This window comes from Diadema antillarum, unplaced genomic scaffold, assembly GCF_040938485.1.
Source record: "Diadema antillarum isolate AM-2024a unplaced genomic scaffold, OU_Dant_1.0 seq00000190_RagTag, whole genome shotgun sequence".
Taxonomy (NCBI): domain Eukaryota; kingdom Metazoa; phylum Echinodermata; class Echinoidea; order Diadematoida; family Diadematidae; genus Diadema; species Diadema antillarum.
The window spans coordinates 827213-899301 of record NW_027271254.1 but is presented as its reverse complement, the minus strand read 5'-3'; positions in this window follow the sequence as shown (position 1 = coordinate 899301).

The following is a 72089-nucleotide window of genomic DNA, read 5'->3' as shown; positions in this document are numbered from 1 at the left end:
CTAAAGACATTTTGAAGAAATGTTACACTTCAGAATGAGTTAAACTTTTTGCAATATTTTTTAACCACAATTGTCTATCGTTTACCACAACTCCATGTAACACTTCTTTATTTTGAGGAGCTTATATCTCATGCCTCACGTGCCGTGGTTTTGACCCATCATCTTCCTCTTCCCTCTCGCTTTTCTCTGTCCACTGTGAAGGTAGTCTATTCCTGTCATTCATAACTCACCTTTCCTCTTTCTCTCATTACAAGGGATTTATCTCGTGTGTGTTCATGTGCAGTGCACTCCCGTTAAAACGAAATGCTCAGGACCGGCAGTTGTTTTTTTTTTGTTTTTGTTTTAACGAAATTTCGTTGTAACCGAACAAATATAATATGCAATGTATAACGAAAAGAAGGAAACCACGCATAAAAAAAATTTTGTTTGTTGAATCCTCATCATACGCTGGAAAGCTATGTGAAATGGGAGAATACCTTTTTAATTTCGTTTAAATATTACATTTTAAAAAGAGCATAAAGTTGTTTGTGTTGTCACACATGTGTAGAAAATGACGGTGTAGGATTTGGTTACAGTTCGCTATTCCAAAGGTTCTTTTCTTACTAAAGTACGTTACTCCGCCAGACTCCTTATTCCGAAGTTTCGCCATTCCCGGGATTCCGATGGTTTGTTTATGTGAAAGTTCGCATTTCCGCAGAATCATCATTCCGAAAGTTCATAATCTAGATCAAAATAATATATTGTTCATTTTCCGAAGGTTCGTTGATCTGAAAATGAAATGAGGTTCGTCATTCTGAAGGTTTATAAATCAAAAAAAAAAAAAAAGAAAAAGGTTCACTAGTCAGAAAGTCCGTTGTTCCGAAGGCTTTTTCATCCGAAAATGAAATAAGGTTCGTTATTCCGAAGAAATTTTGTTAATGAAAAAAAAGATGAGAAAGGTTAGTTATTTCGAAGATTTATTTATCTTAAGACGATTATAAAGATTGCAATTCTTAAGTTTTGTTAGTGTACTCTCCTTTTTCCACCATGGATTAACGATACTTTCTGTAATGTTCCGATTAACGAACGTTTTGAATTCCTATCATTTTCGGACTAACGAACCGTATAAGAATAAGAATAAGGACCATATTTTATTATCGAATTAACGAACCTTTGGAATAACGCCAAAATGTGCTTAATAACAAACCCTCTTTCATTTCCGAACTAACGGACATTTAGTTGTATCAGAATCTGTGTGTTATGTATTAAAGGACTTCGGAACAATGAAACAAACCTTATCTGAATTCAAATTATTTTATTACAACAACGCAAGTTCCCCTCGGAAACTGTGCGTGGTACACGGAGTGAACATTTAATGATGCGTTCGCTCATGCAGAGACGCTTTAATAATGCTTCTTCCGCTACGCATTTTCGAATGCGATCCGCATTTCGTTATAACGGAGCGCATTTCTTTTGTTTTTCTTTGTCAGTGGCGCTCAGAAAAGACTTCGTGATAACGAAAATTTTGTTATAACCGTCTTCGTTATAAGCGAATTTTGTACCATAGACTTTAATGGCGATAATTTTGGGACCAGAAGTTTTGCTTCGTTATAACGAAATTTCGTTATAACCGTGTTCGTTGTAACGGGAGTGCACTGTATCTTTATTTGTGTACTTCGTCTCTGTCTTAATTTGCTTTCTTTGCATTGTTTCATCAATTTTGTAACTATTTTACTGTTATACCGTTAACGCTCATTTCAGAATTGCCCTACTGCATTATTGGGCATATTAACAACAAGTATATCAAGGATGTGGGAAGAGATTGTCACCTCCTTGGTATGATCACTGCAGAACATTACCTCCCTTGACAATTACTCCTTATTAAAATTAGGCTCCAAACAATCACCCCTCTTACAATAACTCTCCCCCAGAAAATTACGTCTCTCATTGTTATTTTCGAACACATTAGCTATTTGAATTGAAAAAAAACCCAACATTTTTTCATATCGTCTGGTTTTGGTCGAGACCTAACTTCAGGTTTTAAACATCTTTTGGGTGAGATGATTAGAAACCCCTTACGAAATATTAAAGAGCATGTTATTCCAAGAAGGATTCAATTTTTTGAGAAAAAAAAAATACTCTTGAAATGGCCGGGATAAAACAGAGCAGCCCTATAATGTAAAAAGGATTCTGTCAACTACAACTCTCCCTAGATCTATTCAAAAAGAGGGTGCAGGACAAAAGACTTCGTTAACAACTAGGGGTGTTTTGTAAAAAAAAAAAAAAAAAATACCGTTAAACTCGTAATATTTTACTCTTTCTAATGAGACTAACTTATATTTGAACTGGATTTCGTCTTAAAGTGTCGAGAACATTTAATTTGAAAACTAGCACAATTCTACTTGTATGTAAAACAAGCTGTAATTTTACTCTCATGACAGATTAGGGCACCTTTTGATAAAAGTTGCCAGTTATGACATGTTGTTAGTATCTAATAATTTCAATAAAACCATGGGTTCTGCTTGATTGATAAGCTCGAGTCACTGACTTGTTACCATGGACCTGCTTTGATCGACCTACAACGATTGGTAATTGTGTGGAACTGACAGCTTGTCAGGACTGATAACTTTCATAAAACCGTGCCCGGATCCTATCAGAAATTATGGCTTTATATCGAAGAGTCCCTCGCTAATGTTAAGGGAATATGAATTGCTGTGAAATCAACTTTCTTTTTCTTATGTTTATCGTCTATCATTTGTTATAACGGTAGAAAATAAATGACAAGCCAAAAGAGTGATGACAGTGTAAGAGAAAGGTGCATCTTCTGATATGGTGTTATGAACTTATGGAAAATATACGACGGGTGGTAACTTTCGGGGGGCGGGGAGGGAGGGTTGTCCAGTAGGTAAGTATCAGGAGGGGGCGGGGGGGGGGGTTCGGGGTATTGTTAATGGGGGGGGGGGGGGTAGTAATCCGGGTGGTAGTTATCCTGGGGGTATTTATCCGGGGAGTAATTATCCGGGTGGTAGTTATCCTGGGGGTAGTTATCCGGGGGGTAGTTATCCGGGGGGTAGTTATCCGGGGGGTAGTTCTCCGGGGGGTAATTACCCAGGGGGTAGTTCTCCGGGGGGTAGTTATCCAGGGGGTAGTTATCCGGGGGGTAGTTATCCGGGGGGTAGTTATCCGGGTGGTAGTTATCTGGAGGGTAGTTATCCGGGGGGTAGTCATCCAGGGGGTAGTTACCCAGGGGGTAGTTATCCGGGGGGTAGATGTCCTAGGGGTAATTGCCCTTGGGGGTAGTTGCCCTAGGAGGGTAGATGACCGGGTGGTAGTTTTCCTAGGGGGTAATGGCCCTGGAGGGTGATTGCCCTGGGAGGGTAGTTGTCCGGGGGGTAGTTGCCCTAAGGGGGAATAGACCTGGGGGGTAATTATCCGGGTGGTAGTTATCCGGAGGGTAGTTGCCCAGGGGGTAAGTGCCCGGATACGATATTTATGTACTCTTTTATCTTCGGAGGAGGGGTCTTTTAGGTGCCGGACTAGCCCTATACATTTATTTTATAACTCTGTTTGCCTCTTATTCAGTGTTATTCATGTTTCTGTGTCTTTAACGTGCGAGAAAAAATAAATGAATAAAAAAATGCCGCCCTCATGCGGCCCCGTATGATATAACAGCATTCCTAAGCGGCTGCAAGGTCCAAAATAGGCGTAATGTGTCGCGGAAAATCGGCTCTAACACAAAAAGTGGCAAAAGGTGGCAGCCAAATCTGGTATCAGCTTAAAGCTGAGACATCAGGGAATGTGGTGGTAATAGAATTTAATTGGAAATCCGTGGCAATCGAAACTTTTCATTAGGGTATATTAAAAAGACAAATAATTAGCCTCTTTTCCAGGATATTTAGCGTAAAATGTTCATGAACATTAAGTTTCTTTGCATTTTTACGGCATTCATAACGTAAAATGAACTCTGAGAAATATGTGGGAGAAATTACAGGTTGATATCTCAAAAACTACATGTTGAAATTATTTATTTATTAAAGAGGTTACAATTTGCTTTGAAACTCTTAAAATATTGTATTTTGCTACTTCAGGTAGGAAATATACCCCTTTAATGTACATACCTGATTCAAATATTTTAATGATATATTCTTCAAAGCATTACCTCTCAAGAGCGCATGTCAAAAATTAAAAAATCCCAAGTGCCCAAAGTGACTTTTGGCGCACTTTGGTATCTCTCTGGCCCACTGTGCGGCGTAGCCTGGATAAATAATGATCTTGTGATCTTTGGAGGGTGGCGGTTACTATGCGAGGAAGCCAAGCGACCGAACTCGAGCGAGCGGAGGGAAGGGGGGGGGGGGGATGTTCCCCCTCCCACACCTTTTTGGGAAGAACTTTTTGCATTTTGATGTTGTAAATGGTGCGATTTGATGCATCTTTTTGCGTCTCTTATCGACTTGAACCCCCCCCCCCCCCGGCTTAGACGCACCGGCGTAGCCTGGATAATGATCGTGTGATGTTGGGACGGCGGTGGTTACTATGCGAGAGAGCGAAGCGACCGAGCCCCAGCGAGCGGAGGAAACGGGGGGGGGGGGGGGGGAGGGTGTGGGAGGGGGGTGTTCCCCTCCCACTTTTTGCATTTCTATGTTGTAAATGGTGCAATTTGATGCATGTTTTTCCGTCTTTTATCGACTTGAAACGGCCCTACTTGTTCAAGGTAGCAGGATATCTTGATGTGGATTATTATTGAACAATTGTGGTAGTATTTATATATAAACTTCTTGTATTAATCTATTGTTACAATTAATTTTATGAACGTTGTCTGTCAAGCAATCAAACAGAAAAGGCATGCTCACGAGGGTGTATATACAAAAGGGATATTTCTCGTCCCACACGAAGGTGATTTTGCATTTTCAGACCTGAAATTCAGCGATCTGGTGCAAAGTTTTGGTGCAATACTTGGATTTTTTTCTAGCTCCCCCACCCCCCCCCCCAAAAGATTTCTCGAAAGAATTTGGACTTTTTTCAGGAAAGTGTTAATAGCAAAATCACGGCATTTAGCTCTTATTCCGCGTGTGCATCATCTATTTGTGTACAAAGTCTAATGAGGTAGGGGGGATGTGGGAGGGGGATTCCCCCTCCCGCTCGACGGAGCTTTTGCGTTTTTAAAATCAAGATAAAGCGATCTGAAGAACACTTCTTGTGAGCAATTCGGGTAGAGTGATTTTCCCCTGATTTTTCCCCTTTCTTTCTTTTTTTTTCACGATCGAAAAGTGTGTGTATCAAAAGGGGGGGGGGGGGATCCGCGGCCCCTGTATAATAAGACATTCTGATATAATGGGATAAAGAAATTGTACAGAAATATCATGTTTTTAGCATATTTCCTATGTATTTCTTTAAATTTTGGTAAATAGCGCCCTCCATGGGTGACCTTGTGAGTTACTTTACCCACGTGTCAAATATGACGATGATACATCAAATAATAAAAAAGGGGTCAAGATAGCTTGGGCTTAATAGGATTAAACAAATTGAGATCCAGTAGCGATAGGGATGCAACCTGCCAAGTGCAATGGGAGTTTTTCAAGGTTTTTGTTTATTTTTTTGTTTTGTTGTTGTTGGTCTTTTAAATAATGCAAATGGTCAAGGTTCACGAGCAGTTTTTATCCAAAGTTTATCCACCTTCTACATAATTATGACACGATTGAAGTGAATAATCTGTACATGTGACGGATGCGTTTGTAAAATTTCCCGTCAAGAAAAATAAACGTTCGCGCATTTCCCGTTGAGACGTTTGTACATTTCCGGTTGCTTGAAGATTTCCTGGTTCCCAAAGCAACGAGGAGGAAAAACAACGGTTTCACGAAGAATATGTGACCCGCTACAACAAAAAGGTCCTAAAGTCGCGCACGGTCGAAGCCGTGAAAATCGAGTTTGAAGTCAGAGCATTAAAATTGGTCAAAACTTAGAATTTTCTGATTTTGATATATTATTGGAGTCTAACATGTCTTCTATCATCTGTCGAAATTTTGAAGCAAAATGATCAAAGGAAAGACCGAAAAATAGCGTTTTTCTGAGCCATGTTTTTTGGCGTTTCAACGAAGCAGAAACTGGTTCGAAAATTTGGATTGAGCGCCACAGATAGGTTCTGCCCCTAACAACGACCAGAGTGATCTCATTGGTCAGTTTGCTGCTTGCTGCTAACCGAAGCGTGGAGCTCGCACACTGCCCAGTCGACTGGTGCGTGCGGGTGGGGTGCACTATGTTCAGCCGCTTCTCACATCCTGGTCACTGATTGGTTGGTGAGGAGACCGCCGACGCTGATGTGCTTGAATGAGCTCTTGGGGGGTTGCTAGGGCTTACCTTCTATTGTCCAGAGGTGAAAACTGACTTACGTGTCCCTTGATCGCGATTGCGTCGAAAGGAAGACTTTCAGGGCGCTTTTCTCGTAACAGTGATTTTCAAGACGTCTCGACATGCTCTCTTTTAAACATCGATATCTCCGCAGCCGATTATTTTTATAAAATGTGTTATATATCAATTTAAAGCAGAAAGATTAGGGGATTATATCGTGCAATTTTCAAATAATCGACCTCCCCCGACTTTAGGATCATTTTGTTGTAGCGGGTCACATATGCTGGGGAGACACTTTCGAAATTGCTGCTAGAGCCTGAGAAACTCCACCATTTCAAACGATCAGAGGCGAAATTAAACATTTTCGTTATTTGTCGCAATCTATGCTCAAATATTGATTATGATTACTCATGTAATTGATTCATCTTTTATCGATGCAATTTGATAAAGAACGCGTTTGCATGTCACTCAAATTCCTCTGGCTGCACAGGTATGGACATCTACTGGTGTGAAGCACACGCTTTTCACGTATACTTGTATATCGTCACAGACGACGGCAAAACAGGGACACGCTACCGGGTAACATCTGGTAGGATCAGTGCTACGTGGTGTGAGGTTCGCCACTTGGGCGACGACTCTTTCATGGTATTGGCCAACAATGTCAGGAGATATATACGCCTAATAAGATTCGGCAATGCGATAAGATTTTACGACATGCGATACTGGGGAGGTGTCAATATAAAGGAATATCTTTCTGATGGGATGATACGGTTCAATATTGTGAATGTGCTTAATTGAAATCCGTCTGTAAGCCTATGCACACAAGGGTATGTGGGATTAAATATAAAGAAAAAAACACTTCATCATCAAAGCGCACGAAAATGAAAACAACTTTTATGGAAAACTTGCAAAATACACAGAAAACAGCAAAAGACAATATTAGGTTATTGCATGTATTTAATAATGTCCCAGTAACATTCATTCATGATGGATGGGGGGTGGGGTGACAGGAAAATCAGCTAACTAGAGAAGAGATCAAAATTAATTAAAAACTTACTAAAATAGTCCCAAAATTATGGAGTGTCTTTTTTTACTGTCATTAAAAAGTCATTGGCGTGTTTTATTCTTACGTGTTCTGAAACTATATATCTTCGCGGATAAATAAAACAAATCAAAACTTCTATCGAATGGTGTGTAACATAATTTATGCAGCCTATAGATATAGAGTGTAAAAGTCTGGACAGCCTAGATAGTGTAAATTAAGACGAAAGTTTAGATTATGACAGGGTCCTCTGAGCAGTGGCAAAACTGAAGAGGATATCCTGGATAGGCAAGGTTTTGTTATTATAATTTTTCTTGTTTTTCTAGATTTATTGTTATTATTATCACTATCATTATTGTTATTATTACCATCATTATCAATATATTTATTATCGTTATCATTTTCACAATTATTATAAGAAATTTAGGTGGACCATTATTCAAGCTTAAACGCAGTCATTACATGAATAACAACGTGCAAAACACACCTTGAAATATGCAAACTCAAGGTTCAACTGGTCGTTTATAGGTAGTGTAAAATAAGCGTGTATCGAGATGGAGCTCAACACCTCGCGATAAGGTGCATATAGCATGGTACATCTCGCGGACTGTCACAAGAGGAGACTGAAAGAGTCCTATAACGCGCCTGGATATCGAATGAATTGGGAACCAAGCAGCGTACCTTAATAGTCACAATTTACTGAAAAGTATACGCGAGACGAGATATCTCTTTTCTAATCATAATATAAACTACAATATATTTCTTAATATTAAACTTCTTTGCAATTTATCTTTAGTTATATTGTTGAAGCCATTATTGTACCGTCGTCAACATTTCCAGCTACTGCCATATCGTCTTACTCCGCTCAAAAATTGTGTGTATATGATTTTCACCAGTTAACATCCACAGTCTTATTTTGTATACTAACTGCTATATGATGATCTTGAAAGTACTTTGTGCATCGTCATAATGCATTGTCTAATACTATGATCGAACATGTAATCTCCATGAAGTGTGCTTTAATAAGATTCGCATGTATACATGATGATAATCAAACACATTTCAAGTGAACGTTACATCCACCTTAATTGTCAACAAGTCTCCTGCTGTGTATACTCAAATAATTTCAGTCCCCTATTTTTTCAACTTTTGAACTGATGTTACCCTTTGAAGGACAAGTTATGCAAAAACATCGATAAAAAAAAAAAATTACCATGTCATCAATAGGTAAATATCTTGATTGCAACCTTTAATTTTGTAATAATTGTGCGCATTGTACTAAACAGCAAAAACTGCAATTCACGCTTGATCGCTTGCTATTTTAAGTATTCAGTGTTAAAAAATGTACGAAAGTGAATAATTTTCACCCAATACACTATCATGATAATAAAATGATTTTTTTCTTTGACTTTTTTTTTGGCGTTCAGGCAAGTTGGAATTCAGTTTAACATTCATGTATATTATATAATATTTATGTGGAATTTTCTCTAGAGAGGTTCTTCTCAATGTGTGAACATGGTTTTTTACCTTTTTTCCGTCTTTACTTCTTGTTTTTCATTGTTAATATGGGGGGGGGGGGAAATGATTGCCTTCGTTCTCAGGGCTATTTTCTTTTTTTTTACTCTATGAAACAAATTAGATTGTAGAAACCGACCGGGTCAACCTGAACAATACAATCATTTAGTTGGTTCCGTCATATTTCAAACTTTTATTCGTAATCGACCTTATCCCAGGTTCCGTATAGTTTAATCAATTTATTATATTATTAATTATTATTATTAATTGTTTTTTCTCTTGTATCATTGTATTTTATGTAGCTATGCGTTTGTACATTTGAAATTGTAATCTGAGGATTTTAATGCTGCTTTTTTCCAGTGACATGTGTCTTACTTGGGTTTGTCGTGAAATATAAGAGATAAATCAAAATAGATTCAATTCAATTCAATCGGTTCTTTTCAGGTAAATGTTCGAGTTTGTGATCATGTTCGTGGGCACATTTTAGCTCGTTGTTATAACTACAATCATGTGCAGATTTTAGTCACGGAAATAAGTGCCCGTCCGTGTGTCTGTAAGATTTTGTGACATGCGTTTGTGAAGGGCAATCACTTCACGAACTCAATGTGTTTGGACCCATACAAATTGCCATCTGTGGTGAGTGTTCAGCCGTTCATAGGGTTTCTTTGAGGGTGACATTCTTTTATCTTTTGGCTTGAATTGTCGTGAACGAAAATGGTTGTGCTACCCATAATGAACCTCTAATAATTAATGTTTTTCTTTGCTTGTGGTTAATATTGAATGGATTTGAAATATATACAAATAATGGAAATATGGTGGTACTGTGGAAAATATTTGGTCTGTTGATAAGATATCGTCTGTCTTTCTCGACCAAGCAGTTCATGTTGGGTTTGTTTTTGCTGGGTCAGATTCTTTTATTTTTCGGCTTGAATATTTGTAAACCAAAATAATAAGAAATAATGATAATAATGATAATGATGGAGCGTTTTAATGCACCATGTCTTTCACACAGTGGGATGGCGCAGAAAGGTGAGACCTCCTCTCACTTTGCTTCATTCAGGAAAAGATCACAATGAAAGAAAGCGCATAGTTACTGAAACAAAAAGGGTTTGAGTTCTTTCTTGAGCAGAGGTAATGAGGTCTCTATTCTCAGTTTCAAAGGCAACGAGTTCCAGAGAGAAGAGCCAGACTTAAACATCAATTTGGGTTATATAATACTAAGAATGCTTCTTTACTTGAATATACCAACGTTATTTTTGGTTTTCTCGAAACAAAAAATTACCGAATTTCCGAACATGCAGAAACTCAGAAAATGCCTTTCCGGTTATTCTTTTTTGTATTTGCGCGCAATTGTATGTGTGCGTTTTCCATCTATCGAGTTGTATCGGTTGAGTTGGAAACTTGTGACTGAACTGTAGAAATTTACATCAGAATGTAAGTAAATTAGGGCATAAAGTTGAAATCCACTATTCTGTATTGAACGGTATGAGGGAACTTTAAGATCTGTTTTGATCTAACAGTTGGATATCTAACTTTGATCAGCGACTTGATAATGTCAAGGTTCATGCGGTAGAAACTAGAACCATTGTCTAATGACTAAATGTGATTTCGCACCAATCCCGAGCCTGACAAGTTCAAGCACCCCCGACTGAGCCGGCGTTGCTGGTTAATGGAACACCATATCCAACATTACTATACATAGCCATTAGGTATTGGGCCAGGACTTGGCACATTGCAGAGCCTTGTAATTTTGTTTGTTCAAGGACATTTTTCGTGAGTAACTTCCTGACAGCCTAATATTTAGATAACATTTGTTTCAATGAACATGAAAATGGAAATTTATTTCAAAGGACAATCTATTTTCAAGCAGTAATACAAATATTGAATGCCAAGCCAAAAAAAAAAAAAAAATCAGTTAAACTGGTGATAGATCTTTCACAGGGAAAATCCATTCCAAATACATTTCAGCCTGATAATGAAGAGTTAAACCTTACGAGTTCAACGGTAAAAATATTACTAATATTGAATGGAAAATAAGGACGTTTTAAGACAATTTGAAGTTTCGCTCATTTCTGCCTAACAGTTCTTGTACAATAAACATGAATGTGAAAATGAGTGAGCTAACTATGATTTCAACTTCACAATTTTCCATTGATCATGTAAAAAAAATGACGAAAATTCAGTGTTTCTGGCATTGAAGCATGAAATATGTTGTTCCTAGTCGAATAACTTCAGAGTAGTGATCAGAAAGATATACGACGATTTGAGCCTATAGGGCAGAATTGCTTTTGAATCAAAAAGTGGGAAAATCAAATTTTTGTACAAAGCTATATTGAACAATGTGAAGGGAAAGCTCACTTTGTCGTTTACATATTCATATTGACTGTTCAAGAACTGTTTCCTCCCAAAACAGCGAAAGTACAAAATGGCACAATTTCCTCCTTTTTTTCGTCCAATTTCGATCAAAACTATACCTTGAACTCGTAATATTCTTCTCTTTCTTATAAGGCTAACATATATTTGGACTGGATGTACACCTTAAGAGATATTATTCATCCAGTTATAGGGGCCATTAAAGGCCCTCGCCACTCCAGCTAAAGGTCATAAAGGACTTTTATTCGAAATTTACCATTCGCTTACAGCCGTAACTGCTGTCCATAATTCGCACGAGGGGTAATTTTAATCAATAAACAGTGTGCTTTTATCCGGGATGGAAAAGTGGAAGGTATTTGTGATCATAAATAAATCAGTCAGCACTCCTGCAGATAAAGAAAGAAAAAAAAAAACGTATAGAAGACTGAAAACCAAAGTATGCAGTACTGTAAAAGTAGATATTTTCGCGCGTGAGTAATTTTTCGTCCGGATGAGATGAGTTTCGACAGTTTTTGATTCCGCGGAATCAAGACATCAACTGCTCTGGGAAATTATTGTGGCAAGCAAAAACATTTTCGTGTTTTTTTTTTTTTGTTTTTTGGCCCCACTTTGTTGTTCAGCGAAATGTGTATAAATATTAGCACCGCGAATATTACCACGTAGGCCATCATCTCAGTCGTATACCTCTCGCATAGAAGCTTTTCACTCTTTGAAGCCAGTCAGAAGAGTACAAGCACATTTGACATGAAGGGGACCGTCTTGATAATTGTCGTTTTATGTGATCTCGTTGGTGAGTCTTCTTGTCATGTTTCTTCGATGAACGTATACGTATTGCTGTAGAAACATTATGTGCCATCATCTCAGTATAAGTGTTACACATGGTGAGAAATTCTGTCAACGGCAACATCGACTTGATGGGAATGATTTCATATCTTGAATGCATTAAATATGTACAACGTGTACCCTGAAATTATCATGATTATATCGTCAGTCATACACAGTATCACTTTCTTTTTAAAATTAAGTCATCATTTTATTATTATTACTATTTTATGTGAAAAGCGCAATGGCAGGGGACGACCGACATGTCGTCCCATCATCATAAGCTCACTGTCATTTTTCATGGGTACATGTATTGTTCGGTATACGAATGTCATTGCCTCCAAACTCCGGAACCAAAATGATAAAAAGAACATTTAACGTGAAGGGCTAATTAAATTTGCCAGTAACAAACAAAATCTGTGTTATAAAGAGCTTTCACTAAATGTAAGAAATATCAGACATGTATGAGCAATTTACACGCAACGGATAGAGTGACTGAAAAGGGTTTTGGTCATTATAAAAAGGGGGGAAGGCTAGTAACTGATCAGTGGGAATCAGTGGAAATGCTGGGAGATGATTGTTCCAATCCTTATGGGATTCATTCAAGAGTACATTATATATCTATTGTTGTGTGAAAATGATTTGCTTCAGAATGGTCTCATATTCAAGTAATGTGCAGTTTAATGCTTCGAGGTTAGTGTCCCTGGTCAGTGACGGAGCATTAATCTGCACAGTACTTGGATATGAGACCGTTCTGAAGCAAATCATTTTCACACAACAATAGATATACAATGAACTCTTGAATGAATCCCATAAGGATTGGAACAATCATCTCCCAGCATTCCCACTGATTCCCACTGATCAGTTACTAGCCTTCCCCTTTAATGTGACGACGAGTACCAAATTTTATTTACACACATGAGGAGTTGCAGGAAAGTTACATTTTAATGAAAATCCTTCGATTAATTACATGATTCTGATGGCAAGATGTGTTTGTCGATATTCGTTAGTCCTAAGGCTCAAATTATCGACTTCTCGGATTTTGATCAAATCTCCACTGTTGTGCTTATTGATTTGTGCTTTTTCTTATCACACTAGCTTTGAGCTTGTCTTGAATTGCCTTTCTCAAATTCGTGTAGTTTCGCAACAGTGCAATGAGATAATAACGATCTGCGGCAAGAGAAAAATGGTTGATGGAAGCATTTTAAAGCTTGTGGCGAAACACCCATCTTCAAAGCCAACATCATACATGTCAGAGGACGTGTCTACATCGGCATCGCGTGTGAAACGGTGGGTCCTCTGCGAGGAGAAAGGTAAAACAATGTTTATTTTTGGACTGACGATCACGTCGGAATTTGATTGCTAAAAAATAAGTAATAGTGGTAATATTTTGTTCAAAACCAATGTGCTTATTAATAACCGCGGGAGATGTACAGTGCGTATCAAAACAAAAAGTAATCCAACTTTGGTTTATAATGGTTTATTTTCATCTATGGAGAGTTCAGTGATGGTTGTGATGAAAGAGGAACTGTTTTTTTTTCCGAGTTTATCTTTCCATAGACATGGTTGATACCTAATTATGTTAACAAATGTGATGCATGACTGAACACATGAACTTTAAAGACAATAATGACAAATTGCACTTCATGTGCTCAGTCCTTCCGTTTGTTCGTAATCAGTTTTGTTGCCAGAGTAAGTAAAAAAACCTTTCGAAGTAGCGTAATGAAACTTGGCATGTGTAGGTCCTATGTACATGTATGAGTGGGCGAAATTGTGCCTATCAACTTTCTTTTTGTTGCACATGTTCAATGTCAAAGGTCAAGGTCAAATACCCAAAATTTCACTACATGTATATCCCCCATATATGCAATGCCCTTTTTCTCAAAACTTGTATTCACGTATTGCCGCTGATAAGATTCCTTAAGGAATATTTCGGGTCATAAGGTCTGACGTCAAAGGTCAAGGTCAATGCTAAAAATTTCACCTTTTTCCCCATATCTATGCAGTGCCTAAAGGTAGGGCCTATTTTCTTGAAACTCAGTGTGCAGATGTACTACTCAATAAAGATTTTCTAGAGAAAGTTTGGGACTATGAGGTCAAAGGTCGAGTGAATGTTAAAATTTCACTCTTTTTTCCGTCTCTCGGAAATGGTCCACGGTATCTTCACGGAACTTGATACATATGCATGTACTGACTGGCAGCAATTATTTTGGAATTTTGGTGTGAAAAAAGATCCAAGCTTAAGGTCAACTCCTCAAAATTCAACTTTTTCCATCATAGCTATACATGCAGTGCCTGCAGATTTTTTTCTTGAAACTTGGTGTATAAATGAATTACCCAATAGAGATTCGCTGGAAAAGGGGTTTGCCAAAAGGTCAAAGGTCAAGTAACAATGCTAAATTCCAGGTCTTCCTCCATATCTCGGAAGTGGCCAAAGCATCATCGTGAAGCTTGGTATAGTTATATTTATTCATGTACTGCCGTACAGTGAGTTTCTCGGGAATTTTTGCGCCATAGGATCAACGGTGAAGGGTCATAGGGAAATAGGGCTCATGAGTTTGACACTACACAAACGAGGTTCACGAGTTCAACACTAAGGAAAAAAAATGGCCCACGAGACCGGCACTTGGCAAATAAGTGCCGAGAGTTTGACAGGATGAACAGCGCCATCCACAATGCCAACCGCAGTTGGTGTTCAGGTTAATAACATAACGGGAGATAAAATGATAGGAGGAGGCAGTTCTGCATGTCAAGCTTTCAGGAACTACAGTTTCCTTACCAATCATTTTCTTTTCATGATACCATCCTACAGAACTCTTCTTTTTTTCGTAATATCTGACTTGTGAGCATTTTCCATCTTGCGTCTAACATATGGGCCTCGATTTCCCAGTGTCAAACTCAGGGACCTTGTTCACTCGTGTCTAACTAGTAGGCTGCATAATTCGTGGGTAGTATGATTCGTGGTCCGACTCGTGGGTGTCAAACTCGTGACGTACATCCCTAGTGATTCGATCAGCGCCATTGTAGGAGCATACATGGATTGCGGCTTGACACTAATATCTAAACCACCCTGGCAAACCGCCCTTTTTCGACCTCGTAGGCGAGGTGAAGGATCCGAACTATGAATCTTATCAAAAAATTTGTCGAAGGCCTATCATGGTACATTTCCCCCCTCAGCTTTGCCACTGGAAGAGGAAATGTTTGCTGTCATCGCAAGGAACGACTCGTTTCTCGTAGGTCGCATTGAAATGACAGAAATTCCATCAATTATCGCGGCCAAAATATACGACTGGGTGCCGCCTTCACCCGCACCCACAATTCTGTCGTGTAACCCTGTTGAGGAGGCTGTTTACTGGGTTCATGGTGAAACAAACTCAGTGTTGCGAACTTCTCTCCTGGACACAGCAACAACAAGTATCACTGCAAGTAAGGAAAGAGTTTCCATTTGAGTTGCAGAGCTACAGTGTTCATAAGATTTAATCATCTATCCACTTCTTTCAAAATTTAATTTAGTGTCGTTAATCCCTGAATCGTGATGTGTTCAACGAAGGTTTCTTCTATTTTCCTATCAGTTCCCTTTTCAAAACAGCGATAGCCAATACTGTTGAATATACTGGTGTACCCTCGTTTTACCCAACATGGTTATGAAGAAATTTCGGTTAAAACGAAATAAATAAGCAGGCAGAAACTTTATCTGCTCTATGTATCTGTATTGTTGATTTGTTCGGTTATAACGAAATATCAATATAACGAAAGAAAGCTGCCGGTCCCGAGGACTTCGTTATAACAGGAGTCCACTGTAACTAATATAAATAGGCCTATTAATTTCTCAATGATAACAACAGATATTTCATGAAGTTGCAGCTCGAATCTATTTTTTTCCAATAGTCAATCGAACCGCTAGTATTCCATAAACCATTGGTGCATTTGTGCAGAAAGAAAGAGAGAAAGAAGCAACAGGTGTCATACTTCTCATGAAATCGAATCTCATTGATTAGCCTTATACGAGTGCTTACAGATGACATGATGTATCTAACCTCCATTTCCAATGTTTCATTGCATCAGTTGGTCTCCCTTTTCTGCTTTTTCTTTCTCGGAAGTGGCATGCGTAAAGTGAAATTTTTCTAAACATTTTTTTTAAGGTCTGCCTGACAAGTTAATCTCGCTGTCTTTGGATCACTCGGATCAGAAACTTTACTTGCTCAGCTACAATGAAATCGCAAACACCCTGGCAGTGCTTCGAACGGGAATGAACAGGGGTCCAGTACGTGTCATCATGAGGCTTCGCAAACCCAGTACCTTCCTGAGAATGAAGCTTGACGTAAAGAGCAGGTGACTTTATGAATTGAAATCCTTGTCCCATATATATATAGTCACCTGCAGATGTAATATCAAGACAATGATGTGAACTATTATTGTAGTCATTTCATAGTCGTCCTGGGATCCGTCTCACAAAAGTCTCTCATATCTACGTACATGATATATGTACGACTTTGGCCCTACTAAGAGTTTTGTAAAAACTTTAATGTGATGACTTCATGACATGGACCCGAAAGTACCCCATAATCTTTAACCTAGCTATTTTATCGATTCCCATCAATATTGTGTGTGAGCATGGGCGTCAAATCCCGGGGGGGGGGGGGATGGGAGGATGAATCCACTTCTGAAATGAAGACGGAGGGATGGCCTGGACAATCACCCCCCCCCCCCCCCCTGAAATTTGAGGGAAAAATGGAGGAAGCAAAAGTAATTTTATCAATTTGGGCATATTGCATGACGTTCGTACGCCCGTCTCCAGACAGGTAACAGAGCTGAACAGTATTCTATCTTGAAGGATAATGTATACATAATTTTCTCAAGCGCTCGCTCGCTTCGTTCGCTCGCGAAGAAAGTAATATCGACACAGGGTACGGCCCAGACGTGAAATACTATATAGGCCTACATGTAAACATATAAATCAAAAACTTCACAAAAAGTGTGCGCCAGATCGCTGAATTTCAGGTCTGAAAATGCAAAATCTTCCTCGTCCCCCTCCCACATCCTTCCCACCACTCGGTCGCTCCGCTTCCTTGCACAGATATTCCAACTCCAAGTCCCTCCCCCACCCACCATCATTAACCCTATGAAGCCCAAGCTATTTCGACCCTTCCCAGGCCAAAGGGTGGGATGGGGCACTCATTGTACCCCCTATATAACTTTTTATTGTTTGATGTTTCATCGTCATATTTGGCGCATGCCTGGCTAGAGCAACTTATACTCCACATGCATAGGAAATGAGCTAAGAACATGATTTGTCTGTATAATTTCTTTATCCCCAGTATGTCTAATCATAGACCAATATTTTTCATATTTGCCACAAATGATGTGCAAGTCAAAGTTCATCATTTGTTATTGTTGAAATTTCTCAAGGTCACCACATGGGGGTACTACTCATACCAAAATAAAGAAATACATTATGAGACCTTTCTTGTATTGTTTGGGATAAGTACATGCATAGTTATCATATTTCATATTCCCATAATATTGGAATTTTAAGTTTGCAGACTGATAATGTGATAAACAAATGATATTAGAGGTATAACTTGGGTGAAGAAATCTAAATGACACAAAACAGAACGACAATCTTTGGGGGTGGCACAGCAACTGACCTCCACGCGGTCCATCCTGGAAACGTTCGACGTCCGACGGCGAACGAGTTGCATACCTTTCGGTCTTCTGACCTGATCTGATCTCCTTGAGACACCCGAGTCTCTGTACACGCTACTCCTAGCCTGTTCATCGAGGAACTCTTGTGAACTCCTTTGTAAATATTGTATGATAATATTGTTCCAATTTGTGTATATTATTGCATGACCTCACATGACAATGCCTACTCCTGGGGTCTTACAACTCAATGTAGAGAGCCTCACTCCTGTAAAGAGAGATGCCATACATCATCTTCCCTCGCAGCATGAAGCACTTGTGATCCTCCTCCAAGAGACACATCTCTTAGACTCAGACAAGTCCTGTGCCAGCATTCCAGGCTTCCTTCTACTTGCCTTTACAGGCAGCCGGCATCATGGTATTGCGACATATGTGAAATCTTGTGTGAAAGACTGCAGCGTCGATGCCACCTGCGCCGAGAACGCTGCCGTCCAATGGCACCACATTAAGGTGCAAGGCCTTCACATCATCAATGTCTATAAGCCTCCTCCTACACAGCTTGTCCCCAATGACCTTCCCCACGCACTGTCTTCGGTTCTGTATGCCGGCGACTTCAACTGCCAGCACACTGACTGGGGATATAATTACTGCACCTCGAATGGCGAAGAGCTATGCAACTGGGCTTCAGAACTCGACCTTAACGTGCTATTTGACAGCTTTCCTCACAGCCACCAGAGACCTATCATTATCAGAGGCACACCCCTAGTGACTCCAACCCAGTAAAAAGATGGAACTTCCGCAAGGCAAACTGGAACATCTATAAAGAAGAGACAGATAACCTTAGCAGCCAATCTTCCTTGCCCATGGACCACGGACATCAACAAGGCATATAGTGCCTTCCTCCAGGCAGTCAGTGCTTCATCAAAAGCAACCATCCCACGAGGCTGTTGGAAAGAGTACATCCGTGGATGGGACGAGGAGTGTGAACGGCTCCACAAGACTCTCCAAAACTCACCAAATGCTGAACATGCCGCAGAGGCGGCAGCCACGCTGAAGTCTCACCTTGACGATACACGGAAGCACGCTGGCGGGAAGCCTGTGAGAGCATCGACTTCACGCACTCAAGCCGGAAAGCTTGGCAACTAATCAACAGACTCACTGGGAGGACAACCGAGAAAAAGGCCTGCCCCGTCACGCCAGATGCAATAGTACGTACTCTCATCAACAACGGAAGATACCCTTACCCTGACAAGGACTTCTCCCGCGATGTTAACAACAAACTGAAAGAAATGAGAAACAGTCCATCTGCTGATCGTGGTCTCACAGCAGCCTTCACCACCTCCAAAATGAAACAAGGACTAGGCACTCTCAAGCATGGGAAAGCCCCTGGCCCTGACAACATCCACCCAGAACAACTGTTACACATCGGCCTTCGCCTTAATGACTGGCTCAGACACTTCATGTCACGATGCCTCTCTGATGCCAAAGTCCCCCTGCTGTGGAAGAAGGCCACTGTTGTAGCCATTCTAAAGCCAAACAAACCCAGAAATCACCCTAAGAGCTACCGCCCCATCTCACTCTTGTCGGTGCCCCTGAAACTGTTTGAACGACTCATTCTAAACAGGATAGAGCCTATCCTTGAGCATTTCCTACCTGATGAACAAGCAGGCTTCAGGAAAGGGCGTAGCACTGAAGACCAAGTGCTTGCAGCAACCAACCAAATCGAAGCTGCCTTCGAGGACAGGAAGAAATGTGGAGCTGTATTTATTCACCTCTCATCTGCCTATGACGCAGTCTGGCATCGAGGACTTACCCTCAAGCTCCATCAAGCTCTACAAGACAGACAGATGGTCCAAGTCATCACAAACATCATCTCAGACCGCTGCTTCAAAGTAATCATTGACGGCGCATCCAGCAGAACTAGGACCCTCAAGAACGGCGTCCCCCAAGGCTCGGTTCTTGCACCAGCACTCTTCAACCTGTACACAGCAGATATCCCCCGTATCAGCAGCTCTAAATACGCCTACGCTGATGACCTGGCTATTCTCTCCACATCAAACTCCTTTGAAGAAGCTGAACACACCCTCACCCAAGATATGCAGACTCTGCAGACGGCGGCTAAAACTTAATGCCCAAAAGACCACCTTCTCTGTGTTCCATTTGAACAACAAGGAAGCAGACCGCCAACTCCATGTCAAACTTCAAGGAACCAATCTTCCATTCTGTTGCTACTCCAACTTACCTCGGAGTGAAACTCGACCGCTCAGTAACCTTCCGTCACCACGCACTGAATGTAGCTGGGAAAGCATCAGCCAGAGTGTGCCTTCTACGCAGACTATGCGGCCATGACTGGGGAGCCGATTTTACCACCCTCCGCTCCACCGCCCTCGCCCTTGTCTACGCTCCAGCGGAATACTGTGTCTCTACCTGGGGGCGTAGCTGCCATACCATGAGAGTGGACACCCAACTCAACTCTGCTCTCCGGCCGCACCATCACAGGCTGCCTGAAACCAACCCCCACCCACCAGCTCCCTGTGCTAGCAGGCATTCCATCCCATCACCTCAGAAGAGAAGTCGCTACAAGACAGGCAGCACTGAAGGCTGCCACGGAAGAACACCATCCCCTCCACGCCAAGATGCACGCTGCCCTCCCTAGACAGCGTCTCAAAAGCGGGAAGCCTTTTATTAGGACTGCGCAAGCCCTCTCCTCAGAGAACAGGAACCTCAGTCGGAAGGCCTGGCTCAAAAACAAATGGAAGGAGCAACAGCCTGTAGGCAGACTCACTATTCATGCTGCCACTTACATCTCATCCCTCTGGCTGCGACCTCCCACGAAAGGACTGGTGTCGCCTTAATCGACTCCGCACTGGAGTCGGGCGCTTCCAAGCATGCCTGCACCAGTGGAAACTTTCAGAGACAGACAGATGCGAGTGCGGGGAAATACAGACAGCAGATCACCTGGTAGAGGACTGCATCATCCATCGCCTGGCGGGATGATGGACTGCCCTCCGTAGCCTCACCCCTGCTGCCAGGTCCTTGCTGAAGGATGTAGTCTTCACTGCATAAGACTCAAGATGACAAATCAGACAGACAGACTACAAGCAAGAAGAAGAAGAAGACAATCTTCGGAAAATACTGGTGATTTCAAGTATTTCTATTATCTATTAATTTCCAAAGCGAAAAAATATAGCTATACAAACGGCAGTTTTTGGACTGCAAAATTTCAAAACTTTCAAACTCGCTCGCATTTAATCGCTATGCCATTCTCCTGATGTTGCTACCAGTAATTGCCAGCAGTTGCGCCCGGTGCGCCCCCCCCCCCCCTTAATTTCCAAAGCGAAAAAGAATTATAGCTACAAACGGCAGCTTTGAGACTGGAAAATGTCAAAATTTTCAAGCTTGCTCACTCCGCTCGCTCGCATTTGATATTCTCCTGCTGTTGCTGCCAGTAATTGCCTGCAGTTGCGCCCGGTGCGCTCCCCCTTAATTTTCGAAGCGAAAAAGAATTATAGCTACAAACGGCAACTTTGAGACTGGAAAATGTCAAAATTTTTAAGCTCACCCGCATTAGTCGTTATGCAGTTCTCCTGCTGTCACTGCCAGTAATTGCCAGCAGTTGCGCCCGGTGCACCACCTTAATTTCCAAAGCGAAAATAAAAAAAAATGAAAATGAAGAGTTTGTTCGCAAAAACCGATAAGTCCATATTTGCCACATGGAGATATTTGCAATTAAAGGTCAAGAAAAATACAGAGAATAATAAGAAAATTTTTTCTTCTTTTGACCATAACTTCAAAAATGTACCTATTATGTAGTGACCAAAATATCATTTAAAAGGTGTTATTTTGTACTTTATGACAGAGACCGTACTTCAAAATCTTCCAAAATGGACTTATCGGTTTTTGCGAACAAACTCTTCAAATATACATATATAAACGACAGTTTGTAGACTGTAAAATTTCAAAACTTTCAAACTCGCTTGCATTTAACCGCTATGCCATTCTCCTGATGTTGCTACCAGTAATTGCCAGCAGTTGCGCCCGGTGCGCCCCCTCCCCCTTAATTACCAAAGCGAAAAAATATAGATACACACGGCAGTTTTTCGACTGTGAAACGTCAAAATTTTCATGCTCGCTCGCTTCGCCCGCTCGCATATCATCGTTTTATCTTTCAATTGATGTTGCTGTCAGTAATTGCAAGCATTTGCGCCCGGTGCATCCCCCTTAATTTTCAAAGCAAAAAATATAGCTACACACGGCAGTTTTTCGACTGTGAAACGTCAAAATTTTCATGCTCGCTCGCTTCGCCCGCTCGCATATCATCGTTATGTCACTGCCAGTAATTGCAAGCGTTTGCGCCCGGTACACCCCCTTAATTTTCAACGCGAAAAAAATATAGCTAAAAACTGCAATTTGGGGACTGTAGAAATTAATGTCAAAATTTTCCAACTCGCTTGCCTTTAAGCGATATGCCATTCTCCTGATGTTGTTACTAGTAATTGCCGGCATTTGCGTCAGGTGCATCCCCTCCCCCTTAATTTCTAAAGCGAAAAATTATAGCTACACAAACGGCAGTTTTTTGACTGTAAAATGTCAAAGTTTTCATGCTCGCTGCGCTCGCTCGCATCTAATCGTGATGCCATTCTCCTGATGTCGCTGCCAGTAAGTGCCAGCAGTTGAACCCGGTGCGCCCCCCTTCATTTCCAGAGCGGAAAAATAGAGCTACAAACGGCAGTTTGGGGATTGTAAAATGTCAAAATTTTCTGGCTCACTCGCTTCGCTCGCTCGCATTTAACCGCTATGCCATTCTCCTGATGTTGCTACCAGTAATTGCCAGCAGTTGCGCCCGGTGCGCCCCCCCTTAATTACCAAAGCGAAAAAATATAGCTACACACGGCAGTGTTTCGACTGTGAAACGTCAAAATTTTCATGCTCGCTCGCTTCGCCCGCTCGCATATCATCGTTTTATCTTTCAATTGATGTTGCTGTCAGTAATTGCAAGCATTTGCGCCCGGTGCATCCCCCTTAATTTTCAAAGCAAAAAGAGCTACACAAACGGCAGTTTGGGGACTGTAAAATGTCAAAATCCTCAAGCTCGCTCGCTTCGCTCGCTCGCATATCATCGTTATGTCACTGCCAGTAATTGCAAGCGTTTGCGCCCGGTACGCCCCCTTAATTTTCAACGCGAAAAAAATATAGCTAAAAAACTGCAATTTGGGGACTGTAGAAATTAATGTCAAAATTTTCCAACTCGCTTGCATTTAAACGATATGCCATTCTCCTGATGTTGTTACTAGTAAATGCCAGCATTTGCGTCAGGTGCATCCCCTCCCCCTTAATTTCCAAAGCGAAAAATTATAGCTACACAAACGGCAGTTTTTTTGACTGTAAAATGTCAAAGTTTTCATGCTCGCTGCGCTCGCTCGCATTTAATCGTGATGCCATTCTCCTGATGTCGCTGCCAGTAAGTGCCAGCAGTTGAATCCGGTGCGCCCCCCCCCCCTTCATTTCCAAAGCGGAAAAATAGAGCTACAAACGGCAGTTTGGGGATTGTAAAATGTCAAAATTTTCTGGCTCACTCGCTTCGCTCGCTCGCATTTAATCGTTATGCCATTCTACTGATGTTGCTGCCAGTGATTGCCAGCAGTTGCGCCCGGTGCGCTCCCCTTAATTTCCAAAGCGAAAAAAATATATCTACAAAATGCAGTTGGGGGAATATAAAATGTCAAAATTGTCGAGCTCGCTCGCTCCACTCGTTCGCATTTAATTGTTATGCAATTCCTCTGATTTTGCTGCCAGTAATTATCGTTTCACACCGTCATTCCATAAACCATAAGGAAAACTTACAATGTTGCTCAATGACCCAATGACTGCACTGTGGAGTGTATCACATTCCATTATGTATTGCAGTCCCCATTAAGTTTGCAGACTAACAGCACACGCACATACGCGCACACACACATACACAAGAACGCACGCACAAGCATACACACCCTCAAAATTACTTTTCCACGAGGTGCCCCCCCCCCCCCAAATGTCTTGACCCACGGTACGCCACTGGCTGCACCCGTGCGGTTGTAATCGAGGTGATAACTATCGCTGATCACCCCCCCCCCCCCCTCCTCAGCACGGATTTACGCCGTTGTGTGTGAGTATAAGAGTGGTTCCATCTTACGTTACTGATTTGATATGAACTGCTGTACAGCAGGGAGCGCAGGGAGCATGGACTCAGTGGGAAGGGGTGGAGCAGAGGAAGGTGTTATGAAATGACCTTAGGCCAATGTCCTCTGGACCTGTGCGCTTCAGTCCCACCTTTGATGTTTTGCCTTCTCGACCAGTAAATCTTCAGAGATGGGGCATTGTGGAGGATGGCGGATGTAGGGTTTGCAACAAGGCGGAGAGCTCACTAGAACACATTTTATCAGCATGTGGAGGATTATTACAGGTCTATACATGGAGGCATGCACAACCAGGTCTTGAAGGAGATGGCGAGGGTGGCAGTGGAGGCGAGGAAGAAGAATTTGCCTCCTAGGGAATCCGGTTTGTGAAGGAGGGGGTGAGATGTAGTGTGAGGAGGAAGGGTCAGGGGGATGATGTTGGAGGGATTTTAGCAGCGGGGGACGATTTTGAGGTGCGGGTGGACGAGGGGAACCGTACAGTGCCAGAGAAGGTGATGGTGACTGCCCTTCAGCCGGACATGGTGCTGGTGGCTAGGTCTTTACACAGGTTGGCAATGGCGGAGCTGACTGTTCCATGGGAAACGAGTATGGATGAGGCAAGGGAAAGAAAGTTGGTAGGTATGCTGAGTTGAGAGAAGAGTGTGAGAAAAGGGGGTGGAGAGCGGAGATGCATACTGTGGAAGTGGGGTGTAGGGGATTTGCTGGACGATCGGTAAGGAGGTAGGTCAGAGCGATGGGAGTAGGTGATAGGGAGGGGGAAAGGTGGATTAAGAGGATTGTGGGGCAACTGAGACAGGATCTGCATGGATAGTTGGGAAGGCTTGTGGTGTGGTGGGAATAGGAGGGGGGTGTAGAGAGAGTGTTGGTAATCTGGAGTGAAGAGAAATGATTGGTGCCAAGTGTTTTTTGAGATGCCATGGAGGCGCTGTCTATAGGGAATCCCAACGCAGCACCGGCCAGCCAGGGGGAGGTGTCCAGTACTTAATGGCCGAAATACTGGTGATCCCTTGTGTGCTGCTGACGACCCACTGGCATTGGCAGAATTAACACCTCTCCGTTTATCATCCTCCAGTTTAATGCTGTTATCTTGTGTGTAATTTTGATTGTTTGTTTTCTCTTCTCATCCCTTTCCAACAGAGAAATCTATATAGTTTTTGTGTTCACGATCATTAAGATATCACTTGACGGACGCAACAAGACTGTGATTAATTCGGAAAGGCCGCATCTACCCATTGAACGCATTGTATTTGAAGGTAGGAAGTTTAAGCAATTGTATATTTTGTGGAGTTAAGCGCAAATCAGATTTCTTTTTTTTTTTTCAATCTGATTCTAAGCAACGGTTTACCGGTCGGCCTATGTTACTCTCCCATGCTATAGACTGTATAAACAAAACTGTTCTACATATTATTATATGCTTTCCATTGCGTATGAGGTGCATCTCTCAAAATATCGTGTGTAGTTACCAATATTTTTTTTTTTTTGCATTTTCCTCACTTATTGATAATACATTATTACATAAGGTTTACTGATCATACAGCAGCACTTCTGCTTATCAATAAATCAGATAATGACAATCGAGAGAAGTAGTAGATGGATGTAGTAGAAGATGTAGATGGATGGAATGCGGCATAGTGGATAAGACTCCCGACTCCCAATCGGAAGACCCGAGTTCGATTCCCGCCCAGTGCTAACGTCCCTCGTCAAGACCCACCATGTCCCTGTTAACCCAGGTGTGTAAGTGAGTACCTGGCGACACAAGGGTAATAGTATTGGCAGGGCCCTCTGGTAGAGCAGTGGCAACACTGGAGAGGCTACCCTGGATTAAAGACATTGTTATTGTGTCTACGTTATGGAGGTAAGATGCCAAATTAAGCAGCTATTTCAACCGTACAGCGCACCTGTCACTGCCTCACTTTATTATTTTTTTTTTCATGGCGCATTTCTATAATGGATCATAACTTTTGATCCATAGGTCCGTTTGTAATTAAACTTGGATGGAAGATATCCCTTTGGCAGTTGATGGTCACACAAATGTGAAAGGTCACAGGCAGAGGTCAACAAATTTTTAGGGCCCACGGCGTGTTTCTATTATGGCTCGTAATTTTTGTCCCATACATCTGTTTGTGACCAAACTTTAATGGTTAATGTACCATGGGGAGTTGATGGTCACCGTGAGGTCAAAGGTCACGGGCAGGGGTCAATGAACTTTTAGGGTCATTTTTATGGCGTAATTTTGGCATTTGCCTTGTGAGAAATTTGTCATTTGTATTTAAGGAGTCTCAATGAGGAAAAAACTAACATGTTACACACTTAAAAGCAATGGTTACTTAGCAAGCAGCAGGATGTCGTAATCGATCTTTATCAAGGCAGCACAGAGCGCTGAATCTATTCACATTCGTAAGATGTGTGCAGGTTTGCGTAAGGTGTCTGCATTTGGTTCATTCAGAAAAGAATAGACCTATACATGACTATGTACTTTGAATGTGTAGTTTGAAGGGTTTAACTGTAGGCTTCTTTTTCACTTCATAAATTTTGTTTAAGCATGACTGAAAGTCTACAAACTTAATAATTTGCGGGCATAACTAGTAATGTTAACCTCATTAATTAAAACTTTTATCTCCTCCAGAATGGGAATAGAGGGACAAGAATGCCCGCTCCGAATAATTGATGTTGAAGCCGATGAAGACTTACGACTAACATAGTGACAGCCAACTGCCTGTAAAGAGATTTTCTTACATGCTTACTTCATGTTATTTTCTGTGATCTAGGCCTACGTGTATTACAGGATACTCAGTACCCTGTTTTGTGAGAAATTTGTTATTCATATTCAAGGAGCCTCATATCAATCAATAATGCAAAAGTAACTTTACTTTTTATTTTTCATTATTACTTTTCAAGGAGCAGAATTGTTGTAATTGTGACACTGCACCTCAAAACAAACAAAAAGTCGCCAGACATGAATTTTTAGTTAAGGCCATATTCTGAAAGAGCAGAATTTAAGCTTTAAAATGATGTATAACTCAAATCAAATGGACTCTCCTAACCTATCTAAATATTGGAAAGAAAGCACAAACTCAGGAAAAGTATGAACTGAGAAAAGAGGCTCTGAAGTACAGTGTCTATTCAAGCGCTTAATCTTTACCAAACCCTGCTGGCTGTGCGATGAAAGGGACAAAAAACAGGAAGTAAACCACCAGAAAAACAACAATGAAAGGATTATCAGATTAAACTGAAATTAAGCATGCCTCATTAACACATTCTGTCCATAATCGATGCCAACTTTCAAAGCAGTAGCACTATCCTTTCAAAAGTTATTAGAGTTGAAAGTGAAGAGTGTGGACAAGGTTTTTCAAAAATGAAAAAGAGATTCTAAAGACACACCTAATCACACTATTCTACCAAAAATGTTTGAGATAAACTGCTAAAAAAACACACTTTCCCGCCCATTTTATGATACCAAATTTTAGCATAATGTAGAAGAAGACCTGCTCTTTCAGAAAATATGAAAAAGTCAAGTTCGGCTAGGTTGACCCATTTCACTTATTTTCAGTCCTCACGCAAAATCAGTGTGTGCGACTTTATGTTCGTTTTGAGGTGCACGGTCACAATTGATCTTATATATCAATGCAGGAAAGAGCTCTGAATTTATTACACGAGCACACCCCGGAAATAATTATTCAACTGAACTGCTAATGAAATAAAGAGTTCTCCACAAAATTGTTACTGGTGCTGTTTCAATGAAGAATGGATGCTCTACCCAACAAGCTGAAATAATATCAAATTCTATCCCAGCAAAGTCCTAAATACCTCCTTTTCCACTTTTTTTTCGGCCACCCTGTACAGTATAAACTCACCTTACTATTGTCGTTTAATTATATGCATCTAAATCATCAAAATGTCACAAATTTTGTAGCATTGTGGTCTTTCCAAGCAAGTGTAAATGGCCCTATAGGAAAAGCTCTGCCAAATTTAGCGACTTCCCATAAAAACGAATAGCATTAGTTCTCACCTTTAAACTGACACGTTGCGATCTGTATAGTCACGCAGATTATCAAAATTAGTAAACATTTTTTGAATGCATGCCTTATAAATCAAATTCTGGAAGACAGTCACGGGCCTCAAATGTTTTGTTAACTCCTGTGCTATAATTATACTAGTTTACTACTCCCCCCAAGAAAAATAAAATGTTTGTGAATCGAATGAAATTTTATTAATGATCTTGGTTTAACCATGGCTCGACACTAACTTTTTTGTTTGGTGGCCCGATGGGGCCACCAAAATCCTAAATTTCAAATTTTTGGTGGCCCGAGAGAAAAATTTGGTGTCTAGAAAAAAAACCCAATAAAAAACATTAAAAGTCCTTTATTTTTAATGAGTCAAATATTTAAGATTCATGATACTAAGAATTAGAAGTTGGACATATCCACTCATAAATAGACTTCAACAAACTTGCAACACTCACTCTCAGGCATTCATTCAGTCCTTTTCATCCATCCTTTGAACAAATTTAACTGCTAATTTCCGGCGCAAAAAAATAACGAATTTATTGACATACTTTTCAAAATATTTTGGTGGCCCGATTTATTGACATACTTTTCAAAATATTTTGGTGGCCCGAGGCGGGCCACCAAATTTGCCCTTTTTTGAAATTTGGTGGCCCCGGGCCACCGGGCCACCGTTAGTGTCGAACCCTCGTTTAACACTTGGGTATATCCACTTTTTTGCTAACAAATTTAACGAATTTTGAGCATGTATAGTTTTTTAATTCTCTTTTGTAATTTTGACTGACAGATTCGTACTTTTTAGTGAAGTGTTCTTACTCTTCTTGTTTAACGAGTGAACAACGTCATTTTCGGAGGCTGATTCTAGCAATCTTTAGTAACACACCATGCATTATGATAAACTTATTACGTTAAACATAATGGAATTTGACTTTGGAACAGCTTAGGTTGAAAGGCATCCAACATCATATTTAAATTTTTCTCTCGCCTGTGATATGATTGCGTTACAACACAAGAGAAATCCCATGGCAAACTATCGGCATGTACTCTCACTAGGACAGTCTGTTACTATAGTTCGTCTCCAATTTTAATAGGCATAAATTTTTAAACTGACGTAACGAAAATTAGCGGTTTGCTTAATATGCCTCATTCACTTCTTCACGCTAAACAGTTAAAACAAGAACAATAATGACTACATACTGGTCTGGACGTAAGCAGAAATCGTTTGTGTAAAAGTGTGTATGTAAGAGTATCTATATCTGTGTAGGAGTATACGTTTAATACCAAAAATGGGTTTATGTGTGTGTATGTGTGTGTGTGTGTGTGTGTGTGTGTGTGTGTGTGATAACTTCATTGGGTGTAACAAGGTAGGATTATAGTGTTTAATCGGTTACGGCAATGTTGGAACTCCCTTATGATAACAATAATAATGATAATAATAATGATAATGTAACGATAATAATTTCCCATAGACCTACTAGGCTCTTAGCTGGTTGAATATTCCTCTGAACAGACAGATTACACCACTGCACAGGAAACAAACTCAGAATATTGATCGAGTGCTCTAATTGTTTTAAAAAGATAATTCCGTAAATATTCTTCAAATCCGCAGTTTGGAGTTGATAATTGAATAAATACAATGTGCTGTGGCTAGGTTATTATTTCATATCTCTTCACATTTTACCTCAATCCGACGTGATTAACTCTGACATTTTTACCTCTGACACTTTCACTTTTGACATTTTTTACCCCTGACATTCTTACCTCTGACATTTTTACCTCTGACATTTTAACCTCTGACATTTTTACCTCTGACATTTTTACCTCTGACATTTTTACTTCTGACATTTTACCTCTGACATATTTACCTCTGAAATTTTTACTTCTGGCGTTTTTACCTCTGACATTTTTACCTCTGACATTTTTACCTCTGATATTTTAACCTCTGACATTTTTACCTCTGACATTTTTACTTTTGACATTTTTACCTCTCACATTTTAACCTCTGATATTTTTACCTCTGACATTTTTACCTCTGACATTTTTACCTCTGACATTTTTACCTCAGACATTATTACACCGAACCGTATTCTGAACCATTTATTATGACATTCAAATTTCGTGTGCAGTTCACCACGAACGGCATCGTTAGAAGCAAATCAACAGCCGAAGCAAGTACGATGTCTATGATAGTCACACGTGTTGGCACGCGAACCACATTCGAGGCTATGTAGGCCCCTATGCATTTGTCAAGAGGTTCACCTGGTGCAGCCGGGAAATGTAAAAACGCCGCGGGAAATGCACAAACAACGGGAAATGTGCAAACGTATTGCCGGGATATAAAATGTGCAAACATGACGCCGGAAAAATAACAAGCGTTCAATTTGATGGGAAATGTGCATATCCCGTTGGGACTTTTGCACATTTCCCGGCTGAAAAGGACACACGAAGAGACCACAATGGCTACTCGAAGAGTTTGCCACCGGTTTGTCTCTCACGGACGTTGCTGCTGGAGCCGGAGAAACTCCATCAAGACCAAATCATAATGATGGCCCTCACAAATTACCAATTAATTGATACGATCAGAGGAGAAATTGAACATTTCCCTATGTGGCAATCTTTGCTCATTATAATCACACGCATGTATGACTCCTTCGTTAAAGAAAAACGTTCCCGAATGTTTAACTATGTGGGGTTTTTTCTTCTACATTTGCACCCTTTGGAAGTTATTCGCTTGCAGAGTGAAAATAGCCCTTTATATTAGGAACATCGCTAGAAATTTTCAGCTGATTAGAACGCATTTGTATGTCACTCCCATTCCTCTTCTTGCACAGATATGGACATCTACTGGTGCGAAGTACACCCTTTTCACGTATACTTATATATCCTCGCAGGCGACGAGGCGACACAGTTTGTAGTATACCGGGTAGCATCTGGTCTCGGTGATACGTGGTGTGAGGTTCGCTACCTGGCCGGCTACTCTTTTATGATACTGACCAACGATGACAGGAGGTACATACGCCAAGTATCCCCCTTTCGCGTGCGAGTAAATTACATTCCCCACAAGGGTAGTGTCAATGTACAGGGCTATCTTGCTGATGGCATGATACGGTTTGATATTGTAAATGTACTTAATTAAAATCCGTCTGTAGGCCCATGTGCTCAAGGGTATTTGGAATTGATTATGATTACAAGTAACAACTACAATATCAAAGCGGGGGAATACCAAAACAACTTTAATGAAAAAGAGACAGAAAATACAAACGAAAAATACATTACAGGCGTTTGCCTTCACGTGTTTTTAAACAATCAAAACATGAACGAAATTGAAATACACGAAATCACACAGGAACATTAATGATGGGGGGGGGGGATAGTAGGGTTCCTAGGGGGGGGGGTCACCGCGCATCCCCCTCAGGACTCCACGAAACTTACATTTTTAGGATCCTCATGACATACCTTTCATGACATACTTTCTTCTGGATCTTTCCCGTTCTGAACGGACATTTTTCTTTTTCCGTATTTGATATGAATTTCATATACCTAGATAAAAAGAAATATTATATTTTGAAGGTTTTTATATAATTAAAAGATCGTTGGTGAGATTGGATAAATACAAACGATATGAATAATTTTAAAAAAAATGAATATTGTTTAGATTGGATAAATGTTAAACGATATTAAGTAGTTGATATTTTGCTGTCATTGCTGCTGCGAGTTGTCAGCTATAATGACAAGTTTGTTACATCATAATAATAATGATTTTGTTTGTTATAGTTTTCTCGACAAACAGAGCTCGATTCGAAATTGAGCTTTTTTATGCCTCCGCTACGAAGTGGCCGGAGGCATTATGTTTTCGGGTCGTCCGTCCGTCCGTCCGTCCGTCCGTCCGTACGTCCGTACGTCCGTCCGTACGTCCGTCCGTCCCGTTTTGTTTTTGTCGATATCTCAAGAACCGTGTGGTGGTTTTACATCAAACTTGGTATGAGGGTATATCCTTGGGGGATAATACTTTGTGTGGATTTTAGGGTCACAGGGTCAAAGGTCACAGATTATTTTGTGAAAAAATTGAAATTTCATGTTTTTCTCCATATCTCGCAAATGGTTCAAGGTATCTTCATGGAACTTAGTATATATGCTTGTACCGATGGGCAGTGATTATCTAGGGAAGTTGGGGGTCATGGGTCAAAGGTCAGGGGTCAAAGGTCAAGGTCAACTCCTCAAAATATCACTACTTTCCTTAAAATGCAGTATGCCTGAAGGCTTTTTTTTTAAAACTTAATGTATGGCATGTATCACCCAATATATATTTTTGGGGAAGTTTCTTGCCAAAAGGTCAAAGGTCAAAAGGTAAAAGGTCAAGTGAAAGTGCTCTCCATATCTCAAGGTATCATCATGAAACTTGCATATTTATGCATGTTCTACCTAACAGTGATTCTCTGGGGAACTGTGAGGTCAAAGGTCAAAGATCAGGTTTAGATAATGCTATTTTACCATTTGATACTGAAATGATACTTTTTAAGCCTCCGCCAACGAAGTGGCTGGAAGCATTATACATGTTTTTGGGTCGTCCGTCAGTCCGTACGTACGTCCATCCCGTTTTATTTTTATCGATATCTCAAGAACCGTGTGGTGGTTTTACATCAAACTTGGTATGAGGGTATAGCCTGGGAAGATAATACTTTGTTTGGATTTTAGGGTCACGAGGTCAAAGGTCACAGGTTATTTTGTGAAAAAACCAGCTTTTGGTCATGTATTTTGCATACTGTGAGACATAACGTTTGACTTGGTGTGAGGGTAGAGTATGACAAGACAAATATTCACTAATACTTTGGAGTCAAAGATCAAAGGTCACAAGTGTCCTTGTGATATAACAAAAATAAAATATGTTTTTAATATTACAGATGTTAGACCCATAAACTTTAGTTTAAAGGCACTGATTAACATTGTGTTTGATCGATTTAAAAAATTCTAAAACTGAGCTGCCTGACCAGTTTAGTTATGTTCAGATAGATGACAAAACAAACAAGGGATAATACTTTGTTTAGATTTTAGGGTCACATGGTCAAAGGTCAAAGGTCACAGAATATTTTTTGAAAAAAAAACCAACAAACTTTTGGTCCAGTAGTTAGCATACTATGAGACATGAACGTTTAAAGGGACTGTACAGTACTGGTTGAGGTGGGGATTCATGTTTTGAACATTCCTAAGTTAGATAATGAGAAACCTCCTATGAAATATGAAAGAGCATGTAATTTTAAGAAGGATTCAACGTTTATTTGATGAAAATTGGTTTTCAAATGGCTGAGATCCAAAAAAGTGATGATAATAATAAAAGGCAACAGGCCACGCCTTTTATTAGAATCTCTTTGTTTCACCTTGTTTTTGTATATCTCAGCCATTTCCAAACCGATTTTCATCAATAAACTTTTGATACCCCTTAGAATTGCATGCTCTTTGACATCTCATAGAGTGGTTTCTGAATATCTTGCAAATCGTTAAAAGCTAAATCCTCACCTCAACCAGAACTGTACACACCCTTTAACTTGGTGTGAGGGTAGAGTTTGACAAGACAAATATTTACTAGTATTTTGGGTTGAAAGGTCAGAGGTCACAAGTGTCCTTATGATATATAACAAAAATGAAATATTCTTTTTTTATATTACAGATGTTAGACTTATAAACTTCAGTTTAAAGGCACTGATTAAAGGACAAGTCCACCTTCATATACATGTGCATTGAGTGAAAACAGGAATTTTGGAGAAAATTTGACAATCCGTTAAGAAGTTATGAATTTTTAAAGTATCTGTGCAATCACTGTTGGAGGAGAAGACTACTACAGTGTATGATGTCACATGCGTACAACAATATAAGGAAAATAAAAAGAGAATTTCACAAAACTTAACTTTTTGAATAAAGTGCACGTTTCTTGGACATGTTACTGACTTATGTTAGGGGTAATATTATTTAACTTCAGTTCTGAAAGAGAGAAGTCGAGTGTTCTTTTATTATGTGAGTAAAATGAAAATATCTTGAATTTTCTTTATACTTTCTTTATGTAGTTGTACTCATATGACATCACAAGCTATAGTAGTCTTCTCATCCAGCCGTGACTGAGCAGAAACTTAAAGAATTCATAACTTTTAAACGGATTGTCCGATTTTCCTCAAACTGTCATTGATGTGTTCTGCTAATGTTGCTGCATTCATTCAACCCACATGTCTACGAAGGTGAACTTGTTTAGTATGTACTTTTGATCGCTGTGGAGCGTCCTTATGTTTCATTGAAAGTAATTCAGTTGAGATGTGCAAAACAATCGCTAATTCTGTAGTTCATAAAATGAGGTACCATGATGATATACTCTCTAAAAAATTTCGAGTGAATAATTCACTCCTCGCAAGGAGTGAATAAAATTTCACTCGATTAAGAGTGACTTTCACTCGTTGTCGAGTGAATTTCACTCTTGTAACGAGTGAAATTTGTGTGAAACCTATTCGCCGAGTGAATTCCGAGTGAAAATTAAGCCGAGTGAATTCCGAGTGAATACATAATTAAACGCATTTGGCTAGGCCAATAGGAATTGAGAATTCCCTAGTCATGTGTTTACTCTAAGCCAATCACCAGCCGCAATTTCCCCTGGCTTGGGCGCGGGCATGGTTTACCTGAAGAGCGACGCGTCGCCTGTGCGTGGACTGTGTGCAATTGCGTGCATGCTGTGTGTGTGCTAGCTGTGCGTATGCATAGGATCACAGATTTACGTGCGTGTGGTATTCGTGAGAATCAGAGCCTAGCTGGATGTCGGGATGGACGTGAGAAAATTTCTGTCTTCAAATTGAGTGGGGCGGAGATATCATTCACATTTTTGAAGGTAAGCAAACCATAAAAGATTGATCTAATTATAACTTGTTGAGTTTTTCCAGTATTACGGGCTAGTCTAACGTTATACCTCTCCGTAAACGAACATGTAAGTTACCTTACGAATAACCCCGGGCCCGGGGCTTTCCTTACACACAGTTCAGTTAGCTATGGGGCTGGTCGAAGAACACCTTACGAACAGCTAGTTGTAGAATCCGAGGCCGAAACTCAACTGGTGGGTGTTGGGATGTAATAATACGTTGAGTCTTTAATTGTACACATTGGGATCTAGGGCTTGAACTATTCGCGGACTATGTAAAGTCTTTAACTTTTTTAGAAACTAATTTTCAAACAAAATAGACCAGTTAATTTGAGTTCTGATTTCAAAAAAAAAAAATGAGTGATGAGTGAAACGTTGGTCGTTAGTCATTGAATTGACATTGTACAAGCATACTCATCACACAGAGATTAATGTAGTCGAGTGTAAATAAAGATAGAACTTATAAATACTATAACTGTTACTAAGCTGTGCTAAAGCAAGCGCCTAGCGCTAGACACGTACTCTACATTGCTATTGTTGAGTTGACAGCCGAATCACTGACACTGGTCACTGTGTTGCCTGATGAGATGGTGATCTCGATCAGTACGGTAATGAAAAATGGTGAAATTTGGTGATTTATGATTATTGTTCATTATATACACTGTATGTAGTAAAAAGGACTTTTATTTGCCACTACATTCGAGTATCCAAACAGCTGGGAGAATATACTAGTACCACGTACACTCCCACGTCATGTGTGGTGATCATCTACTACTGTACTACTAGGTAAGAAGTACGATGCGTGTACTGTTCGTGTTAAGTGTTGGTCCACTGTGACATCACACGCTGAAGATCAGCGTGCTCATCACACGTCATGGAGATCGATCCCCCTTGTAGCAGACGATGACGGGTACTATGTTTCAACATTGTTCTTTATGAAAGTTACAGGTGACCTTATTAGGTATTGAAATTTGGCAGAGATCATCTTTGGGTCTTTCTAACGTTAAATATGCTGATGTACAAATGTAGCTAAAAAAGTAATTAGGCCTACTAGCTTTTGTATTGGTGCTCACTTAGTATTTGTGTGGACAAAACAACTGCATATTGTCTTGTGGAAATGATCGAGTTCTAAATCCATTTCTGAACCTTGTGTTTTCATACTTTCCTCCAGCTTTAGATACATGACATAGCTCTTTGGGAGTGGTGGTGATTTAAAGGAACTCGGTGTAGGGGTCATCATTTGGAGCACAAAGACGGATATTGATAGCTGTACAGTCTCTGTCACACGAAGAGGGTGCAGGTCACCAGATTGCAAAGTACCAGATGTGGTCAACGACTAGCCATTGAATTCAGGGTTGACGAATGCTGGAAACACCGGGCCAACATCAGCGAAGGAGCCTCTGAGATATGGACTTCCATTGCACTAACCCTGCTGTAAGCTATTCTGTTGTTTTTCACGATGATTAATGAAGGGAGACTAGTTTGAAATTGATTGACATTTATTTTACATTCTAGAGTCTCAGTAATTACATAAGAGGCTACATTAAGAGACTGAATGCTTGGTTGGTTTTATTTTGTTTGAAGAAATGATTTTCAAGATACTTCATGGAGCAGTTTTGGAGCTGTCCTTCCCTCTGAAAATGGATTTCTTGACAGGTTAGTACTTGTATTTAAGAAAAAATGTGTACTGGGTACTTGCCGTATCGACAGAAGTGAAAACCATGTTATGGTCAGTCTTGAGTTGTGTAAGTAGAGCTGTTGCTTATGTCAAATATGTATGTTGAATGATTTTGCACTTCAAGTTTATAATGTAAACTAGAGGGACCTACTATCCTCATGCCATTTGTATGATTCATAAAACCATTAAATTTTACTTATTTGCCCAGGAATTCAACACACACACATCACTTCAAGGGGGAGGAGATACTTCAAAAGCTGAGGGAAGGAGTTCTGACTGTTCCGAGGAGACATCTGCACATCCAGATCATTGTAGCATATTTATTGTTGAAAATGGAAGCAGAAAACTGTAAAGCGTAAGTTCAATTATTTAAGATATTATTATTATAATTATTGAAAATTGGTCTGGAATACTAGTTTCCCATTGTCATGTCTTGTACTACATTTCCATCCAATATATAACAATGTAATTTGCCTGTTCATTTTTTTTTAATTGTCTTCTCAAGTATAGAGAACAACAGACTAAAATTTGCCCCCCCCCCCAAAAAAAAAAAAAGAAAAAGAAAGAAAGAAAGAAAGAAAGAAAGTAGAAGGGACCAGTAAGTATAACATTGTTAATGAAGTGATGGTTATAGATTTAAAAATAAAGACTGATATACTTGTATGAAACATGTAAACAGAGTTAACGTACAAGACTCCACGCTGACTTATTTTCTTGGTAGCCCCATCAGGCCACATGTATATTGATTTGGTAATAGTCCTAATACTTATGATATGATCATCACAATGATGAATAAAAAAGTTGGAGTTGATGTGCCATGAAGTTCAATGGATAATCACATCTTGTATAAATTTTTCTACTAACTGTGCACATTCACACTTAACCTATCTGCATGAAATTTTCATATGTATTAACTGATATCTGGCTCAAGTAGCAATAGATGTATTTGAAACAGTGGTACTGAATAGCAATAGAAATTAATGCCAAGAAAAAAAACATAAAAATAGTTCAGTCCCTTACAAGATTAAGATGAGGGCCAAATTTTTGATGTTATATATTTGCGTCGTATAATATGATTAACATTCTTCTTGCTTTCTTTTTAAATTCAGATACCCAAGTAGTGAGCAAAAGACGTTGTAGCCAAGGCAGTTGCAATGCAGTACCCCACTTTGTGAGACGCCACACAAGGTGCAAAAGGACATGTAAGTTTATACTCATAAGTTTATGTGATCTACAACTTTTTTTAGCCCTTTTTAGCAGAAAGCTTAAGTGACATACATGGTATCTTATTCATCTAGCTTGCAAAAACTTCAATATTTTCAACTTTTCTCCAGAGCTAGTGGACAGAATTAAGCAGCCAAACTAGGAGTTGATCATCCTTGTTTAGTTAGGGGGCAAGGACCCAAAGTTTTTCAGGTCATGGGCATGACCCCCCCCCCCCCCAAAGGAAAAAAAATGGCCTTTACAGGGAAATTGCATCTATTTCTTAATTAAATCATTGTGCAAATATACAGAATGTGGGGACTTTTTATAATCTTTGATGTACCTTCTCATAGATGTCTAAAAAGTTTGTGTGCAGATTGGCCTGATTCCATGACTTAGGTTCAATGAACGATAACTTTAACGTAACGTAATGTAACTTGATAACCTCCAACATGCCAGTTGTGCCGTTCATTTATGATAAACCTGTTCTCGTTTTCTTCCATAAGAGTGCCACTACATGTATTTCTACTGCTACCAGATCTTCATCAGTTATAGTCAACTCTGTGCCAAAGTCAAATTTGTTGAGACTCAAGAAAAAACTTTGACTTACAATGCATTCTTATATTTCAGGAGTATACCTGTATGGCAAGGATCATGGATTCATTGAGTATCGTTTGAAGACCTTGAGGAGCTATGACACCACTCATCACCTCAGGCAGAGAGAGAGAGAGAGAGTAGTTGCAGCTCCCACCAAGCCCCTGACCGAGCACCATTCCAACGTAAGATTCGAAGCCCAATGAGAAGAGACAGCTACCATCGGTGTATAGGTCTAAATACCCTTGCTCTTTTTCCTCTTTTGAGATACAGTATATGCTCCTCTGACATCGGAACTTACATTCTTGTTGAAGAGTCAGCCTCATCAGGCTCAGCGGTAGTTTAGCATGAAGCTGTTACCAGGATGTACTGCAGCACTTCAACATAAAAAGTAGAACAGGACTCGCCGATGAAAAGAGTTTCTTAATGCTTTAAATTGTTGATTGTTGTACTAGTAACTGAAAATAGTTTTGACTTATATTGTCAAGAAAAAATCTCCTCTTCATGGCCACATGTTAATCAATACATTCATCTGTGAGGTGTTCCAAGCATATCAAAGAATGTTTGGCTTGGCATTCCGCATGATACGAACCTGGCTGCGCTCATGATTAAGCACCCCCTTCTCTCCAGGCAATTCTGACTTGCTTGAATAAAATCTTTTTATGGTCTCATATTCAAGAGAGAAGTTAACTGTTGACAGACACTTGCATGTAATTTTTTCGATCTTATTAATTAATTTTTTTTTTTTTTTTGGGGGGGGGGGGGATGCTACAAATAGCAGCCAAATAGTAGAATCTTCCAATGGTCATCCATGCTCTTGGGATGAAGATCATGTCTCCATGTTGTGATTAAGTTACCACATACATTTGTCTCCCCTTTGATTAACATTGATGCAGCACAATATGCATGTGCTCAAATTTATTGCATCCATCTTCTTTGGAGTAGGGGGAAAAAAATAAACAAAATTGATGGGAATCATTGATCCCTAGGGTTACGGGACCCAGAGTTATTTTGTACATTTTCGCCTCTATGTAATTGATGTACTGTACTCTGAAAAACTTGAGGGTAGAAGCTCAACTGGTTCAACTTCTTTTTCCACAAAACATCTGCAGCCCATCATTGATAAATATATGGCGTTAGAGTAGATGGAGCCAAATAGATTAGTTCACTAATGTGCCAAGTCAAACTTATGGATAATTCTTCCCTTGACTTCGTAACAAATTATTAAGATAACCTGCAACTGACAATCATATTTTGATGTGGGTAATTCCATGAAGTTGGGGCAGTGTCCATGTAGCATCATGATATTTAAAAAATACATTTCAGCATAACTCAATATTAATTATGCTATACATTTTTTGTTTGTAGGCTTTGCATTTGCATTGAGGCCACACATTTTCCTGGAAATTTTATGCCATTCAGACTCGATTTTGATGAAGTTATTAAACAATATGAAACAGTGTCCTGTAGAATCGTGATATTTTAAAATTTGGTCCTAAGAGACAAATCATGGCAATTAGCTTGACCAAAATTTGATGCAATATGCATTTACAAGATATGAATGAGATAGCTAAATATCTCAAATTTGCTGTACACAGTTTGAATTTTAAAAGAAAATCACAAAATGTATCATGATGCTATGCGGTGTCCTTTTTTGCAACATTTGGTGGCCACCGCTTAGCATAGTGACACATTGTGTAATTTTCTTGTAAAAGTAAAACGGTGGAAAGGAGGGTTAAGATATTTAGCTGTCTGACTAATCTAGTAATTATGCATATATCAAATTTTGGTCAAGCTAATTGCATTAATTTGTCTTTTAGGATCAGATTTTAACTATCACGATGCTACATGGACGCGTCACGATGCTACAGGACACCGTTACATATCGTTTTAATAACTTCATCAAAATTGAGTCTGAATGGCACAAAATTTCCAGGAAAATGTATAGTCTCAATACAAATGTAAAGCCTATAAACAATATATGTATAGCATAATTAGTATTGAGTTATGCTAAAATGTAACACTTTGTGCCCCAACTTCACGGAATTACTCTATAGAGTGTTTGCAGTGATGTCACAATTGCCCACCATAATGAAGTCAATTGCCTAAACTGACTAGAAATCAAGCCTGCTTACAAAAGCTGCAGCAATGTTTACTTCAGGGAAACCTAAGGCAAAAGAACACCTTTGTTAGAGAGGCATGCATGAGTGAATATTGATCGCCTTTGCTATGGAAGCCACCATTATGGTGGCCAACATGACGTCACATGAAATCACTCTATAAGAAATTCAGTTTGCATGCATTAGTTGTTGCTACATCTGGCAAAACTCAGAAGGATTACAAGTGTTCAATATTGTACAATGATGCCTTATGTAAGTGAAGAAGATCAATGATATGATGCATGTTGTGTCAACTGTATTGATTGCAATTCTTTTTCCATAAATAGTAGGCCCAGTTGAGGGGGGGGGGGGGGCTACGAGCCCTCCTCCCCCTTTGACATTCCATGCCAAATTTCATGAAGGCATGATTATTTTGGGGGGTTATTGATTGTTAATCAATAACATAAATATTTTCATGCTGGACGTGTCGCTGACAAATTTCATTGAAAAGGCAGTGAAAATCAAAAAGTAAAAAACAGAGAAATACATGAGTAAATAGAAAAAATAGATACTTCAGAATTTTTTGATGGCACATTTTTTTTTTCTCACATTTGCTATGGACACTAAAAAGAATATTTACACAAAAAAAAATGTGCCTTTTTGGAACTTTACAGCAAATGGTCTGATTCATGCTCAAATTAGCATAATTTAGCCAAGTGACTTTTTTTTTTGAAAATCAATATTACCGTTTTATAAATTGTGTCACAGGCAATTTGTGTGTGGATTTTGTAATGATCGCACAGTTGATGGCCGAGGTCTGGGGGGGGGGGGGTTCCAGGGAGGCACCCCTCTGGCTCTATCATCTAATACCCCACCTAAAGACTTAAAGTCAAGACCATGCTTCTCTGATCGAGTATGTTTAGGTTTTTGTACAATGTACTTGTAGAGCATCACTGTGTTACATGACAGAGGATCCAAACTTGATTAACCATGCAGTATTGAAAATTTCTGTATTTTTGTCAATTTTTCAAAGCAATCACAATTCCTACTACATGTGTAATTGTTTTTGTATTATAATATAGATAATGGTGACTATACTTTGCAAGTCTTTTGTAGCTTATCATTGAACATGCCATATTCACTTGTAGTCGAAAATTAAACATGTTCAGGAAGGGTACTTGTAAAATTTGTCACTTTTGCACAAACTTTATGAATTTGGCATATTTTCAGGGAAATGTGTGATGTTAATATTTCAAGAGTTTGTTCACAAAAACTGATAAGTCCATTTTTTGAGATTTTGAAGTACAGTCTCTGTCATAAAGTACAAAATAATACATTTTAAATGATATATTGGTCACTACATATAAAGGTACATTTTTGAAGTTATGATCAAAAGAAGCAAACATTTTCTTATTATTCTCTACATTTTTCTTGACCTTAAATCACAAATATCTCCATTTGGCACATATGGACTTATCAGTTTTTGCAAACAAACTCTTCATTTGTAGAGCTTTGGGAATGACAGCTAGAATAGCATATTTACAGGGACTTTGTGATGATTATGGTGACAGTTGTTCTTAAATGATAAAAATATGTAAAATTATTATTGGCCACATAATTCATGGAAAACCAGATACTCAGCACATGAAGACTGTTTGTAATGGTGTACTGCTCTGTAGTTGAAGTGTAGATATTTCAAGAGGTATATTCCTTTCTTTTTTTCAGGTGATCCAGTGGACATCACACATTTATGAAATATAGAGAATCAGCTCATAAAAAAAGCATAACATGCGTAGCATTTAGTACATTATCTTCTTATATCCCCCTCAATGCTACTTAAAGAAAGAATAAATTAATAAGAAAGAATGAAACTACAGCCATTTGGATTACTAGCTTATATTTATTCAGTTTCATGTATTGATCCAGCTCGGGTAGGAATGACTTTCAAAACTGGAACACAAAGTTGGCAATGCACTGGGCTACCAGTGGTGGATGGTTTGCTTCAAAATACATGCATTAATATTAACAAATATCTATATTATGAACGTTACTTTTTGTTTTTGTTTGTATTAGTTTGATTGGTATTCATTATCCAGAAATGGCTCCAGACCACCTACATTATTCCCAAATCCATCACCATATTGTCACTTTTTCTTCCAGGGTTGAATAACTAGTGCACTGAGTGCTGTGATAGAGATGTGTGCTCATGTAGAGTGTAATTCCGTTTGGGATTGAAAAAAGAATGAAAAAGGAGTGAAAAACCTCCGGAGTAACAAAAGAAGAGGGAAATACAATAGGAGTGAATTGAGAGTGAGAAAGGAGTGAATATCCAAGCAGAAATATTTCCGTCTTTTTTCACTCCTGGAGTGAAAAAGGAGTGAATATCCAACCAGAAATATTTCCGTCTTTTTTCACTCCGGAGTGAAAAACGACTGACAAAAGAGTGAAATACGACAGGAGTGAATTTAGAGTGAGAAAGGAGTGAACATCCCACCAAAAAAATTTCCGTCTTTTTTCACTCTCTTTTGGAGTGAAATTTCTGTTCACTCGAAATTCACTCCACTTCTAGTGATCCTTGACGTCACTACCAAGGGGAGTGAAAATCGAGTGAAAATTCACTCTTTCTTTTTTAGAGAGTACCATGTCGCACCTCGCACTCATCCATCAGCACACATACCTTCACACGCACATTCTGTATGACTTGCTCTATTCCTTTCTTCCCTTCTTGTCTGCTTTCAGTAATTCGTAAGCAAATATTTATGATCATGTTATGGTCAATATGTTGTTCCTATTTAAAATATGGATGAAATAAATTTATGTACACATAAAAATGTCCAATGTCGGTATTATTTACCTGATATTACACGTTAATGCTCGCAGTCTTCAAAGAAATTTTGAAAATATGCAATTATTGTTGTCTGCGATGAATATGAAGTTTTCAGTTATTGGTGTCACAGAAACATGGCTTAACGAATAATCTCCCCTTTATATAACATTGATGGATATTCTGTTGTCCGGTCTGATAGAAAATGCGGACGAGGGGGCGGAGTTGCTTTGTTCTTATCACACTCGTTATCGTTTAAAGTAAAACCTGATTTGATATATAACGGAAATAAATTTGATTGCATGTGTGTTGAAATTAATATATGTAATAGAAGAAATATAATACTTTGTGTTGTATACAGGCCCCCTCATAAAGACAGTAATTTATTTTTGGAAAATTTGGATGTTTTATTAGAGCTGATCAATCAAGAAAATAAAGATGTTTACTTGATGGGTGATTTCAAATATTGATCTTTTGAATCAAGGAAATAATGCTAAGAATAAGTTTTGCAATATTTTGCAAGCAAATTTCTGTAATGTCACTATAAATAAGCCCTCGAGAATGACGGTTAACTCATCAACATTGATTGATAATATTGTTACTAATATTGACACAGATCATTCGAAATCTGGTCTTTTGTATAGTGATATATCTGATCATTTACCTATATTTTTTATCTGTGTGACGAGACACAACATTCCCATGTTAAGCAAACAGAAAGTAAGAAGAAGCGCAAATTCACCTCAGAAAATATATCATTACTCATTGACGATTTAATCTCGGAAACATGGGATGATGTATTACTTTGCGCAGACCCAAATACATGTATTGCTTATGATACGTTCTGGAATATATTTCTTTCTTATTTTAACAAAAATATCCCCGCAATTGAAAGGAAAAGTAATAGAAAAAATAAAAAATCCATAGATAACAAAAGGAATTTTCGGATCAATAAAGAAAAGAAATATGTTATACTGTTTACGGTATCCTACTAATGATAACGTTAATCGATATAAATCATATAGAAATAAATTGACACAAATTATCAGGCTTTCCCGTAGGATATTTCATACAGAAGCCTTTCAAAATGCTACTGGAAATATGTCAGCCACTTGGAAAATTATTAATGATGTTATTGGTAAGCAGAAAAATATGTCAACATTTCAAATTATGCGTGACGGTCAAACACTCTGTAACCCTAGGGATGTAGCATGTTGTTTCAAGGAGTATTTTGTTGCTATAGGTCCTAGTCAAGCTTCAAAAATAGATCCCACACAAACTGATTTTTCTCAGTATTTAGGTGCGTGAAAAGATAATTCATTATTTTGAACCAACAGATTATTGTGAGATTCTTGACATTCTTCACTCATTAAAATCAACTGGTCATGATGAAATGAGCAAGTATTTTTTTTAAACAGATTATTAGTAGTATACTGACACCCTTTGCATAGTGTACATTTGTAATTTGTCACTCTCAACTGGTATATTTCCGAATGCATGTAAAATTGCTAAAGTTATTCCAATACATAAAAAAGATGACTCTTCTCTTGTATCAAATTACCGTCCTATTTCTATTCTTCCTAGTATTTCTAAGGTAATAGAAAAGTTGTACATAGTAGATTGTATGATTTTTTTTTGACACAATATGATATATTTAACCAAGACCAGGATGGTTTCGGGAAATTTCATTCAACAGATATGGCATTAGCCCAATTATACGATAGAGTGTCGACTCCCTTAGCTGAACAAAAACATGTCATCGGTGTTTTCATGGACCTAAGCAAGGCATTCGACACTCTTGACCACACTATCCTCATACGTTAATTGCAGTCCTATGGTGTTCGTGGCATTCCACTTGAATGGTTTAAAGAATACTTGCTAAATAGAAAGCAATATGTGTACTATGAATCTCTTAACTCTGAAGTATTACCTATACAATGTGGAGTCCCACAAGGATCCATATTGGGACAGTTATTATTTCTAGTGTATGTAAATGATATTTCAAACTCATCTAAGTCACTGCAATATATTATGTTTGCTGATGACACCAATGTAGTTTGTTCCAATTCTGATTTTCATTCGCTCCTAAGAACTCTTGATACTGAATTACCGAAATTATCTATGTGGTTTAAGAGTAATAGATTATCACTTAATCTGAAAAAAGACAAATTTTATGTATTTCTATAACAAGAAGCATAACAATGAAATGCAACATTTAAATATTATGGTGGATGGTGTATTATTGGAAAAAAAAGAGAGTATTAAATTCCTCGGAATATATATAAATGAAAATATGTCTCTGATGAAGTATCTCGTAATGTTGGTATACTTCAAAAGTAAAAGTATTATGTCCCTCAGAATATTTTATTTATGTTATATAATTCGTTGATATTATCGCATATTTCTTATTGCAACATTGTATGGGCAACTTCAAAAAGCCACATTGATAGTATATTACTTTTGCAAAAGAAAGCTATACGTATATGCACCAACTCAGGTTATCGAGACCATCCAAATCCTTTGTTCGCAGAATTGAAAACACATAAGGTAAATGACATTAATTTTTTGCAAAACTCACTCTTTATGTTTCGCTTACATAATGGTCAGTTGCCATCTTCTTTTTACTCACTATTTCAATTAAATAAGGAAATACATTCTTATCCGACAAGACAATCTGATAAGTTTCACTTGTATAATCCCAAAACAGTGATGGCTGTGAAATCTGTCAGACACACCGGACCCGATGTTTGGAATTCTCTTCCTTTTGAAATTCGAAGATTGAAGTCCATGTATTCTTTTAGGAAGGCTGTAAAAACAATGTTATCTGAATATCAGTAATTCCATTGTTATTGTTATATACATGAAATTCTTTCGTAGAAATATCGACACAATTAATCTATTATGTAATAATGATTATGTAACCGACTATGACCTGTATCAACTGTCCACCTGTACCTCGTTGAGGAAATATTTTGTCATGTCTTGCTAATCAGTGACACAGGTGACTTTACTTTGTATAAACCTTTATTGAAAGCAGACAAACCTCTCCTTTCCCTTTCTCCTTTCAACTATCCTATCTCTATGCAAGTCATCCCTCCCTCCTATTCTCCTTTCGATGTATGCTACGGGGGCTGCACGCAAATCAAGCTACGCTTTTGCTGTAGCCCCTCTGTATTATTCATTGTAGAATGTTTTGTTGTACTTTTACTGTACATTGTACACAGGCAATGAACAAGAAAATACTTATATATGTTATTATATTTATGTTTGTACGTGAATGTGGATATGTACAATGCTGATACAGAAACCAATAAATCAAGATGTTAACAGGAACAAAAAGTGGCTGTTGTTGGTGAAATGTAACCCTAAAAGGGGAGTACTTTTCTTCTTTTTTTTTTTGGCTATGATCAGACCGGAGGGGGGTGGGCGTGGATTAGCCCCTCCCCCCGAGATCTCGGCCATCAGTGGTGCGATCGCGATGTAATTTCGTATGCGTGAGCCCACGTCATGGTGAACAAGATTGTGTCATATGGTTTTTTGAAATAATCAATTTCTAATTTCAATTAATCAATTATGCACATTAAGCTCAAGATCATATTTTGGCATAATTAAAAGCATCGAGAGTCTAAATTTTTGACCTGTAAATCTGTTTTACCGTATGATAACAATTGTAAATCACAAAAACTTCCAAAGCTCATTTCAGTTCTTATGTATTCTATTGTTTTCATAATTTTTTATGTATTTCTTTATTTTCAACTTTTGTTTTTTCTATGTTTTTTCTATTGGAAATTGTCACTGACCACTTTTCTACCATAATTAGCACAAAAATAATCACTGAAAGTGATTAATTGTAAAAATAAAAAGGTTTTCATGACTTTCATGACAGAGCACTGTTTTCCATAGGAAAAGTACACAAAATCACATAATTGTGCCCGTTTTGGGGCGACATTCATTCCATTACAAAAATGGGCGTGACTTCGCAAAAGTATGCGCGGACGTTGCAAATTTGGCCTTAAAAGTTGCGTGAGACTTGAACAACAAACAGAGTCAAGAAGCCTCGTGACGAGGCCTAGCGTTACGGAATTATAGCGCGAAAGGTCGGGAGGGGGGGGGGGGAGGCGGATTCTGCCCCCTGGTCCTTTTTAGGCCTAAGGGTTAATGTTTCATTAAAAAAAAAAAATCAATTTTCATATAGAGTATTTTCATTTTTAAGGAGGTGGTATGGTGTGCTTTACTAAGTATTTATTCCACGTCTTACATTTTGATGAACCGAATTGAATTGAAAAAAAAATTGAACCGAAAGTCACCTAACTTCGTGGGTGCGTTCATCATACCGTGCCCTACATGCATATTGAAAGTCATTTCATTTGGTGAAAGTATGTTGTCATGGCAACGCACAATATCTCGCTGTAAATCTTAATTTTTTAAAGAAAATGCTGTTTTTTTTTTGGACAAAAACAAATCAATATGTACTAACATAACTCTTTTCTGTACAAACATTTGGCAACATCGTGACGCATTAAACATACAGAAAATCTAAATGTGACCGTGCACCTCAAAACGAACATAAAGTCGCACACACTGATTTTGCGTGAGGACTGAAAATAAGTGAAATGGATCAATCTATACGAACTTGACTTTTTCATATTTTCTGAAAGAGCGGGTCTTCTTTTACATTATGCTAAAATTTGGTATCATAAAACGGGCAGGAAAGTGTGTTTTTTTTAGCAGTTTATCTCGAACATTTTTGGTAGAATAGTGTGATTGGGTGCGTCTTTAGAATCCCTTTTTCATTTCTGAAAAACCTTGTACACATTCTTCACTTTCAACTCTAATAACTTTTGACAGGATAGTGCTACTGTTTTGAAAGTTGGTATTAATTAAGGACAGAATGTGTTAATGAGGCATGCTTAATTTCAGTGTAATCTAATAATCCCTTCATTGTTGTTACTCTGGTGGTTTACTTCCTGTTTTTTGTCTCATTCATCGCACAGCCAGCACGGTAGGTAAAGATTAAGCGCTTGAATAGACACCTTGTACTTCAGAGCCTCTTTTCTCAGTTCACACTTTTCCTGAGTTTGTGCTTTCTTTCCAATATTTAGATAGGTTAGGAGAGTCCATTTGATTTGAGCTATACATCATTTTAAAGCTTAAAGTCTGCTCTTTCAGAATATGGTCTTAACTAAAAATCCCTGTCTGGCGACTTTTTGTTTGTTTTGAGGTGCAGGGTCACAAATGATCCATAATGAGCTCAAATGTAAAAGGGAAAAATAAGCATTCCTTCTGTTTCCACGGCAACAGGGTGTGCTTTTATAACCTACATACGTTGAAACTTCAGCTGGTTATCAGCTCTCGTAAGCCCCAAATTGTGTACATTATCACTCTACTTGTTACGGTCATTATGTATGCAAATCATTATGAAATTTGGATTTTTTTTTTGTCACAGTCTTACACTATCATGTAAAAGAAGCTAGTGAAGTTGAAACATCAATGTTCAATTTCTTTTGGTTGTCATAAGGGGCCGTTGTGAGCTAAATTATGATAACACACAAAGAAATTGTTCATAGATGTATGCTGGGATGTAAATTTGAAAAAAAAAAAATCTTATCACTAAAAGTCATGCTATTAACTACTGCATTATGAAATACATTCGTTACTTGACCTTAATAATTTCTCGTAAGAGTCCCTCTGACTTGAGGGAAATCCTACTTCGATCAATAGACGGCACTCTACATATCTCATTTTCAAGATATTCATTCACACCCAGGAATACTGATATTTGTTATTCTGATAGTCGGACCCTGTGTGAAAGAGCAGTAATGGGCTCTGTCAGTGGAGTGTCGAGGTGGGGTGGGGATGGGAGGGGGGGCAGGTGCCACTGTAAAGGAGCATATTTTTCCCTGTCTACTTCATCTGGTTTGGGATTATAACACGCCATAGACATTTGCAGGGTGTTTCCATAATGTATACCTAACTGTACGAAATGCTTACATGTAGGGCCTACATGCATGTTTGATAATAAAACACAGGCTATTTTGACTACATAGGCAATAATTAATATAACTTGTGCAGTAGGAGTCACCTTAACTATAACAATTTGTGAACATTATAGAGAACATGCTGAGCAATATACGAAGATGAAATATCACTTAATGCAGAGCGCTTTGTGTAAGTTGTACTGAGGATACTCTCAGGCGCCGGAAGTGGGGGGGGGGGGGCAGGTGAACATGGTACTTTTACCTTTTCTTTCTTTCTTCCGTCTGTTCTTTTTGTTGTTCATCGTTAATATGAGGGAAAAAAGGATGTCTTTGTTCTCTGGGTCATTTTTTTTAAAATTATTATTTACTCTATGAAACGAATTTCATAATAATAATCGACCAGGTCAAACTGGACAATACAAGCATTTAGTTGGTTCTGTCATATTTTACACTCTTATTCGTAATCGACCTTAGCTATGGTTCTGTATCTAGTTTATCAAAAAATATAGACTTGTGGCATTATAATCATTTGCTCTTGTATCAATGTATTTTATGTAGCTATGCGTTTCTATTTTTCGAATTGTAGTCCAAGGAATTTTATGCTGCCTTTATCCAAAAGCGATATATGCCGTACTTGCGTTTGTCTTGAAATAGGAGAGATAGATTAATGTACATGCAAATGTCAGTTCTCTTCAGTTAATAGTTCGAATTTGTGATCGTTTTCGGGTGCAAATGTCAGCTCTTTGTTATCACTATAAATATAATGTGCAGAGTTTGATCACGAAAATAAGTGCTCATTAATGTGTCTGTGAGATTTTCTCTTTGGGTTAATGCGTTTCTTAAAGGACTTGTTCACCTTCATATACATGTGGGTTGAGTGAATGCAGCAATAATAGCAGTTTGAGGAAAATCGGACAATCCGTTCAAAAGTTATGAATTTTTGAAGTTTCTGCTCAGTCACGGCTGGGTGAGAAGACTACTACAGATTGTGATGTCACATGTGTACAACGAGATAAAGAAAGTACAACGAAAATTCAACATATTTTTACTTTTCTCGCATAACAAAAGAACACTAGACTCCTCTCTTTCAGAAGCCAAAGGGAATAATATTACCTTTAGAATACATCAGTAACAAGTCGAAGAAAATAATGTGCACTTTATTAAAAAAAATACAGTTTTGTGAAATTCTCTTTTTATTTTCCTTATATCGTTGTACGCATGTAACATCATGCACCATAGTAGTCTTCTCATTCAGCAGTGATTGTGCAGATACCTTTGCAGATACTACTTGCCCTCACACTACTTGCCCTCATCGACAAAGTCACACACGCACTCGACACACTTTCACACACAATAGGTATCTTCTTGGACTTCTCCAAGGCCTTTGACACGATTAACCACGGAATACTTCTCGCCAAACTGTCTCATTATGGAATACGTGGAAAGGCCTTGGAGTGGTTCACGAGTTACCTATCAGAAAGATCCCAATTTGTACATGTCAACGGCTTTGACTCTCAAAGTAAAACAATTGCATGTGGTGTTCCACAAGGGAGTTTATTAGGCCCATTGTTATTCATTATTTATATCAATGATTTTCATAGATCCTCGGAGAAACTATCATTCATATTATTCGCGGATGACTCTAATCTTTTTTTTTCCACCCTGACCCAAATATCTTAATAAGAACAGTCAATGAAGAATTGATAAAGGTCATACAATGGATATACGCAAACAAATTGTCATTAAATATTCAAAAAACAAAAGTTATGCTTTTTAGTAATTCTTTAGATAGCCTCCCAGGCAATATAACATTTGATACTACTCCCCTTAGAAGAAGTTTCTTCTTTTAAATTTCTTGGTGTTTGCGTTGATAACAAGCTTTCATGGAGGAATCATATTGATAACATATGTAAAATTATTTCACGTAACATTGGCGTAATGAATAGATTAAAATATTATCTTCCTTCATCTGCATTATTAACTCTTTATTCTAGTTTGATACTCCCCTTATTTAAACTACGGGATTCTTGCTTGAGGTAATACATGTCAGATGTTACTTGATAAACTTCTTTTATTGCAAAAGAAAGCGCTTAGAATTGTTTTTTAATTTACATACCCGAGAGAACATACAGATGCTTTGTTTTCTGACCATAAAATATTAAAAGTAAATGATTTGTATGTGTTTCAACTTGGTCAGTTTATGTTTAATTACAACAGTACCCTTTTACCTAAAATATTCCACGATTTATTTCATCGAAACAGTCATGTTCATAACTATCCCACGCGACGATCCGACGAATTCCATCTTCCGTTAATGAGAACCGCACATGCCCAAAATACATTTCTTTATACCGGACCCAGACTTTGGAATAATTTAGATAATAGTTTAAAAAGATCCCGATAAATTTGTCACATTTAAATATAAACTCAGAAAACATTTACTCTCTACTTATAATCTTAGATAATTTAAATTGCTATAATTTATGCTTGAGCTTTCACCTGTCCTGATGTCGCAGCACTTGGCGTGTTCTGTGTGCAGACCTCTCTTCTTTCTTCTCTCCTTTTCCTTTCCTGTCTACTGTCCTTCGTAGACTTGTATTGTTACCGTCTTCTCTCCTCTCGGTACTGTCTCGCGTCCAACAGTGTATATGCGTGGTGGGTAATTGAATGTGTGTACGAATGTATTTTCCTTGTCATATTTTCCCGGTACAACGTGGTTCAATGAACAGTGTCCGGGCACTATAGCATTGGTATTCTATATTTCTTTCCCGACCTGTGTATCTCAAAATAACTACATGTATATTGTTATAGAATAGTATATCATTCACTCATTATTTATCTAGCGATCCACGTCTGACAAGCTTTGCTTTTTAGTGGATCACTATTTTCCATGATCGAATTTATTTTCTCCGCTCGCCCACGTAGTATTTGTACAGTGTTCCTCTTTATTATTGTACATATATGTTGTTCTATAATTTGTCTCGTATATTACATGAATCTTTTGCAAGCGTTTGAACAATATCATTTAATGACATGTATACATTGTACTATGTTTTTGATTTTCGTTGATTGGAAATAAACTATGATTGAATTGAATTGAATTGAATTGATAAATTTTGAACGGATTGCCGGATTTTCCTCAAACTTTCACTGGTGTGTTCTACTAATATTGTTGCATTCACTCAATCCACATGTATATGAAGATGGACTTGTCCTTTAAAGTCAATCACTTAAAGTGACGCAATCCTGAGATTTTCACTGTAATGATGATTAAGAAGAGTAAAAATTATAACCTTTTAGCAGTTTATACGAAATGATATGGAAATGAAAAACCGTCTCCGTATGCGCTTTTTGAAAAATAATTCCTGCAAGCGATCGTGTAAACTGGCAAAAAGATACCACGTCATGCATGCCCTACTCACTAAGTTGACAGCCGTGTTTCTAAGAACCAATTTAGCCCTAAGTATTTAAGTAATCAGTTGTATGTATTTTATCATAAAATGTGAAAGTATGTGATTTTATCATTTCGAACAAACATTTCAAGCTTAGTTATATATAATTTATGAAAAATAAATATTGTTAACATAAATGTATGTGAATTTTAAAATCAAATATACCATGTACTTGACATCAAATAGGCACCGTCCTTTTCTAGCTTCCGTCCGTGTAGCATACTTCTTTGCGTACAAACCACTCTCTCGCGTGAATTCGTATACATGTACCACACTAATGTACACAGTACACCGTCTAGCTGAGTATAGCCATGGCTCGACACTAACTTTTTTGTTTGGTGGCCCGATGGGGCCACCAAAATCCTAAATTTCACATTTTTGGTGGCCCGAGAGAAAAATGTGGTGTCCCGAAAAAACAAATATTAAAAGTCTTTTCTTATATAACCAAGGGCCACAGCCTGCCGGTCCACGTAAAAACATTGCTTCTCAAATGATCCACGCACAGGTAGGTCACAACAAGATATCGAGATTTTGTAGGCCCTCAGTTTTTTTTTTTTTTTTTTTAATGTTCGGCTTCGTTGTACCGAGATTTCGTAGCCATACAGTTCACCTTTCACGATACTTTTGTGGGTCTGGGACGGAAAAAAGGATTTTCCTGGGAAATTTTCTGCACGATTCAAACAAAAATATGCTTGACACAGTGTGTCATCGGCATTAGATGTGAGATAGCCCGACCAGTAGACGACGCTGACTGCGGTCGCCCCTTACTACCTCTAGCGTACTAGTAGTGAAAGGGGACAACTTTGCACAACAGGGAATGACACTAGAACCAGACAGGGAATTGCCTTTCCAACACTTTTAATTCGGTCTTCGGTACCCAAACGTCAACGTAAGTCCTCCGTTGACTGTCGCCATCTTTCGACATCTTTTTCGCCCTCTCTCGGCGAATCTGTTACAACCGTTACACATTACAATGTTCCCTTACACTCCCCCTCCTCAAATTACCCTATGGGAATTTTAACATTCATGTAACACCATGAGCAAAGAGGAGAACGTCTTCTAAACAAAGTCTATACACTAAGAACAGAATAGAACAACCTCATAGACATGCAACACTACAAAGTAAGCCAAAAACACTTAAGCCGAAATCACTGTGACGAGAGAATGATACAAAAATTTACATAGCGGCATACTATGTGTGTCTGAAAATTAACAGTACCTTGCGACTATAATGTACCCTGGTACTTCTGCACTACCGCAAAACATTGACTTCTGTACAGTTTATGCACCTGTATCGTTTGGTAGCTTTTTTTTTTTTTTTTTTTTTTTTTGTACATTGAAATGGAGTGACACAAAACAAACCTAACGCGTCATTATACTGGCCTGTCACACGCAAGTTACGTACATGGTTATGAACTAGAAATGTATCAACATAAACTGCATACAAAACAAAATCCTGGAGCAGGCAGCATGCCAAAGCTAAGATAAGATGTTGTATATGTACATGTATCCGATTACATGTTGCACCTTGGTGACAGAAAAAACAAAAGTATGAGCATCTGGAATAATGTATATGTACATGAACAAAGAAGCAATATTATAAGTAAAAAAAAAACGTCAGAGGTTGTACCAACATGTACATTATGATGCTTGTGTATGCACACAATCACACCGTTAACGATGAGTATGAGTCCAAACATAGGTACATGCATGTACCAATGAAAAGAGTATAAAAACCAGTTTGACAAGACGTGGAATATTAAAGTGGGTACTTTCAAACACAAAACAATAAGCCATAACTCAAATAATCCTGGAGCCCAGAGATCTTTGCTTGTTAAAATATAAGCACATATACACCTTCTTTCCATTCGTGCAACACCTGATGCATATTTCAAAACACCAGAAAACTTAACATATATGACTCTTAACTGATTACTGACAGCACCCAGCTCTGCTGTACATATGAAACGTCCGTTTACAACCCACACATTCCATACAGGTATGGCAGCATGAGACTACATGGAAAAATCCAATAGCCATTGAGGAAAAAAAACTAACAATAAAACATTGTTCATTGATAGACCCAATGACAGATGAACAAAAAGTACTCGTGTCCGGATCCGTAATGTACATTACAACCCTGGAACAATGACTAATCCCCCAGTGTCTTTTTCCACTCTGCAAGTTTCATAACAGTTTCATATATCACATAATACTTTCTAAAAATCACTCAGTTTGGTTGTTTTTGATCCGTTACTGTTGTTCTCTTTGTTCATTGTTTGTTTTTTTTGACAAAGTCATCAATCGCTCGAACACAGCTTCAGCTGATCAACATGCACAATACGCGTCACTTCTGGATTCTCTGCTAGCGTAAGCGAAAAATTCACAGGGGTGAGTTGTTGCTTGACCAGGAAAGGGCCAGACCATCGAGGGGCTAGCTTGGCAGAGAAGTGCTTTCTCGCATCAGATATGGGATGTGTCCTTACCATCACAGTGTCACCAACCTTCAGCTGAACTTCACGCCGGTGAGCATCGTAGTGTCGTTTGTATGCAGAGATAGTGCGACGACGGTTGTCCCGTAAAGCCTCCGGAGTTGGTAGAGACGAGTCTCCAGTCTCACCCCTATGGAGCTTGTTGGTGAGAGGTGCTGGTAACTTTCGCCCAAACATCAAGACCGCCGGTTCAGTTCCCAGGGTGTCATGTCGGCAAGTGTTCAGAGCGTATGCAAACTCAGCAAGATGTATGTCCCACTGTCGCTGATCTGCTGATACATAGGCTTGCAGCATTCCCTTGATGTTTCGGTTGACGCGCTCGACCCAGTTGGTTTGGGGATGGTAAGGTGTTGTGAAGACCTGTTGCACACCCCACTCAGCACAAACAGCAGCCAAAGCTTTAGATCTAAACTGGGGTCCATTGTCCGAAAGGAGAGTTGTTGGAGGGCCATACCTGCAGAACAATTGTCGGACCAGAGCGCATGATACAGTTTGACCCGTTGCATTCTTCAGTGGCAGTATCTCCGTAAACCTTGAGAAATGGTCTACTGCCACTAAGATGAATTCGTGACCCGCATGGCTCTTTGGTAGTGGTCCCATGAGGTCAACCGCTACCATCTCCCAGGGCCTTGTGGATGTAGTTGTCAACATTTTTCCAGGCTTTCTCTGATAGGATGGCTTTGTCTGTTGACACACCTGGCAACTCCGCACAAAACTGCGCACCCTCTGTGACATGCCTTTCCAGCAAAGTTTCATGCCATTGAGACGAGCTAGGGTTTTCCTCCTCCCTAGGTGGCCAGCAGTTGGCTTGGAATGACATTCCACCATCACTGCTCGTTGTAGTTCTTTGGGAACAATGAGGAAGTCATCCGATCGGTAGAGTAAACCAGCCTTGAGCTTGTAGCGAGTGTACTCTTTCTGCCGGTGGTCCAAGTCCGCAGCTTCCTGGTCTCTTCCTTCTAAGAAGGCAATGATCTTAGAAAGGTCTGGGTCCGAGCGCTGGCTCTTTCGTAGGCCATCCTGATTCAGGCAAAGTGGTAGACCTTCCGTGCCATTGCTTCTGTCATCAAGCACAGGTGCATGATGTTTCCTGTTGCAGGAAGGGCAGGAGTACATGTCAAGTTCCAGTGCTTGCTGGTGGCTGATTTTTACACACACCTGATGGTACCAAAGGTCACATTCATCGCATTGTATCCAATCGAGCAAGTCATCCTCAGGGTGCAGGCAGTTAGAAGATGCACATGCTTCAGGAGAGTGTTCACTTCCTTGTTGAGGGGCTACCTTCTCCACAATACCAAGTACCGGTGTCGTCTCAGGGATCCTTGACAAGGCATCAGGGACATGATGTTGCGCACCAGGACGGTACACAACTTGAAAACGAAAGTCTTGTAGCCTAAGAATCCAACGGGCAAGTCTCCCTGTTTGTTTGTTTTTTCTGAACAACCAACAGAGAGCTTGGTGGTCTGTGATTACCTTGCAGGGCCTACCTTCGAGATATGGCCGCCACTTTTCCAGTGCCCAAACGACTGCTAGACACTCCCTCTCTGTGGTGCTGTAATTCCTCTCTGCAGGAGAGAGAGTGCGGCTAGCAAAGGCTATGGTCTTGATGCCAGCATCCTGCTTTTGAACCAAGACAGCCCCAAGGCCAACACTGCTTGCATCCGTATGTACGACGAAGGGGGACATCTCATCAGGATATCCAAGAATTGGCTCTTTCAGGAGGCTCTGCTTCAGCGCGTGAAAAGCAAGGGTGCAACCATCAGTCCACTCCCATCTGACTCCTTTCTTTTTCAGATGAAGGAGGGGTGTAGCAAGGTCAGAGAAGTGTGGAATGAATTTCTGGTACCATCCAACCATCCCCAGGAATCTCTCCAACTCTTTCAGGTTTTGAGGTGTGGGGTATTCACATATGGCAGACACCTTCTCCGGGTCTGGCTTCAGTCCCTCTGAACTCACAACGTGTCCAAGGTATTTCATCTCCTTGCAAGCAAATTGGCATTTCTCTGCATTGACTGTTAGGCCAGCCGTCTTCAGGCGTAACAGAATCTCCCGCAAGTCAAGGAGGTGCTGAGAGAAATTGGCAGAATAGCAGACAATGTCATCGAGATATACGTAGCAAGTGCGACCAATTGTGTCACCGAGTACCTTGGACATCAGCCTCTGGAAGCTGGCTGGTCCATTCACCACTCCGAAGGGCAGAACACGAAACTGGAAGAGTCCTTGTTCACAGATAAACGCTGTTTTCTCTCGGTCTGCTTCAGCCACACTCATTTGCCAATATCCACTCCGCAGATCCAACGATGAGAAGATTTGAGCTCCATGGAGAGAGGCGAGAATGGCATCTACGGTGGGCATGGGAAAGGCATCAACCTTTGTTACCGCATTGAGTTTTCGGTAATCAATGCACATCCGGTACTGACCATTTTTCTTAGGTACCATCACTACAGGTGAAGCCCAAGGTGAATTTGAAGGCTCAACCTTGCCACTCTCCAAAAGCATGGCTAGCTCTTTTTCAGCTGCATCTCTACGCTCAGGTCCTAAGCGGTAGGGGTTGGAGCGGATTGGGGCATGATCATCCACCTCAATAGTATGTTCCGCAACATCTGTATGTCCTGGAGTGTCACTAAAAACTTCTGGGAACTCTGCAAACAGTTCATCCAGTTGCCTTTGTTCCTCTGGCGAAATTTGCCATTGCGAAGGGCATGCAACTGAAGGATGTCCCTCCTCCTCATCAACATACCCATCGTCAACTTCTGATGCAGAGGATACTCCCAGCAGGGGGAAGCTCACCTTCTGTTCCTTGACAACACCAGTGTGGAAGCAACCCTGATGAAAATCAAGTATCAAGTGAACCTTTTTCACAAAGTCCATTCCAAGGAGAACAGGAGCTGGTAACCGAGGAACCACCTGGAAGGTACTGGTGGTAGCACAATTCCCCAACTCAACGTCAGCCGAGACCATTTTTTCTGTAGTCAATTCAGAACCATCAACCAGCAGCAAGGTATTGTCTTCCTCATGATTCACTGTTGGGAGGGCCAACTTCGAACATAAGTCAGAGGTGACCAGCGAGGACACTGGCTCCAGTATCAACCAATGCATGGGTATCCAACTTCTGGCCCTCCACACCATACAATGTTATCTCTACCATAGGCATGGTGTTGTTGTGGGGTGCAACAAAATTGCATTTTGAGGATTTCGAAGGGGGCCCTGATTCTTGTGTCGGTGTACGGAGAGACTGGGCAGGTGGTGGCTGCGCAGGACTAGGGGGACTGGAGCAATCCACTGCCCGATGTCCCAACTGCCCACATCGATAGCAGTTGAAATTGAACTGGTTCTTCCTCTGTTGAGTGGGACGTGAGGCTGTTGGATTTGCAGGCACCATCTTTTTTCTTGCTGCGTTGTCTTCCATGGGATGAAATGCATTCGAGCGTCTATGAAGTAGCAGTTCATCTGCTGTGCGAGCCAATGCCACGAGGGAGCACTCATTACGTTCTCGTAGTTTCAACCTCAGCCCTTCATCTGCAATGGTACTAAGGAATTGGTCGATCATCACCAAATGCAAGCACTTTTTGACTTCAGGAAGATCGGCCGTTACCTGAGAGATCTCAACCCACCGATAGTAGTCTTGGATACGGTTCGCAAACTCTTCGAAAGACTCGTCACTACGTTTGGATTCAGACTTGAATTTCAATCTGTACGCATCTGGGGTGAGGTGGTAGCGGCGACGGATCGCCCTCACCACCTCATCATAATCCTCCTTTTCATCCCGCGACAGGGCATGAAAAGCTTGTTGTGCTTTCCCAGTTAAGTACGGTTCAAGTAATCTAGGCCACTCTTCTCTCTGTTTGCCAGCAGAGGTTGCTAGACGCTCAAACGTACTCAGGTAGCATATGATATCATCATCGTGACTAAGCTGGTGAAGGCCCTTTAAAGGTGGGCCGGCTTGCGTGGTGTTGCTTATGGCAGCCGTGAGTAGGGATTTGCACAGCTTCTCAGTTTCATGTAAGTGAGTATGCTCCATATGTTGCATAACACGCAAGAGGTCCTCCACCCCCATACCAGAATTCACATTCACATTCTCCCCCTCCATGTTTGGCAGCTCAGCCAAACACTGAATTCTGTCCTGTTTTGTTCTCACTTCATTAGTGTCAATGTGATTTAACTCACACAAATGGCGTATGTGATCTGCTGTGAATCGATTCAAATATCCAGCTCTGTTTGAAGCATCTGCCATGATTACAGCTGTATAATACTAACTTTAAACTTTAACTTCAAATCAAACTGTCTAACATCTATCACTAATTTTACCTGTTATAGTTAATATTAGTATTTGTGTGTGTGTGTGTGTGTGTGTTAATATTATGCTGGATTATAGTTAGTGTTATTATCTTTTTATTTTATTTTTTTAATGTGTGTTGATATTGTGCCGAATTATAGTTGTGTTATTATTTTGTGTGTGTGTGTGTGTGTGTGTTGATATTGTGCTGAATTATAATTAATGTTATTTTTTTTTAATGTGTGTTGATATTGTGCTGAGTTACTGTAATGTTTTGTTTTAATGTGTGTTGATATTATGCTGAGTTATAGTTAGTGTTATTGTTTTTTCAATGTGTGTTGATATTAAACTGAGTTAGTGTTATTATTTTTTCTATTTATTTATTTTTTTTTTCTTTTGTGTTAATATTGTGCTGAATTATATTGTTATTATTATTATTATTTATTTTTTTTTAATGTGTGTTGATATTGTACTGAACTACAACTCTGTGTACACACACCATGTACATGTATTAGAATCCTAAACCCTAAAAGGCAACATGTGCCAAACCATGAATCGACATAAGTGTGTACACGCCAGGAACAGCTACCAACCACAAATCATTGGTATTAACTAACCCCCAAAACAAATGAAATCCAGGCCTTCCCTTAGGCCAACTACAAGTTTAAATACCAAGTATAACCAACCAACTCCACTTCAGACTGACATTTATAAATAACTAATAATTTTTCCTTTAATTAATTTACAATTTAGTCAGCACACACAAAATCCTATCTGTCTTATGCTTTTAATAATATCTCAACAGCTACCTTCAATATCATTTGTATTTTATGAACACTTCATGTTTCAATGAGCAATACAACTGCACTCATCTGGATGCGCACATCTCCTATGTACGCATACGATTCATGCGACAAGATCGCTATCCGTTAATGCAGCGTCGTATTGAACATGCACACACCGGCGCGGCGGCATACAATACTCAAGTGATACGGTGTAACGAAGTACATACACCTACGGTACATTCAATTCTACAGTCTCGGAACTGACTCACCACAAACAGGCTAAAACCCTTAGAATTCTACATTCCCATAGAACAAAGATCCTGCCGACTACGCCACTGAAAGGGGACAACTTTGCACAACAGGGAATGACACTAGAACCAGACAGGGAATTGCCTTTCCAACACTTTTAATTCGGTCTTCGGTACCCAAACGTCAACGTAAGTCCTCCGTTGACTGTCGCCATCTTTCGACATCTTTTTCGCCCTCTCTCGGCGAATCTGTTACAACCGTTTACACATTACAATGTTCCCTTACAGTAGGCCTGTGTAGAACCGTTTCTACCTACAATCTGTAACGTGTACTATATCATGAGCGGCTATCTAACTGCATGCGCGGCGAGAGGGCTGCAGCAGCTGCGCTTGTGATAGACTGGAAAAGTGGCAAAGTGGCAAACTGGCAAACTGCGTACGGGTATCTACAGTAGATCTAGTTGTACCGACCACACGTGTACTGTGCGAGTATATACTACGTAATACATACACACACACACACACACACACACACACCACACACACACACACAGAGTACGTACAAACAATGTCAAATACATGTACTAGTAGCCACCGACTTCTTCATGCATCCGGGTAACTAGGGAGCGTAAGGATAACGAGTAGAACATGGCTGGGAAGAGTTGTGCCTCGGTGATGTCTGACTCTTCGCCAGGACTTACTTATAAGCATTATTCACCCTGCAGATTCACACTTTTTCAACCAAAAATTTACGAGCTTATTTGGTGATTTCAGAGTTTGTTTTTGGTGAAAGTAGTTCATTGGAGGTACCAACAGCAACATATTTTTTAAAGAAATTCGTGATGACTACCTCAATTTAATGTTCTCAAATGAGATATTTGGATACATAGTATAGCGCCATCTGCGGTGATTGCTCAGCCGTTCATAGGATTCGTTTTAGGGGTTTTATTTTTCGGCTTGAATCGTCATGAACCAATATGGTTGTAAGATACGTATGGCGTCAGAAGCGAGGGCTGATACTGGTTTAGTGAGTTTGCACGTTGAGGGCGCTGTATTTTTTACTGCCAGCAGTCACATGTCGTTGAGATGACTTGACATCTTGATTCCAGCTGCAATTTTCTCACAGTTTTGAAAAAAGGCCCAATGTCGTAAGTAGCCAGATGATGCAAATTATAAGAATTGAAAAATTCCGGAATTGATATATCAAAGTACTACAAATGACAGTCATATATGAGTGTGAAATTTGTGTCAGAAAATGAGTCGATGTGTATGGAGATTTGCTTGGTTGACGTACGTTATTGCACACACGTAATATGGTACTATGTATTGACTGTCTGCTCAAACGAAGCAAGTGGCATACAAATGTGTATTGTGAAGACGTGAATAAGATGTGTATATGTTGTAATGAACGCAGTTACGTATTTTAATTGTTGAGAGGCGTTCAATGAGAGTTTAGCCTAGGTTTTAATAATAGATATGATGAATGGCAAACGGTGTTGTGCAAACGGTGTTGTGTAAACGGTGCACATGCATAGAGTTGTGATTAGATGTGCATTGTATGCAGAACAGTCGTGCAAGAAAGTAGGACAGTCAATACAGTGTGTGTAGTTCAATTTCATAGACAAACACAATAAAGAGTACTGTTGTCAGTGTACACAGTAACAGGTTTAGTAATTTATTCATATACAGGTGTAGCTTAAGTCATTAGAGACAGTGACTGCTGATGTGTATGTAAGGGGCATGCATATGTGTAATAACAAAGCAAAGGTAACGGTGATTTGTTACGGCAAACAATGATTGTAGATACAGTATAGTATAGGTTTCTACAGGACATGCACACGTACACTGTATATGGATGATAATGAAGTAGAGGTATGCATCAGATTAATTCGAACACAGTGGGTATTTGAATGTATCCAGACAGTTATGATTATAACAGTACATTAGCAGTGAAAGCACAGTTATTCACTGTTCATGACATTCATTGAGTTTTTGTGTTTCTGTCATTAAATCAAGGTTGAACCTTGTCCCTTGGCAGCCTGCGAGTTGCACGCTGATGGAAGTAAACGTCGACTCGGTGTCAACAAAATTGGAGTCTTGGTTGGATGTTCTGAGAATTGCAGTGGAGTGAGGTGGATATGAGCATCTACTAACCACAATGGTTGTGCTACCCATAATCAATTTCGAGTAAATTAATGTGTTTCTTTGCAGTGAATATTGAATGGATTTGAAATAAATACAAATGATAGAAATAATGTGGTAATGTGGACAAGATCTGGTCTGTTGAGTACATGTAGTTTGTCTCTCTCGACCAAACTGTTTATGTTGGATTTGTTTGAGGGTGAGATTCGTTTATTTTTCGGCTTGAATCGTTGTGAACAAAATATGAAAATAATGATTAACATAATAATAATAATAATAATAATAATGACGATGTAGGCTTTTAATGCACCATGTCTGTCACACAGTGGCACTACTGTAGCAGAAATGTGAGACCTCCTCTCACATTGTCATTCAGGAAAAGACCACAATGAAAGAAAGCACATAGTTATTGGAACAAAAATGGTTTTGAGTTCTTTCTTGAAGAAAGTGAATGAAGTCTCCATTCTCAGTTTCAAAGGCAATGAGTTCCAGAGAGAAGAGCCAGACTTAAACATTAATTGCGTTATATAAAACTAAAAATGCTTCTTTAATTGAATATACCGCTATTATCTCTAGTTTCCTCGGAAAAATGTTAATTTCACCGAAATTGCGAGCTTGCAGAAACTCAGAAAATGCATTTTCGAGCATCTTTTTGTATTTGCGCGCGATTGTGTATGTGCGTGCATCTCTCGAGTTGTATCTGTTGAGGTGAAGACTGGTGACTGAACTATAGTAGAGTAAATTTGTGGTTTGACCCCAAAAAAAATTGATACCAAAGGTTTTTCAACGGTCTTGGGTTGGTTTTTGACCTCCAAAATAATATACTAAAAATCTACCCAAATCCACCTACCGGAAAGGGCCTATTTCCAAGATGGCGTCCAAAATGGCCGCCGTGGGCTTAAATTTCCACAGAATGTGCAATAACTGGCCTTCATTTGTGATTTTTGTGTCAATTTCTATGTTTTGGAGGTCAACAAATCCAATTAAACCATTTTCAAAGCTGATCAGGGATGGGAAAAACCTTAAATCCAAGATGGCGTCCAAAATAGCCCCAAAATGGCCGCCATAGGCATAAAATTGCTACTAAATTGTCAATAAATACCGTGCATGTGTGATATATGTGTCGATATCTATGTGTTGGCGGTCAACAAATCCACTGATAACATTTTCAAAGTTGATCAGTGATGGAAAAGCCTTAAATTCAAAGATGGCGTCCAAAATGGCCCCCAAAATGGCCTCCATGGGCATAAATTTGCTACTAAATTGTCAATAAATGCTGTGTTTGTGTGATGTACAGTGTATGTGTCGATTTCCATGTTTTGGAGGTCAACAAATCACCTGATATTTTCAGAGTTGACTAGTGATGGTATAAGGCCTTAAATCCAAGATGGCGTCCAAAATGCCTCCCCCCCCCCCAAATGGCCACCATGGGCGTGTACTTGTTTTAAAACAGGCAATAAATGGACTACATTTGTAGTGTTTGTGTTTATTCCTATGTTTTGGAGGTCATGCCCAATCCTTCAAATAGTGTCTACCTGAAAAGTTGACCCATGAGTAGTGATCAGAATTAATTGACCATCTTGTGCATAACATGAATAAAGATATGCTTTGGTAATTTAGAAAGTAATAAATTAATCGGCTCTCACAATGATCACCATTTCCTCTAGAACGTACTTTCAATTAAAATGCCTTCAAGTTAGGGTAAACCGGAAACATCAACGTAAGTTCGTTCATTGAAGTAGCATTTACCATGGATAAACTATGCTTCCTCTTCGTCCTCCGATACTGTCTTGTTGAAAGGATTTTCACAGGTATGAAGTTGACAGGGTCCGCAGACGCTGTGGCATGACAGACCGTATCCCCTACAGCTACAGCGACTTGTTCTACAGCCAGTTGTGCAGTTGCATCGAATCATCTTCAACAACTTTTCTGGAGCAGCATCCTTGTCTGACATGACTGGAACTAGCTTATTGTCCTCCAGTTTCCAACCCCAGTCCGTTGCCTTCAAGTTTCTGTTCCTCCCCATCCAGACCATAATCTGATAGTATACTCTCAGAGAGTGAAACCTTGTTGACGACGCTGTGGCAGACGTTCTGGGGTGACAAACGACTTAGCTGTGAAAGCCAGTTTCTTCACAAAGACATTATATCGCAACCTGGCGAGGGAATCACAGGGATGTCCTCCAAATAATACTTTTATGGCATTGTTGCCGTTTTCCACGACCATGTCTCTTGTTTGGTTGGGGACAAGGAAGGTGTTTGCACAAGTCTTGATTGCTGAATCCCCCTTTGCCAGTTTCTGAAATGCTGACTTTTTTCCAATTCCAAATACTCGAGATGTCGAGTCACACCCAGTGAAGGCATGAAGGAAGAGAAGATGTGGGCATAGCTCTTCACGCAATGATACTTTCAGCTGGTTGATATTGTGCACCATCCAGTTCCTGGATGAATTGTCAGAACGAAAATACAGTTCTTTGCTGTCGACGCTAGCATAATGCAATAATAGCACCAACAGATCTGTATCTTCTCCAATCAGGGTAGTTGATTGTTGGTATGACGATGTCACTGCCGCTTTTACTATGTCTACATCGGCATCCCCTGGTGCATGAATTACGTTCAAGCCAATTTTCTTCATTTCCTCACTGATGAGGTTGATGAGCTGTTGCTTGTTGGGGCTGCTGGACAGGAACTCATCCTTTTTGGCAGAGAATTCTGTTCCATGTGTGAAGCTGACTTCGGGATGAACAATATGGCCACGGCGCTTGTGTGTATTGTCCTTAATAGATGGTCCATCATCATAACCATCAAAAACGAGTGTTGCTTTTCCATAGTGACGAATAGTGAAGTCAGCATGCGACTTGGCTATCACATTTAAAATGTCCGCGGCTGTCCATGACAAACGATGCAGCAAGGAGCCACCAGCAAGAACATACAGTAGTGCTCAGTTTGGGGAACAGAGTCAGACACGGTATCATTTGACACTTTGGCAGAATGGTCTCTGATAGCTTGATCTAATTCTCGCTATCGCCAATGACGTAAAAAGTACCCGGATGTGGCTTTTTCGTCAAGATTTAGTGCACTTGGTAGCAAGGACACTTCCGGCGCGGAGCATAATTTGCACAACGCTAGCGTGCGCGTACGTGTACCTTACCTATAGCGCCGCGCCGACCACACTACATCTCTATGGTACTAGTACAGTAGGCCGCTGTACCGCCCGAGCCAGTGAGTGGCCAGGCCTGTCACCGAGACACTGTAGTTCCCGCCAGTGTCGCCGGCGGCCGGCCTTGCATTAGCATGCACCACTGCACTGCACGCAGCGCATAAGCTAACACATACCGGTACAGCGTTTGTACTGCTTGATCATGCGATCGATGTGCACATCACAGATCAGTCATCTCTGCATACGCTGAAAATATGCTGGAAAATATTCACCCACCTGGATATCGTCATGGAATGCCCATCTTTTTTTTATTTGTTCTCTGTCGAAATGACGCAAACACAATCGGGAACGAACAGTGATCTCGAACTTATCCTGTCTCCGAAGCAACTTCTTCCAAGTTAGTACGTACAATGTACGTAGGCACTAGGCCTACTACTACCTAGTGCTACTACCACTACTAGTAAGTCGCGCGTGCTCGTACTGCGCTGTGGAGTCACCCGCAAACTTCACCCACGCGGCCACTTCACGTCTCGCATGCCAGTAAGGGTCCTATTTCTGCAGATTTTTTTCATTTATTGTCGTTCGAACAACACATGGCAGCTTCGCAGCAACAACCAATAGTCGTATTAACAGCAATTTCTTAAGAATGGAGAAATTTCAAGTCATATTAAAGCTGTAATTCAAGTCGAGAAAACAGGAAGTACACGAAGAATACGGTCGGTTGTGTGTGTAAATAGCATTAGTCACGTATCACGCGCGTACGAACGGAAGTGACTTTGCTACCGGACTATCCCATAATGCACCGTGAATGACGTTTAAATCAACATCCGGGTACTTTTTACGTCATCGGCGATAGCGAGAATTATGGTTTGTCAGCCTTTCTGAAAATACCTATACCCTCAAACAGGGCAGGGGGAAATGGGCTCAGCTCATAGCCCATGACATCTCCCAACGAAATGTCTCTTGTTTTTGACACAACAGAAAATATTTGAAAGAATAGAGCAGGGTCAATTGCTCTGTCTGGACCAAGTTTGACTGAAGATAATCTCCCAGTGTTTTGGCTCTGTCTTTTCGTTTGAAGGAAGATGTGAAAGCGGGTTTATTGACCATTCTTTCCATAATCTTCTCTCCAACAGACTTATGCTCGTGGACATTCACATCCGACGCGGCCACCACTCCAGTCACAACATTTCTTAGTGAGAGATCTGGAGAAAACGGGAAGCATTCACTGAGTTTTGAACTGATTTTGGCTAGGTCAGAAGCATCTCTTTCCATCCTTGCGCCACTAGATTCTTTGTGTTGTTCACTAGTCGTGTACAAAAGATCAGTTAATTCCTGCATCGCACTGTTATATTCCGACGTGACCGGCATTGACATTGTCCATACAGACCGTTGTTCTTCACCCATCCCACTTCCGCGTGTTAGGCCTCCAGTGCTCTTCAGGGATCTCATCAAGGTCTGTTCGATGACAAGATCACGGCTTAGACCCGCCCAGAACTTATTACACCGTCGGATGCAAACTTGCGGAGGACATCTGAATGATTCTGTTCTGTTTAAGATACAAGTAAGAAGATTTCAGGTAGTTGTAATGGCCAGCTGCAGCAAATATTGGCAGACATTCAGTTACAGCATGTACACACAGAGAAATTACGGTTCTAATTTGCACCCTAGACGGTGCATATCGTTGTAACACCAGCGGCTCCATTTAGGGTTCTATTTTTAGGGGTGCTTATTTAGCACCCTATATTTAACACCATATATGGTGCATATTTGCACCCCTCCATTGGGTTCCCTTTCTGCACCCAATAGGGTTCATATCGTTGGAACACCAGCGGCTCCATTTAGGGTTCTATTTTTTGGGGTGCTTATTTAGCACCCTATATTTAACACCATATATGGTGCATATTTGCACCCCTCCATTGGGTTCCCTTTCTGCACCCCATAGGGTGAACAAAAATTCAGGTGCAAATTTGCACCCTTTTTGGTTCATGTCGTTGTAACACCAGCGGCTCCATTTAGGGTTCTATTTTGGGGGGTTCTTATTTAGCACCCTATATTCAACACCCTATAAGGTGCAAATATGGACCTCTATACAGGGTTCCCCTTCTGCACCTCATACCTGCACCCATTATGGTTCATATTGTTATTGTTGTAATTTTGCACCCTATGGGGTGATAAAGTCATCGCAATATAGGATGCAATACAATTTGCACACGTCTCTATATAGGGTTACCTTTCTGCACCCCATAATATGGTGAAAATTATAACTTTTTTTTTTTACCAAAATAATTATATACTGGATGCCTTCACTGACTTCACAAACAATTACCTCAGGTAACACTCCAGACATGAAGCAAAATAGCATGCATAGATTTACACACAGTTTCGCAGTCATTTAAATCCACAATCTTTCGAAAACTGAAGTCAGAGACTTCAATTCAACAACAAATAGAACATAAACGTAATGAATACAGTGCATACTTACATATGAATTATTAACATTTTAATATATGTCTCTTGGAAGAAGGACAAGTTAACAGCGATTTTCTTTTTCATCGTTTACTTTAAAGTGAACATCAAATATACATTGTATTTCTACAAATTCTAATACGAGATGCATATTTTGTCATAAAAAGGGCAATGTAAATCAAAAATGTATGAAATTTGGTCAGTACATTGAGTAAGAAAAAAAATTCGTTCTTTCCATCAAATGATTGCTTTTTCTTCTTTTAAAGGAAGTTACCACATTGACAAAAAACACTAATTCTTTTTATTTAAAAAATCCCTGAAACTTGTGCAGAGTAATAGTGAACTATGTGACAAATATCTTTCACATTGTCCTTCTTCTAAAATGGGTCATAGATATGTACCTTGAATTTACCGGTACATCTTACGGTAATCAAAAGCACCTTTATGACGCTCTTACACATTAACAGCGATAGGTCAACTCTGATTTCTCTACACAAGTTATTGCCAAAAACAATGAAGGGTATGGCAACGTTCTGTCATATATATTTGAAACTTACTACTTGTACTGACATATTCTATCCAATTCCAAGCTTGTGAGCTTGCGAATGTGCCCCATTATACAATTAGTATACTTCACATTTTGTTTTTCATATACAATTACACCAATGATAAGAAAGGTGAAAAAAAATTAAAAAATTAAGAATGCGCATCTAAATTTGTTTTTTTTTAATGCACACAGCTAAAGATATGTCTCAGTTTTAAATCTCGGGCAGAATAGCACATCTGAAAACACTTTTCATTGCATCAAATTAACATTAACAATTCCCCAGAAAATGTTACCTCAGCAAGGGAAAATAAGGTTAACCAATCAGTGGTATGACAAACTGGACATAAAAAGGAAGGAATATGTCTTGTGAGACAAGTTTAAAAACATTTTTTTTGATACATTGTTTTCTTTTTTCAAGCGATGGAAACAAGCACATTGTACTCAGTAGACCATAAATATAATTACACAATGTATGCAGTTTAGCCCCAACATTCAAAATATTGTAAAGAGCAGTCGATTTTCACATTTATAAAGCAGGTATTGGTATTGGCACCATCACGAGCATAATGATCAGGAGCAAAATATATTATTATTACTATTATAATTATTATCATTATTATCATCATTATTATCATTATTACTATTACCATCAATATTTTACAGAGATTTATGATCATGCATGAGAAATACCTCAAGTGTTGATGTTACACCCCACAGTCTCACAACTCTTCCAATCATTTCAACACTTAATTTTCACCAAACCTTACACAAATATATCAACATTTTATACAACCTACTTAAAGAAAGCTTAAAATTATAATCAGAGTTAGAGGGCAAGTCCACCTTCATATAGACCTACATGTGGATTGAGTGAATGCGCAGCAATAAGCCAGTCCGGAGATAGTCATGTGCACATAGGTACAAATGACCTTTCATTTTTCTCAGTTGGTTAGGCACTTCACTCAATTCAAAGTGACATAATGCAGCAGCTTGCCCACCATAGCCATTCACGGAACTCATATTCAAACAAAGAATGAACCTATAACCAGTGTAGATGAAGTGACCAGTATGGTCCGTCAATCAACACTTAGGGAATCATCTATTTTATTAAGTGCTGTTTTGAATATGTTAACATTTTTTTTTGTGTGTTAACATTGCCAAATACCAGGCTTGCTGTCAAGTGGATGCACTGGCAGGCACCATTTATAAGGCTTCCACGAATAATTCTAGCATTACAGATGCTTATCTCAGTGAAATTAAAAAACCAACCTGTCTCTCGGTACAAATAACCTTTTTCTGCACATGCTCAAACTGGTACCCCGAACTGGCTTATACTATTAGAACACATCAGTAAAAAAATTGAAAAGCGGACATTCAGTTCAAAAGTTAATAATCTTTAAATAATTTGTGCAGTCGCAGCAGAGTGAAAAGAGTACTACCATTTATGATGTCACATGCGTAGAACAATTCAAGGAAAACCTAAAGAGAATTTCACATTTTTTTTTCTTTTAGGAAAAACATGCACATTTCCTCGACAAGTCACTGACGTATGTAAGGGCAATGATAATAGTTTCTGCCTTCTTAAAGAGTGAAGTCCAGTGTTCTTTTATATGCAAAAAAAAAAGTAGATATGATATGTTGAGTTTTCTCAGGTTTTGGAACAAACTCTATTTTTCAATCCTTATATACATAAAGGGTTTGTGAGAAAATCATGCTTTTGTCAAGTGTCACAAAGCTACTCCACTTATGACATTGCATTGCCAGAGATTGCCCAAAATTGACATACATTGTGTGGCTGTCTACTACAAAAAACAGCAGGCGACTTATTTTTTTTTTCCTACTTAAACAATCAATTCAAAGTGTGCATGTGTTGTTGAAGCACTGAGGCTATCAATGGTGAAGAAATATCTAAAATAATATGAACAATACAAACTAACCCCATCTAGTATGAAATATAATGGAAAGCATACTTTGAGTACTTCATATCCATTAGCAGATTCATATTTTTATCCATAGTCCACCCTCCCCCCCCCCCCCCAAAAAAAAGATAAAAGTGAATAGAAGTCAAGTTCTCTTTAGGTTGTGTTTAAATTTGTAATTTGCAAGTTCGTTCTCTTGTATTTTTCTATTATATATTTCTTTAGAGTATTCTTGTAAATATTCAAGGCCGGTGCATTCTAAGAAAGGGAATAACCTGACAACAGTTTAGAAGACAGAAAAAATAGTTATCGTTATCTATGAAATTAGACATTTTCACATAATTAAATTTTGCAAAGAAAAATAATGCTAATCTTCATTTCATGGAGTGGCTTCATGCTCATCCTCGGCTAAAAACAGGGAGGTGATTACTTTCTGGATTAAAATGGAAAGATGTTTCTAGAGCCGTGGTGTTTAGCAATTCTAATGGGGGGGGGGGGGGGATTCAATGTGACCCGTCTCAAATTTTATATGGTTTAAACATACATGACATATAGGAGTCTCATTATTATGTCTCCGCCCTGAATGGTGCCGGAGGCATATGTTTTCAGGTTGCCTGTCTGTCTCCCGGTCTGTACGGATGTATCTACGGAAAAATTGATGGGCTTTCATCAAACCTGGTTCAGGGATACTACATGATGCTGATGATCTTATTGGCTTTTGGACTATATCTTCTAAAAGTCAAAGAACATTTGAAAATAACTTTTTTGCTACTTCTCTAGTCAGGGAAATCGGTGTACTCGTTTGTACTGGTTGGTTGGCGCATTCAGTTGGGTACAGCAAGGTTTCATCCTCTGCTTTCACAGGAAAGCCGACTCCCAACTTCTTGTTCTCGTAGTCAAGGTATATCTGCTCCTCTGCTTCAGCAACCTGCAGCTTGGTCTTCATAGCTAATCTCATCTTACGCTGCATAAGTCGAAACTCCTCGAGCTCTAGTTTTTGATGCGTTTCTATAGCAGCTGTTTCAGCTGCCAAATAGTATGCCCTTCTGGCCATCACTCTCAGAAGAACTGGCATGGCTTCCACACTGACTCAACGAGGAACCAGGATTGACATCCTGAACATCTTCCATCTCCAGCTCTGGCATCCTATATGGCTCACCAGTCTCTCGAGGTTGACCTGCATCACTCATCCTGAAGACCGTTATTGAACTTGATGCATAGTGAATAATAAATAATCAATCAAACACAGGTCCCTTTGGCCCAGTATGAGACCGAGCTAACACCATGCATCAGCATGGATCAGCAAGGTTCAACCTGTAATTGAATAAAACAAAATTCAACATACAATCAATATTGGAATATCTACCTGCTAAAGTATGGGATCAAGTAGTTGTACTTCTGAAGTAATTTACCGTTTACATACCTTGTTTGTG